Source organism: Nyctereutes procyonoides, unplaced genomic scaffold (assembly GCF_905146905.1).
Source record: "Nyctereutes procyonoides isolate TBG_1078 unplaced genomic scaffold, NYPRO_anot_genome, whole genome shotgun sequence".
In the NCBI taxonomy this organism is placed as follows: Eukaryota; Metazoa; Chordata; class Mammalia; order Carnivora; family Canidae; genus Nyctereutes; species Nyctereutes procyonoides.
In genome coordinates this window covers 23,161,105-23,232,656 of record NW_026575136.1, presented here as the reverse complement: position 1 = coordinate 23,232,656, position 71,552 = coordinate 23,161,105, and the positions used below count along the sequence as shown (strand labels likewise).

Genomic DNA, 71,552 nt, shown 5'->3' with positions numbered 1-71,552 from the left:
CTACCCTGCTCTCACCAGTGAAAAGCTATGTGACTTGTCTCCGTTTACTCACGTGTGAAACGGGGAGAATGATAGAATTTTCTTGAATCTTCCTCCTTTTTTAGAATTTTTTAAAAAGATTTTATTTATTTATTCATGAGACACACCCAGAGAGAGGCAGAGACACAGGCAGAGGGAGAAGCAGACTCCATTCAGGGAGCCTGACATGGGACTTGACCCCGGGACTCCAGGATCACACCCTGAGCCAAAGGCAGATGCTCAACCGCTGAGCCACCCAGGCGTCCCTTGAATCTTCCTCCTAATACTGCTGTGAGCATGAACAGAGAAAAGTGAAGGTGAACTGCATTGCCTGGTACTTGGATTATGGTAATCACTCAATAAAAGCAGCCATCCTTAGTATTGCTAGAATTGTGATTATTGTTTTTGCTTTTTATATCAATTTTGTGGAAACTTCTTAAAGGTTAATGAGAATCACTTCATTTTCTGTTGCTTTGCTTTCTTCCTATACATTTTATTCTCTCTTCCATCATCTTTATTCTCTCTTCCATCCCATTTACTGTCTTTGTACCTAAGTAATGCCCATTTGGTATAATTCCTTCTCTCTCTCTTCTACGAGACACTATACAAAAAAAAATCAGTTGATTAGATGTGTTCATCAAGTTTTGAAATATTAGTGTGAGACTCAAACTAGGTAATCTTAAAACAAATATAAAGAAGTGCTCTTCTGCATAGAAGGTAGCAAACCAGAATGTTCTCTTCTAAAAGTGTATGTGAATAGCCCCCTCCACTAGTGCTCATCAAAAACAAACATAGAGCACATCCCCAGAGGCAAGGGAAACAAAAGCAAAAATGAACTATCGGGACTTCATCAACATAAAAAGCTTCTGCACAGCAAAGGAAACAGTCAACACAACTAAAAGAAGGCAGCCTGTGGAATGGGAGAAGATATTTGAAATGTCTTATCAGGGGATCCCTGGGTGGCTCAGTGGTTTAGCGCCTGCCTTCGGCCCAGGGCATGATCCTGAAGGCCCCAGGATCGAGTCAAGCGTTGGGGTCCCTGCATGGAGCCTGCTTCTCCCTCTGCCTGTGTTTCTGCCTCTCTCTCTCTCTCTCTCTGTGTCTCTCATGAATAAAAAAAAAAATAAATCTTTTAAAAAAATAAAATGTCTTATCAGATAAAGGGTTAGTATCCAAAATCTATAAAGAACTCATGAAACTCAATGCTCAAAAACCAAATAATCTGGTTAAGAAATGGGCAGAAGACATAAATAGACACTTTTCCAAAGAAGACATGCAGATGGCTGACAGACACATGAAAAGATGCTCAACATCAGTCATCACCAGGGAAATACAAATCAAAACCACAATGAGATACCACCTCACACACATCAGAATGGCTAAAATTAGTAACACAAGAAACAACAGGTGCCCGTGAGGATGAGGAAAGGGGAACCCTCCTACATTGTTGGTGGGAATGCAAACTGGTGCAGCCACTCTGGAAAACAGTGTGGAGTTTCCTCAAAAAGTTAAAAATAGAACTACCCTACGACCCAGTAATTGCACTACTAGGTATTTACCCAAAAGATATAAAATTGCAGATTTGAAGGGACACCTGCGCCATGCTGTTTATATAAGCAATACCAACAATAGCTAAACTATGGAGAGAGCTCAAATATCCATCAACTGATGAATGGATAAAGAAGACATGGAATCATATCATGGAATCATATCTCAGCCATCAAAAATGAAATCTTGCCATTTGCAACAACGTGGATGGTGCCTGAGTGTACTACGCTAAGTGAAATTAGTCACAGAAAAACAAATATATGATTTCACTCATGTGGAATTTAAGAAACAAGACAGATGAACATATGGGAAGGAGGAAAAAGGAGAGAGGAAACAAACCATAAGAGACTCTTAATGGTGGAGAACAAACTGAGGACTGATGGAGGGAGGTGGGTGGGGGATGGGCTAGATGGGTGAAGGGGATTAAGGAGGGCACTGGCCATGAGCACCAAGGGTTGTAAGTGATGGATCACTGACTTCTACTCCCGAAACCAATATTGCACTGTATGCTAACTAACTAAAATTTAAATAAAAATCAAAACAAACAAACATAGGGAGAGACTCAAATAATCTCTGGCCTCACTTTCAAAAAATTCTGGGAGGGCCTGGTGGATTAAAAAAAAAAAATCCCTTCAATGCACAATCACTAATAAGCATGATAACTAATAAAACTCCTAAATTGGAGTTTGGAACCAATATCCTTTTGATATGCTAAGAAGAAAAATCATCTATTACGTTGAAATTAGACAGGGAAGCACCTACTCATTTCTCAGCGTGTATTGGTGTCAGCCTAGTTAAGTGGCTCTGAAGGCTTGCACAATTTATTCTCTCAGCTCAACCTAACTTCCAGCTCTCCCCCAAACACCTCCACCCTTCACCCCATCCCACCCCGCTCCCACTCTCCCACCCAGTGTGTTGTACCTTCACGAGTTGGACCTATGACTTTAAAGTTGCTGTTGTCCTGGTAATCCCAAGCAGACTGGCGAATGCCCAGGGGCTCCCTCTGAGGTGTCTGATGGCTCCTGGTCCCCTTTGCTTCCATGAGGCTTAGTAAATTCCTTGCAGCTTCTTCCCAACGGATGTACCCCTGCAGCTGCTGCTTCAGGCTCCCTTCCTCATAAACATATGGGGACTCTCTGGTGCTCTTTTTCCCCATTAGGTGCCCTGTGAAAAGAAAAACAAAACCAAAATATGATGACCACTGAACCCAGGGGAACTCATAAACAAGAAATTTCAAAGGACACCAGTTAGGTGTGTACAGCTTCCTCCCAAATGCAGAATAAATAGCATTTAATTCTCAGAAGTTACTTCATCAATAACTGATCTATTTTGCTCCCTGTCCAACATGTGCAATAAGTTGGACAAAATTTATAACCGCAACCCAGGGGTCCTGGGGTTGGTCCCAGCACCTATGCTAACCAGCAAGGAGACCTCTGCCAAGTTTTGAGCATCCCCAGTCCTCAATTTTCTCAACTCTAAAATGAACGGGTCAGACTGGATGAAAACTAAGGAACCTTCCATACCTAAAATATTGCCACCAATTCTGCATGCACTGAATTCTATTCCCAGCTGAATGACAGAGGTTAAACATCTTCTTCAATCACTTCTGAATTGCTGCTGCAAAGAAGAGTCTTGCTGCTTTTCTTGGTGTGATTAAAAAAGGATGTTGGTTTCCTCTGTTCTCTAATACAAATAAATGTGCCAAAGGAATTTTTCATTTAAACTTTCTTAGAATTTTAGCTGAGACTGAATCTAGGAATTGTCACCTAGAAATTCATTTGCCGAGTATGTAATGAAAAACGAGGTGAAAACAAGTTCTGAGTAACACTTTTCAGTCACAGAAGTGCAGAATTTTCTCCTAGATGTCTAAAAGGGTCAGTGAAACTCCACCAATGGGTCCAGGGATGGACACTTGCTATATAAATGAATAAAAGTTGCTGCGCAAGAGGCCAGGCCACTAAAAATGTGGACATTCATGTATGTAAGTGGGAAAAGCCACAGTGTCAGAAGTGGGTATGGAATTCAAGGTCTGCATTCTTAATGCCTTAGCCCCTTGCTAATAATGCTCACATTATTTTATTTACTTTCCTCAGTGGTTTTTTTTCTCCCCACCTCTCAGCACTTGCATTTTATAGTACTTTTAAGCTCCTGATACTCGTAAAACTATGATGCTTTTGATTTAAAGCTCATAAGGAAAGAAAGCTCTTGGTGATTCCAATGTTGTTTGGCATTAGATATATTTAAGCAAACATTGCGGGAATAATGGGAATAATGTTGGACAGACCACGGCCACTGAAAATGACAAGACCTCTGGCCACCACCAGAGGAGCCCTCACCAGGACTTTACTGTTGGCGTCTGTTTACAGGACGTTCCATTTGGTCTACTCCACAATAAGTTCGATGCAGAGGAGACTTGTCAAAGGTCACCCACGTGTAAGCAAAGATTCTAGGATTAAAATCAGCGCACAGTCCAGACTCTACTATATTATACTGCTATGAAGTGTCTTTGAACTTCCAAAAAATATAAGGCAGGTAGAAATCACTCTGGGGTCCGGAAGTAAGGGTAAGGTCAACAAAAGTCTTTCTAATGTTATAAAAAGGAATAGAGGTGATATGTCAGTGTATCACGATTCATCATGTGACTCAGAAAAATTTTTTTTTCTTTTGAAGATTCTATTGATTTGAGAAAGAGATTATGAGCAGAGGGGAAGGGCAGAGGAGAAGCAGACTCCGCACTGAGCAGGGAGCCTGGTGTGGGACTCGATCCCAAGATGCCCAGATCATGACCTGAGCTGAAGGCAGACATTCAACAGACTGAGCCACCCAGCCACCTTCTGACTTAGAAAAATTAATTCTGTGAGTCCTGGGGAGCCTGACAATGAGGTTTTCCTGCATTGCCACGTGAGCACTTGTCAAGTCACTTATGACATGACACTTCACACAATTTCAAGACCCTACAGAGGACACAGCCCCAGCTGCAAGACTGGAATCCTGAAGGACTGGCTCCTCACTTGTCTGCTTGGTCAACTTGGTGCCCGGATATCCATGAAATCACCTTGCTTTTAGCCATAACAGTGATTATGTTGCACAACTTCTCAGGAAGCAGTGAAGGATTTGGCTTTATTTCTACGGAGGAAATTGAATCATGATAATGGGAAAGCAGGATTAGAACCTGATGCTCCAGTAATGACCTTGGTCACTCTTCCCTTCCCTCACTGCTCTCATCTAATTAGGACACTACAGATGAGAAAGGTGTTATAACCAATGAAGCAGAGGGGGCCATGGAGACGTTTTTACAAATAAGATCTTCATTTTTGTCACACTGGAAAAATTTGGTGGACCTTTGTAAAATGGGAAGACAAAGTAATCCTCCATCCTGTGATTGATTTAACGTAGTTCCTTGTGACAGTGTACGTATCTGCATATTTGGTGGGTGGGTGCTGGTCAGGCTCTCATCCCCGGATCCACAGACTCACTGGTCATTAAGGAAAGTGCACCATCTATGGCATCCCAGGGAACACACTGGGTCCTGTTTCACTTTGGAGCTGGCAACTACCAACCAAATAAACGTCTCCATAGCAACACGGATGATCTGCCCACTTCCTCTTTTCCCATCCACGTTTGTTATGTGTCCGTATCATAGTAATAGAGATCTCAGCCTAGACAAAAGACAGGCTCTTGAAAAAATAAATAAATAAAAGCTTGCCCAGAAGTTAAAAAAAAAAAAAGGCTTTTGTCCTTTTTAATCACTTCAAAATACCACTAACACAGCAGGGTAGAAACATAAATGAATTTTCTTAAGCTCAAAATTTGAAGATCACCTCAACTGAGGAAAATATCCATTAAAACATAGAGACGTCAAGTGTTGAACTCTTCCGAGGGCGAGTTTTTCTGGAGTGATCCAGAAACAACATTTCACAGTCTCTGGGGTAGCATTCCCACGGAAAGCCATTCTGCGGCTGAACCTGGGTGTTTCAGAATTCAACCTGCTACAACATAGGTGACATCAGTGTCACGACTGGAAGCATTTTCTGGGAGCAGTGGGGACAGTTACCAGTAGTAGTGTTGACCTATATTTTCATATCTATATTTTGCACAAACAAAACATTACCATAAACATCAAGCCAGACAAGAATTTAAGTTTTCCATCTGTTAACTTGCTTTCCATTGCCACACCATGCTTCTCTCAGCTGCAAGAAGCAATTCCCTTAACAAACCTGCAAATTTGTGCTGACAGCTTGGACAGCAATATGTAGCTTTCGGTTGATATAATTGAAACTAAACTGCATGTCTTCCGTGATTGAGGAGGACAGGCATTTACTTAGGAGAGTGGAAAGCTAAATTTAAAATCTAACAACATCATTCATGCTTATGAGTGGTGCTCAGATTCCCAGAGATAGACGTCTCTGCAAAGCAAACTTTTCCTCAATCGCCATGTTATTTTAGACCAAACTGTGATTTTTCTACTTCACCTTCCTCTGTCTCTTGTTTTCCACCATCTCTGCACAGCTGGCCAAGAGATAAAAAGGGGAGAGTGCGTTCCAGAACAAATAGGAAAATGAGAAAATTGGGGGTTGCCACTGGTTGGTATGAGGAACGCCCAAGGGTGTTTCACCACCAGAGCCCCTAAACACGCAGGGATGGGACAGATGTGTTGGAGAACTACAGCAATCAGGGTTGGCCTGCCTCAAAAACAACACGATTCTCCTCCCCATATGACTCTCTTGTCCTGCTTTTGGCCTGCAAGGGCTGCCTTATAATATGTCTTTGTAATCCAAAAAGATGGATGAGGGAAAAGAGATTGGAAACCTGGGAGTTTCGTTCCACCTTCCTAGGCCACCGGCTGGTGGCTGGACTAGACACTGGTCACTTGGTCTAAATTCCCACAAGTCCTTTTAAAGCATCAATTCTAGGTTCAGCTTCTACTTTCTAAATATCCTTCTCTCTTCAAGGGTGGGGGGCTTTTCATCTCCACCCATCCCAACCTCTCTTCTCCATGCCCCGGGGCTGGGTTCTCGGTGTCCCCTCGGAGATCACAAATACCCGCAGCCCTGCGGCCTCCAGGACTCGGCAAACGGTTCTGTTAGCCGGTTCTGTTCGCCGTGCTGAAGACTAACCCGCTGCAAGCCCGAGTTCTGGATTCCTCTGCCAAAGCATATGCAGCACAGAGGAGCAGAGCACGGGACAGCTGTGCCTCACCTCTTCCCATAAATGCGTCCTGGTCCTCACACCATCTGTGACTCGGCTGGTACTTGGATTAGCAAGTATCTTTCCAATACACCGTCGCCCCCTCTGAGTAGATGGTTAAGGAAGAGAGGACCGCACCCCACCCGCACCACCGCCACCCCTTAAGTCGCTTTGGGATCGACCTGCTTCCCGGGAAGAGTTGGAGCTGTCGAGGCTGGCTAGGTGGGGAGGCTTCCGAGCAAGCTTTGCACTGGGCACAAGAGGCTCTGCTGGCGGGGGGCGAGCCCCGGGGTGACGCTGGGTGGGCCCAGGTGGCGGGCCCCTACCCCCACCCCCGCCGGCCAGCAGTAGCGGGAAAGCTGGGGGGTCGCGTCCTCCCCGGGTCGGACGTGCCGGCAGAGGGAAGGGGGAAGGAGCGGGGAGGCCACAGATCTAGACAGACGGAGGACAGCGGGGTCTGGGGGGCCCGAGAGGCCGGGTTGGCGTGGGCGGGGAGCCCCGAGCCCCAGAGAGGGAAGGAGGGAGGGCTGGGCAAAGGGGCAGGAGAGAGGAAATGTTCCCTGGCGGAAGGACTGGGCGAGTCCAGGAGAGCCGCGGCCGAGGGGCAGCGGGCCCCAGGACCGGCTCCCACACTTGTGGCTTCGCGCGGCGCCCGGGGCGCAGCCCGCATCCGGCTCCCCGCGGGCGGAATCCCGGGGCTCCGGGACGCGCTCGGGGACCCCGCTGCCCGCGGCGTTCAAGGACAGAGCCGTGCGAGGCGAGGCTACCGCCCAGCTGGCCGAAGCAAGTATGGGGTAGGTGCGGAGGGCGGGTTAGCGGGTTCGGGGAGCTGCGCCCGCCCGGGTGCCCGAGCGGGGAAGGAGCTCCCGGCAGCCCGAGGCTGCTCAGGGACCGACGGCTTCCCAGGACCCGCGAGGGGCGGGGGCGGCGGCGGCGTGGATCTTTGGGAGGACGCAGATGAAGGGTCGCGGCGGAGCCCTCCCCCAGCCGGGGTCCCGCCGAGGACTGGAGCGCGCGGGACACTCACCCACCGCCCAGTGGTTGCCGCGCGGGTACATCTTGTCCAGCACCGTGCCCTGGCCCCCCGGCACCGGAGCGGCGGGGCCCCGGGGCGCCTGGCAGAGGACCAGCGCCAGCAGGACGAGCGGGAGCTCGCGGCGGCGCATGGTCCGGGCGGGAAGCGCTGGAGCGCGGAGGCCGGCGGAGCGCGCTCTCCCCTCGGAGCGCGGGCGCGAGGAGCGGGACCCGGGGAGCGCCGCCGGTGCCGCCGCAGCGCCGCGAGGCCCCGACTTTATAGGCAGCCCGGGCGGGGGTGGGGCCGGGGGCTCTTCTCCCAAGGCCCCGAGCGCTCTGACGTCTCCCCGCAGCGAGCCGGGGCGCTGGGACAGCAGTCCCCGAAAATCATCCATCTTCCGGCCCAGGGTGGGGGATGCGGGGTAAGGCCGTGCGCACTGCCCCTCGCGACCTTCCCCTAGCCCTGTCCGCCCGGCCCACGGTGGATTCATGCGGCCCATCCTCGACGCCCCGGCTCCAGCCCCACGCCCCGAGCTCCACCCCGGCCCCACCCGGGGTTCCGGGTTCCGCTGGGTGAGCTGCCTTCGGATCCTGCGACCCCGCGGGCGACCCCAGGGGGTGGGCAGGGAGGAGTTGGGGCAGAGGGGGGGGGAGCACGGAGGAAAGATGCCTTCAGGCTGGGCTTTGGGATGCTCACCCCTCTCCCCCTCCGTGGACCACCGCCCCTCTCGAGGTCCCCATCCACACCCCTCCGGACCTTGCCTCCCTCTCACCACCCTTCAGATCCCCCTTCTCACCACCACCAGCATTACCCTCACCCCACCTCCGACACTTCAGAGATGCCCTTGCCCACTTGTATGATGAGATGCAGGTGGCAGCGGGAAGGATATGTTATGTGAACAGAGCTGACAATAATTTTATTATACACCTGGCCCCTTCCAGAAGCCTATTGCTTCCAGGAAGTAGCTGCTTTCAGCTGCGTCTACCAGAAAGCTCAAACTGCCCCTAAGCTGCTATGCACAGGCCTCTCTAGAGTTGCTCAACTTCCCGCTGCTCTTTCTGTGCTCAGCTGTCAAGGAGGGTCAAGGGCCCAACTCCCCCCAGTGTCCGATGCCATGGATACAAAGCGGATGAAGGCCACAGCAATGCCACAATAAACAGAAGCTGGGAGGATGCTGTTGCCCACCTTGAGGCTGGCGGAGCTGGGGGTGTATTTGCAGGCTCCCGCAGGGCTACTCCTCACCAGTGCTGGTGACTTGTCTCACTGGTGGGCCCCTGGTGTTCCTTCTCAACTCTGGTGTTGATACTGTAGAAGTCGAAATCCTACATTTTTCTCCACCTATCTGGTCACTCACTGTATATGTGCCATTCTGAGAAGATTACATGGGCACCTTGCATGACTGACTTGGGCTTGGAAGAGTATTTCCATGCCTATGTCTGGCTATAAGGTAAAAAAATAAAGATAAATAAATAAATAAATAAATAAATAAATAAATAAATAAATTCAAGATCACATTATTAGCCATAGAAATGTGGTACTACTATCCCGAGGGAATGACCCAAGTGACATTCAGTAGAAAAAGTCCATACCTGGCCTGGACTCCATCCATTCTGGGGCCCCAGCCTCTGCATCCACCCCATCAGTAAGCAGACATTCCACTGAGCACTGATGGTGATCATCCATAGATTTACTGCCTCCCATTTGGCTATGAACTTCTATTGGTCTTGTCCCCCCGTGTTCCTATAGAGAACCTGGATCATAGTAGTGTTTACCGTGTAGTTGATACATGAACAACTAACCTGAGAAATGGTCAGGTCTAAATGCCTTCTACAACCTTGGGTCTTTGGAGGAACATTCAACCTTTATCTTTTCATATAAAGTCATAGAAAAATGTCCCTTCCCTTTGTTTAATCAAGATTATTTTAGGATCTTCAAATGATGCTTTGCCCCCATGAGACTGTGGAAAAACCACAATATGTAAATATATTTAAGTGTAAGAACAATTGTATGTCAAGTACAACTCTTCTGCTAATACGGGCAAACCACTGTTTCTTGGGTCTCTTGCGGGCCAGGAAATACCTGGGTCACTCCATCCACTCCTGGTCTTCCTCTAAGCATCCTAGCACACAGGCTGTACCCGGTCTTGGGCTTGGACATGTGACTTGCTTTGGCACCCCATCAGGGCAGTGACTGTGTCAGGCTTGCTCAGGGCTGTGTCCACAGTGCCTGGCCCAGTCCTAGGCTCAGGAAGAGACTCCATAGGTGGGAATGGAGGCACTGTCCTGCAGATCTGGGAGCCTGAGTCCAGTCCCCTAACCAGAAAAGACAATGGATTGTTACAAGTTAGAGAAAGAAACCATAGCATGCTTGATTCAGTCAGCATTGAGTGAGCCTGAACAGATCCTGGCTCGGTAACCTCCTCTATGCCTTTTAAAAGCTTCACCACAGCCCTGCAGGTAGAGATGATTAACCCCGCTGACTTAGTTAGGGGAAAGCTAAAGTGCTTTGAGAAAGAAATCGCACAATGCAATGCCACATCCAAATGACACATCTTGGGGGACCACCTGGGTGGCTCACTCAGAGCATCATCTGCCTTCAGCTCAGGCCATGATCTCTGGGTCCTGAGATGGAGCCCCACATTGGGCTTTCTGCTCAATGGGGAGTCTGCTTCTCCCTCTTCCTCTGTGACCTCACTTGCTCTCGCTTTCTCTTAAATAAATAAATAAATAAATAAATAAATAAATAAATAAATAAATAAAATCTTTAAAACAAAAGACAGGTCTGTTTCTTTTTCTCATTACAGCCTAAGGCAGATGTCCTCAGCTGCAAAGCAGCTGTGTTCTATATGGATATTCAGAAATCCAGGTTTATTTCATCCTGTGCCTCTGCCATCCCCAGTGTGCCTCTCCTCAAAGGGCTGATCGACAAGGAGACAAGGAGCTTGTACCAAAATGTAAATCAATGCACTGCTTCCTTCATCGAGAACATCTTCCTATGGGGAAAAAAAAAGTCAGCTGAGTTCAACAGTGTGCTGGTGATGTTGTGGTTTTGCACTCTAGCACAAGCTCTTTTTTTTTTTTTAATAAAGATTTGCCGAATCTTTTTTTAAAGATTTTTAAAAATTTATTTATTCATGAGAGACAGAGAGAGAGAGAGAGAGAGAGAGAGACAGGCAGAGGGAGAAGCAGGCTCCACGCAGGGAGCCCGATACAGGATCCAGGATCTCGCCCTGGGCTGAAGGCAGCGCTAAACTGCTGAGCCACCCAGGCATCCCTAGCACAAGCTCTTTATCACGGTGTAGGTGAGCAACAAAATGTTCAATGATGAGCAGCTGGGGCATGGACCAACTTTATTAGTACAGTTCTAGTGTCTGTCCTTCATGGCCTGAATTGTAGCTGGCAGGAAGAGGAAAGTGAGGAGCCCCCTCTCTGAATGCACCAGCCCAAATGTAACACTTCTCTATTCCTCTCATATTTCATTGGTGAAACAGGCAGCCACAAGGTCACAGGTAAGTGTAAGAGACACTAGCCTTGATAGTCAGGAGCCTGACTCAGATTGCCCCTCTGTGGACAGCTGCCAAAACCAGCCTAATGTACCTCGGGCAGGAGGACGGTCTTACAAATATAACTTAATGAAGTAAAATGAAATTCTACAAGGCTGGCAAAGAGGGGGATCTCTTCAGGGACACGAAAGACTGGACTTGTAGCTCATTTCCCTCTGTCCCAAAGATCTACATCCCATCAGGAATCTCTTGCTATCCACTCTGGCCAGCACCCTTTAGGCCCAATGGGGTGCTATATTTTCTTATCACTGTGGCCTGAATTAAGAACATTTAATCTAACCCTTCTAAATGGATCTTCCTGTTTTGCTACTTCCACAAAAGTTTTATGTGTCAAATGGGGCACACCATTTCAGTGGCATTAATTTTTCACATGTGGGATGGTGGACTAGGGGGGCTCTGATGATCCCATGTCAGCTCCACTGGTCTGGGTTCTCGGCCAAGGTTTGGTTTAAGTCTGCTCCATGTTTCTCTCCCCCTGGTGAAACCAGTGGGCTGGCCAGAGCATGGTCTCCTCCTGGCGGTGGCAGAGATACAACATGCAAGCTCTCTTAATGCCTAGACCTAGAACTCACCCACTGTCATCTACCTGTTGTGCCATTGGCCAAAGCAAGTCACTTGGCTATGCCCAACATCTAGGGGTGGGAAAGCCCTGTCCCAGAAGAGACAGTGGTATGAGCATGAATATCCAGGGAGCAGTAATGAGGCCAGTCCCTCAGTCTATCACAGTCTACAGGACAGAGGGAAAAGAGAGACAAAGAGTAACATCTAGCAAAATACTCTGGCTAATGGAATGGTGTTCATTCACTTTTAACTTGGCATTCCTGCTGGAGACTTCTAGGGCCACACCCCCTGTGTGCTCTTCTCTCCGCTCCCAGGTGGCATTTTCCAGGAAATTCCATAGCGGTCCCCCCAGCAAGCTCTCTACTCCACAGAAGATAAATATACATCCGGGTCTTATGGGAGCTAGGACTGGCCCCAATCTCCCCTCGAGTCACTACTCATGAACTGTTTCCTGCTCTCCACACCTGCTCCATTCTCCATACTCTGGACTGGCTTCCCTGGCCATTCGTGGGTTTCCAGTCCCATGAAACTCTGTGAGAAGCTACCTCCCCATCCACTATGTGAGAGTTACCTCCCTAGCCCAGCACCTGCTGTAGGAGACCACTTTTCACATGGCCTCCACCTCTGCTGGAACAGCCTCCATCTCTGTTTCCTAATTTCCAATTTCCAAGAGAGAAACATGATCAACTCAGCTCATTATTTTGATTCAGACCCACAGCTTATGGATGAATGAGTCCAGAATATCCAGTCAACCCTTGTCAGGGGCTAGGAACACATGAGGATGTATATGGCAGTGTCTGCTCCATGGGGCTTGTGGGCAGGCAGCGTTCCCTGAAAAGAAGGCATGAGCCCATGGGCACCCAATGTCTCATGCACCAGGGCCTTTCTCCCCAGATCCTCAGGTCTATGTCATCTTGTGTCTAATATTCCATGATTTGTACTTTACCTTTTAGCTCAGTGATTCCCAGATAGTTCATCACTAAAGGCATTTTTCAATTTATTTCTCCTATAGAATTCAGGTGTTTTTCTTTTTTAAAAAAGATTTTATTTATTTATTTATTCATGAGAGAGGCAGAGACACAGGCAGAGGGAGAAGCAGGCTCTCTGCAGAGAGCCCGATTCAGGGCTCGATTCCAGGACTCTGGGATCACGCCCTGAGTTAAAGGCAGATGCTCAACCACTAAGCTACCCAGGCGTCCCAAGAATTCAGGTTTTGATGGGCTTCTTATTGTGAAGCAGACCATGTTGCTTAGATTTCCCACTTTCATTCATCAAAGACATAAGGAATTGTCCATCTGAATGTCTAATCATGTTGAAATAAGGAGTACCGCAGAAGATCAATGTAATTCCAGCTCAAATCAGTGGAACATGGACTTTTAGTTAGTTAATCTTTTCAACTTCATCAAATGTCAATGTATATTTTTTTTATAAATTAATTTTTATTGGTGTTCAATTTACCAACATACAGAATAACACCCAGTGCTCATCCCGTCAAGTGTACCCCTCAGTGCCCATCACCCATTCACCCCCACCCCCCACCCTCCTCCCCCTCCACCACCCCTAGTTCATTTCCCAGAGTTAGAAGTCTTTATGTTCTGTCTCCCTTTCTGATATTTCTCACACATTTCTTCTCCCTTCCCTTATATTCCCTTTCACTATTATTCATATTCCCCAAATGAATGAGAACATACACTGTTTGTCCTTCTCCGGTTACTGTGGCCAAGTTCAAAAAGGGTGTTGCCTGAGTTCTCCTCTGGGATTTTGATGGAATCTTGTCTCACATTTAGATCTTTCATCTATTTTGAGTTTATCTTTGTGTATGGTGCAAGAGAGTGGTCCAGTTTCATTCTTCTGCATGTGGATGTCCAATTTTCCCAGCACCATTTATTGAAGAGACTGTCTTTCTTCCAGTGGATCGTCTTTCCTCCTTTATCGTATATTAGTTGAGCATAAAGTTCAGGGTCCACTTCTGGGTTCTCTGTTCTGTTCCATTGATCTATATGTCTGTTTTTGTGCCAGTACCACACTGTCTTGATGAACACAGCTTTGTAGTACAACCTGAAATCTGGCATTGTGATGCCCCCAGATATGGTTTTCTTTTTTTAAAATTCCCTGGCTGTTTGGGGTCTTTTCTGATTCCACACAAATCTTAAGATAATTTGTTCTAAGTCTCTGAAGAAAGTCCATGGTATTTTGATAGGGATTGCATTATACGTGTAAATTGCCCTGGGTAACAGTCAATGTATATTTTTAAGGTGACTTCTGGAAATACAGAAATGGGTCCTACCTCCATCATTGCCCCCTCATTGTTGAGCCTGGGAGTCCCTGCTTAAGATTGAGGGCCTGGGTTGGCTGTCACTGGTCACTTACACATTGGTATCTGTGAAGGCTTTGAGGGCAGGTCTTGCAGGCAGGTATCTTGGAGAGATACCCCAAGGTTTCCAGGCCCAGGACAGAGCAAAGGAAGAAGGCTGAGAAGGGAAATGATGGGACACGGCCAGGAACAGGGCAGTTGTGTGCGCCATGGACGTGGGTTCTAATTCAGTCTCAGCCACATAGGAGCAACTGGGTGACCTCAGGCAAGTCACTTGGCAATTGCATCCTAGTCTCTTCATCTATAAATTGAGTTGGTGTTGAGAGGATTAAATGAGGTTGTGTGCATGTATGGATTGGCAGCTCCTTTTTTATTTTAATTAATGATGGAGAAATATAATTAGTGCAAGCTAATTTTTATTATACATTGTGAGCTTCAAGATAGCACACTTTCTTTGTTCAGTGCCTAACCCCAGGCTATTTAGCCCCCCGAGGAGGTAATCATATACCTATTATGGACCAGGCATTATGCCTGGTTGTATGTACATTAGCTCGTGTGATCTTCACAGTTGTCCAAGGACGCGGGTGTTATTTATCCCATTTTATCAAGGTGGACACGGAGGCCCGGAGGAATTACATGACTTGTCTGATGGCCCCCTGGTAATTGGCAGAGCCAAGGATTGACCTCCGGTCCATCTGATTCCCGAGCTTTAACTGCAGTAAGTCTGGTAAAAACGGACTTCTTTGTAGTTCCAGAACTTTCTGGGGTGTGACAAATTTCATTGCCCAGAAGACATAAAAGGTATACTAAAAATAATTTTAGAATGGATATTGGGGATAATTTTGAGAGGCTTTTGGGTGAAATCTCACTGCAAACCCCTCCGCTTGTTTTCAGCTGTTGCCCACTCCCCCACCCCACCCTGCCTGTAGATTTTTGCACATCGCCTTCCAACTTACACATGGAAGTGGGCAGAAGTGGTGGGAACATATCAGTTTGCTTTCCAGAGAGGCTTATAGTTTTGGCTACAGCAAGGATGGCCAGAGTCCCACAACATAGCCCACAATGTCTGAAACTGAAAATATATTTCCGAGATCTGCCTACTTGAACATTCTACTGTGCCATCCTCCTTGAAATCTGAATATTCCTGGCATCTCATTGATTACCTTCCATGGTCTTCTCCATGACCGGGCAGACTGGACCATGACCCTTAATTCCAGATTTACAGTTTCTGTGTTCCAGGGCTTTTCAACCTCCGCACTATTCAGATATGGGGCCAGGTAACTCTTTGTTGTGGGGGCTGCCCTGGGCATTTGTAAGCTATTTCGCAGGACCCCTGGTTTCTCCCCGTGAGATGCTAGTCACACCTCTCAGTGTCTGCAGACATTGCAAATATCCCCTTGGGAGGGGATGATCGCCCTCAGCTGGGAACCTAACTGCTCATCCTCCTGAACTACTTTCTCACCTGACCTCCTGATGCTCCCACTTGAACACCCCAGGACTGGAGACACTCCTCCTCTTTGGAGAACACTGACATTGGAAAACTCTTTCTTATAGTGAATGTCTCTAGCTTCCTCCATCATGGTCCTGGTCTGCCCTGTCCAGTCCTTCTGACACTCCTTCCACTGCTTACAAACCCTCTCATGCCTGCCCTGATTCTTCCCTATATTAGATTTTCCCTGTGCCATCAACACCCCCCCCAAATATGACTGCCCTTCTCCTCCCAGTCCTGACTGGTCTGGACATCCTCCAGTGTGCCTATGTCCCCTCTAAGCTTAATAAAGTGAGGGACAGAGGTGCTGCTGAGGGTGACCACAAAAGAATCACTTGCTTGGCTCATCTCCAGAGGGAGCTGAGCATTGGTCAAGGGAGGTGGTGGGCAAGAGGCACTGTTTTCTAGAACTTTCCACAGATATATGCTTGGGTCAGTTGGCCTTATAGGGAATGAAAGCCACTGTATGAGCCGCTGCCTGTTTCGGGCCAACCCTGACTGGAAGGCTAGGAGGCTTCAGATGTTGTGCCCACCCCACAGACTGCTGAGAAGTGAGCACAGAGTGGGGCAAGTCCTAGTTCTGAGCAACGCTGGCTCTTTCTCCTAAGGATATCCACAGAGGCTATGCTCCTCATCCTGGCTGTCTCCTGGGATATTTGTAAAGACAACAATAAAAAAGACCATGCATGTGAAAGCCCTTTCTAGACTTTGTGAGAAGCTGACTGCACCAATGTGAAGCATGGTTATCTCCAAATCATCATCCCCCTCCACCAACGGGCTTCTCTGGCCATAGTCTCTCAACTTCAGCCAGGCAAAGTTGCAACTGAGTTTAGTAGTGAGTTTCTAAGGAAAATATTATTCAGGAAGGTCTCTGAAATGCTATTAGTTTAATCCAATTTGGCTTATCAAATCAAGGTACCTCGATCCATCTCTCTTATGCTCCTTCTGGATGGCGCCTAGCACTGTGGCACCCAGGTATTCAGACCAATATATCACATTATGATGGGAAAGGGTGGCTGGTGGGTCAACTGCACACATGGAGCCTCTCAGCACAGCCTCTCCGGAATGCTGGGGAAGGGGTGGGTTCTGTAGTACAGTAGTGTCCTGCAGCATCCATGGCATTTCTTGAAGCCTGCTGACCAGTGAGGAGGAGAATAATGTCAGCTCAGATGAATTAGGTGGAAGCTGCTTAAAATGATCGATTGTAGCACCTAATGTAATACTGTGACGATCCTTTCCGCCTGAATCGGAATTCTAATTCAAGTAGACTAATGTGGGTCCGTGTAAGGTTCAAAGTGGGGTCATTTGGCTGTCATCTAAGACAGGGGAGGGGACACAACCTAGGTATCCAGAGGCAGTGAAAAGAGTAGTGCTCCAGAATTCATGAGGCTTAACTCCATGTGACCTTCTTGTAGACATAGTATTTATGATAAAGTGAGAATTGCTTTGTATTGATACCTCATTTAATCCTTATTGACAGGTAGATGATTTCGTTTTTCCCTTTCTTGGGGAGAGAGAATATTAGAAAATGTAGATACATGTCCATGATCAAGCAGCTGGCATTAGAACCCTGGTGGTATGGGACTGGCTCTCCCTGTTAAACACAACTCTTGGTTGCTGCCCTGGTGCAACAACTTGTATATTAAGGATCTAGAGTTTTACCTAATTTACATCTAGTTTCTACCTGTTTGCGTTAGTCATGGTTCTCCAGAGAGACAAACCAATGGGATGAGTGTATGTATGAATACACACAGATGGATCAGTTGATTGATCTATGTATCAAGATATTTTAAAGAATTAACTCAAGCAATAGTGGAGGCTTCCAGGTCCAAAATCTGATGGGCTGGGCCAGCAGGGTGGAGACTCAAGGCAGAGTTGCAGAATCCAAATGCAGACTGTGGGCAAAATTCCTTCTTGCTTAGGGAAGGTCAGATTTTTTCTCTAAGGCCTTCAACTGGTTTGGTAAGACCCATCCATATTCTGGAGTCCAATCTGTTTTCCCCAACGTCTACTGATTTAAATGTTAATTTTATCTAAACAGTACTTTCACGGAAACATCTAGAATGATGTTTTACCAAATGTCTAGATATTGAGGCCCAGCCAAGTTGACACGTAAAATTAACCATCGTACTGTCTCTCTCTGTTGTCAAATTTGGGCAACTGTCATCTCAAAGGCACTCTGCATTTCCCGTAGGCATTGGGCAAATACCGCTTTCCCTGGCGTTCCGCCAAAGTTGGGGTTTTCCAAAGGAACTTGGCTAGAAACAAAGGAAACAAAAAGAAAACATGAAAATGGAGACATGGATAGGATTTTTCAAAATATACACCAACTGTATTGATGTATCATTGACTTCTTACAAGGCACCTATTTTGAGGATACACTTTGCTGAATTTTGACAAATGAGTACAACCACCCCCATCAAGAACTTTCACGTCACCCCCAAACATACCTCCAGCTTCAGTAAATCACTGATCCACTTTCTGTTACTAGAGATTGTCTTTTCTAGAGCTCCATGGCAAGGGCATTCTACAGTCTGTAGTCTTTTGTGACTGTTGTCTTTCATCTATAGTAATGCTTTTGAGATTCAGACACAGCCTTGCATGTGTCAGATGTTTGTTTCTTTCTTCTGATAAATAGTCTTCCATCTTGTGGCTGTGTTTCAATTTGTTTCCTTATTTGGGCTGTTGCCAATTGGGGGGGAGGGGGTTGTTTTGTTTCATTTTGCTTTGTGCTTTGTTTCTGGCTATAATAAATGAAGCTGCTAAGAACATTTATATCTTTGTGTAACATATGTCTTCATTTCTCTGGGGTGAGTGTCTGGGAGTGGAATTGCTTGGTCATATGGTTAACTATATGTTTAACACTCTAAAAAGCTGCCCAGCATTACCTCCTGATCCAAAAGCCAATCCTCCCCATCTGAGTAATCCATCAAGTTATAACTCCATGTTCGGAATGCCTCTGATTCTGATTTTATTTACTGCCCAGAAATAAATGCCTGCAGAGCTTCAGCCAGTGAACACTTAAACTCCTCCTTGAATGTTTGCTCCTGCAAAAAGACGGCTTTCCAGAACCCATTTCTACAGATTTATGATTTAACTTCCTTTGAAGACACTCTACTGAAAATGAAGTATTGCAAACTATTGTGAACAAGCCCATCTTAGCTCCCTATTGACTCACACTTAAGCCAGAGCATGTCAGCTACTCAGATCAAGGCACCTTAGGAACCCAGTTGCTTGGCTGAGGGGAAGAGAGAAGGAGACGCGGAGCCTGTTGTAGATACATTGAGTCCATTCCCAGTGGTCACTTCTCTTTCTTGCTACCCCCAGAGCCCAGCCTCTCATGGTGGAGCATGGCTGCTCCAACTCAATCATAGCTGTCTGGTTTCCTATTTTTCTTGTCTTTCCTGGGACAGGAGCATTCATATGACCTATTTTGGCCACCCAACTGGCCAATGGGACCCAAGACCCATGGGAAAGCTTTTGCCTTCATGATAAAGGGAACAGCTATGGATGGCACTGGCCTTCAGCCTTCTCTTGCCTTGAACACAGACATTCCACCCGCTTTGGCAGCCATCTTGCAACCATGACAGGAAGGCTCAGAAATATAGAGATGTCAGGCCTGACATTGCCAAAATAGGAAATTATCACTAGCATCTGTCCACCTCTGCCTTCTTGTTACATGTGACAAATAAACAAATAAACCCCTATCTGCTTAAGGTACTGTGAATAAGGTTTTTTTACAGACCAATAAATCCCTCAGCAACAGAGACAGATCCTGAAAAAGGAAGTGGGAGCATACTGAAGGGAAATATCCTGTTTCTTTGCTAGCACCAGCAAACAGGATTTGCCTACAAACAGAATCAAATTCTTTTCTCAAAGTTTCTAGGAATCTTCTAGGTTTTCACACTGATTTCCTCCTGCTGCTGTGTGTTCCCCAAGGAATAAGGGTGGTTAATCCCTTCTTCTCCACCATTTACTCTGTGACCTTGGCCGAAACACTGAAACTCTCTGCATCCCGGTTTCCTCATTGGTAAGGATTGTTGTGAGGACTTAAAAAGGAAAAACTGAGGAAATGGCGTGAGCATTTTATTTTCTTTAGAATTAGCAGGCCATGCTGTAGGTAGAAAATAGTTTCAGGTGTGCAATATAATGATTCAACAATTCTATACATTTCTCAGTGCTCATCATAGCAAGTGTCCTCTGTGATGTCAGCATTTTAAAGTGCTTTCTATACTATTCCATGATATCAGGAAAAGAGAAATCTTTTCCATTATACCAGTGTTTAGCTTCCTGTTGTAGATTTTGTTGAGTGCTCTTTTCTTCAGTATATATGTGTGAGGGCACGTGTTCAAGTAGCAATGGATGTTCACCAGCCTTTGTCAAAGGTTTTTTTTTTTTTTTTTTTTTTTTTTTTTTAAGCTAAATAAAGTTGTTCTAACAGAGTCTGGGCTATCTGTAGGAGCTCAATGGGTGTTGTTGACGATGGTGATGATGATGATGGTGATGATGGAGACAGAATGATGGCTTGAAAGCACTGAATCACCTTGTAGCCTGATGAAGGTGTGGACTTCCCCAGAGGTCAGTTTGTCTTTGGCAAAACTCTGTACCTCTGAGCTAGGACTGCAGGGACAGCAGGTCTGTATCTGCCACCTTCCCCTTTCCCTGCTGCAAAATCTCCTTCAAACACAATATGCTAAGTTATTAAGCCAACCTTCCAAGGTATGTTGGAGGAAAGCCAAGTCTCCCGCCAGCCTCTCCAACACCACTCCCTCCTCTCTCGTGGGCCTGCTGATTACTCAGACAGTCAAATGTAATCAAACCCAACGGTGAAATGCTTTCCCTTTTCTCATTCAATGCCATCTTATTTAGCTCTGACCCGGCTTCTCAAATGTCTAGTTCCTTTGGTAATTTTGACTTTAATTTATCTTCTGTGTTTGCCATTTGTCACTCGTTTTGCATTATCTGCAAATTTAATCTAAATCTAAAGTCGGATTTACTTTCTCCTCCGGGTTGTTAATGAGCACTGTATATTGGATAATACAGTTTCCTGTACCGAGGCCTATGAGATCCTTGTTTCTTACTCACATTTAGATCTAATTTAAGATGCCACTAATTATTACTTGCATCGACCATTTGTCAGAAAACCCAAAACTACATTCCATCAAATCTTCCAGGCCCTCCTTCTTTAATTGCCCTATGAATTGCCTGGGTCAGAGGTTTCACATCAAATAAATATTTAAATGATTTCCACTGAATTCCCCTGCGGGGTTTCAAGCCCATAATTGTGTTCAAAAATGGCTGTGCCGCTATTAGAGAAAATAATTTGAGGCTTTTGAATCTGCCTGGCTTCTTGCTCATTAGATTCTCTTTCACCATGTGCGGACAGATCAATTTTCTTATTAAATTTCTTAAATTTTTACCTGGAATGTCAGGCAGAGCACGAGAACATTCATTTCCTGAGTCATCATGTTGATGAATATTCCTTTGCTTCTGGGAATCTTGGGAACCATATCAGATCCCAAGATTCCTGTTCTCCTCACACTGTACCCAATGGCTCTGATTCCCCACCAAAGCCTGAAGTGTCCCCCACTTCCTAAACGGAAGCATTAAGAGTTTAATTACCCCTTCCCACTTGGTTAGTAGCCAGTCATTACATTACCTTTTAATCCAGTGCTTCCTGACTTTGGTCAATTTTGCCCCCCACCCACATTCCCACCTTCCATCACCCCTGCCCCAGGATATTTGGCAATGGCTAGAGACTTGTGGCTGTCACAACTCAGAGGTATGGGGCATTGGGGGGCAGTGCTCCTGGCATCAGGTGGATGGGGGCCTGGGATGTGGCTCAGCACCTTAAATGCATAGGGCAGTCTCCAACAAAGCATTTTCTGGCCCAAAATGTCAATAGTGCAGAAGCTGAGAAGCCCTGTAATATCTAGACTATTCTCAAAGGGGGCCCTCTCTCCCACCAGCACCACCACCAACCTGGCTGAGGAGTAAAAAGACCTGCTCCCCACTGGCCAGCCCCTTACCTGTCTGGACCACAGCGTCTCATCATTACGTTTAGGTGGGGGGTGGGTATTAAGTTAGACATAGTATGTTTCTAAATCCCATTTCAGTTCTCCTCCTTTATCCCTCCCTCCCTCCCTCCTTCCTTTCTTCCTTTTTCAAACATGTATTTATACCGAGTGCCGACCATGGGCCAAGCACGTTTCTAGACTGTGCAGAGAGATAACTCAACAAAAGAGACAAAACCCCTCCCCACAGAGAGCTGATGCTCTAGCTGGGGAATGAGACTCAAGCGAGGACACTTCAGAGACCTGTAGGCTCTATGAAGAAAAGAAGGCAGGGTTCTAGGCCCTGTTTGATGACCACCCATTTCAGGGGCCTGAACCCCAGTTCTGAGGCAATAAGGCTGAATCTTTACCACAGAGATGGGTGCTGTGGCTCTCATTTTAGCAAGGCCATTCTTGGATTACATACAGTAAGGCATAGCTACTGCCCACGGAGAGAACACTTCCCAGAACAGTGAATTTAAGCTGTTCTTCACTTGCCTACTCCCATGCTCTTTACCTTAGCCCTGCAAACATGAATGGAGGCAGGGATACTGAGTTTGGCCCCGGGGTTTGCTACTTATGAGCTGTGTGGCCTTGAGCAAATTCCATAATCTTCCTGAGGATTCGATTCCAAGAAAATAATGGTACCTATCTCGTAGAGATGCTCTAAGGATTCATGAGATGCTGTATGTTGAGAGCTCAACACATATCCCAGTACTCTGTAAAGTGCTCAGACAAGGGGCTATTGTTCATATGGAGGAAGCAACCTTTTGCACATTTAAGCTGTCCTTTGCACAGTGAGCCACCACTACCTTCTTCTTCCTCTAGTGTCTACTGGGAGGCAGAGATTTAGTAAATACCTTTAGGGTAAATCCCAAGACCTCCCTCTTCCATGGTCATGGCTTTCTATTGGACCAAGCTCCCCCCTCACCAGTGGTGTCAAAGAGAAATGGAGGCAGGCAGCTGTGAAAGGGACCAAGGTAGGGGAGAGCCATCAGTATAGAACCGAACTCTTCTCCGCTGAGATAGAAGGTGGGGGAATTTTTAAATAATGAGTTGTGCTAAAGGAAGAGTACTGAAGGAGACGCTTGGGGGTGGGGGCTTTACTGTGATTAGACCATCTGTGTTTGTTATTTGGTGCTGATCCAGCAGAGAGACGCACTTCTCATATCTTTATGACAAGAGATAGTTCGCGAATTGGAACAAGGTGCCCACCAAAGTTGGGCATCTACTTTCCCACCAGACTGGGAGTCAAGGGAGCCATCACCCAGGGAGTCTGCGTTCCATAGAGGTGGCTCCCAGATCCTTGAGGAAACTTTCCCAAGTGGCAGAGGATTTATATCTCAAAGGGCAGAGAAAGGATTTATAATTGTAATTTTTCTAAAGTAACTGCTCTAAGAAAAGAGACATCTGGGACCTGTAGTTGGGTTTTAGATGGAAAAAAAACAGTAAATTCTCTTGACAGTGTTGAGCTTTCTTAGATAGGCACATTTAGAAGGCTGGGGTCACCCTGGAGCCATGGTTGAGGCTGATAGAAACCATGTTAGAGGGGAGGTGGGCGGGGGTGGGGTGACTGGGTGACAGGCACTGAGGGGGGCACTTGACGGGATGAGCACTGGGTGTTATTCTATATGTTGACAAATTGAACACCAATAAAAAATAAATTTATTTTTAAAAATTTAAAAAAATAGAAATCATGTTAGAGTTTGGTGGAGCCTCATAGTGTGCAGGGCTGGACAGAGTCATTTGTGATGAGAAATTTGTGCTTTTCCACAGGCCTGGCTTTCCTGGGGACCAGGGCCTCCATCACCTCTGAGGAGTATCTCGAAGTCCTAGATAAGTATCTCCACCCTTCATTAATCCTCGGTCAACTGAGGGTGTGGCAGGAGCTGTCATCTGTTAATAGATAGCCTCTAGTTCAGAGAGAACATATTTTAAACCGACTGTTTAGGCATTCCTACAAAACATGTAAAATGGTCTGGAAGTTAACAGAGTAAAAATTTAAATCCCACCTCCCTCCAAGTCCAGCTCCCCAGAGTTGCTCATTACTAATAGTTGGATAGTTTGTCTGAAAGCTCTTTGTGTATCTGAGAGCTCTTGGTCTGAAAGCACTTTTACTATCCTCATTTTGCAAACAAGGAGAACCAGGCCTCCTTCCCAGGTTGTGGTGACCGGCTGGTAAATAGAGCTAGAATCTGAGCCCAGGCAGTGTGGCTGCAGAGCGGACATTCCTACCTGCCATGGCATATGTCAATGTCACTATTATTTTTTTTAAAATTTATGTTTAAATATTTTATTTATTTATTCTTGCGAGACACACAGAGGCAGAGACACAGGCAGAGGGAGAAGCAGGCTCCATGCAGGGAGCCCGATGTGGGACTCGATCCCAAGACCCTGGGATCATGCCCTGGGCCAAAGGCAGACGCTCAACCACTGAGCCACCCAGGGGTTCCAATGTTATTATTTTTTTCACTGGGATCACGTTCTCTCCTGAGGTTTGCTTTATTCACTGGACAGTAGGCCTAAGATGTTTCCCTGTCACTCCACACAAACCTACCTTCTTTTGCCGGACCGTTAGCCCTCGTGTGAAGGTACTATCATTTATTTAACCCACTCCCACTTGGTGGTTATTTATGTGACTGCCCACTTCCAGCTGTTGCAAACAACGTTGTGATAAACATCTCGGAGCATGATCTTCATGTGCATTTATGAATGTTTCCGCAGGGTTGAGTTCCTAAGAATGGAATTGCCCTACCTGAATGTGTGCACATTTAGAATTTTCTGGTCACTTCCAAATTCCCAAAGGACATCTGTAAATAGTGCTGTGTCCCTGGGACCTTCACTTATGTCACTTGGGGCTGAAATATTTGGCCTCCCGCCATTTAGGAACTTCTTGGGTAAAACAGCTGGCTGTTGATGGTCAGAAAATTAGCATGCTGGCTCCAGTGTGCCAGGGGGGTCTCTGTGGAGTGCCCTCTTGCACTGATTTTGAATTAAAATTAACGGTTAATTCTGATGAATGGAGTAGGGGTCATAAACCTGGCTTCAGCTTGGCTGGAGGGGCTCCCAGTTATCTTCTCTGATTTTGGAATCGAGGCGTAAATTTAATCACAGCTCAGACTCTAAGTCTCCTTGGGGTTGACTTTTTATTTTTCATTTGAGGCTTAAATCTCCTAAAGAAACGGGTTGAATTAGCAGTAGAGTTGGTCATGAGAAAATTCTTTAATTGGAGCCAAAAAAATTTCATGACCTTTTAAATTTCCTATAGTCTAAAGAAACCAGATAAACCAATTTTAATTGACTTAAAAGTATGAATACCAAAGCACATCGCCCTCCCCCTCAGAGTTAGAAGGAAGGTGCTTTATTGTTGTTGGTTTTTTTTTCCCCACCCTCAGGAAAAATGATCCAGGAATGAGCTTGGGGACAGGAAGACATTAATGGGTTGCATGCTGGCAGTTTCATTGCTCTGCCATTCAAGTAGTTTGCATGGAGATAACAAAACATAAAAACTGCCACACGTTTGTCATTACTCAACTTAAAACATCGGAACCACAGGGACTTTCAAAAACCAGGGCTGATATGAACTGTATATATTAACAGACATAGTCGTCTACACATGCTTAGTGCAAGGGAGAGAAATAGCTAGAAAACCGCCAGAGGATGCACCAGCTCAAAGTCTTTTTTTTCCCCCTCCATGCAGAGACTTACTGTCTGATTTCCTGGAAGTTTGTGATCTTTATGGGGAGTTGATGAATTTATATTTTTTAAGCAGAAGGATCTGTTATCACTTTAAAGAGCAATCAGGAAACCTCTCACTCCACTGGGCTCTTCCCCAACGTCAGCGTCCCTGGCTCCAGCACCACCATGCACCTGACAAGCCCCCTGCCACCGCCTGCCTGCCCCCAAGCAGATCCTGCTCATCCCGGCCCTGGGGAACCGCGCCTGCATCTCCCTGCCCTCCTATTCCTCAATGCCTTCCCCGCCCCCCAGGAAATCAGTGTCTCCCCCACCCCAGGAGCCTGACTCTGCTTCAGAACCTTGTCAGAACCCTCCCTAGGTTCAGCTGGGACCCCCATGTCCCCAGCACCCCGGACCCAAGCACTTCGTCCAGGGGCGCAGGTCTCAGCACTGCTATTCGGGCTCCCCCTTAGCTTTCTTTGCTCCTCTGCTCGGCAGGGCTGCTCCTTCCATTGGTCACACTGCCCCGAATCCTCCAGGCTCAGCCCGAAATGCCCCTCCTCCCAGTGGTCGATGACTGTGACTGTCCCAGCACCCCCCACCCCCCACTCCGCCCCCAGAGCCTCTCAATGCTCAGCAGGTGCTCCGCCCCTCCCCAGTTCAACCTGCCCGGCTTCTCTTCCTTGCGCTGGTACTTGTTCTCCCCACTCAGACTGTCTACGGCTTGAGGGCAAAGACCACGTCTCAACCGGGAACATATTTAATTAGCAGTCGGCCTGGGAATGAGTTTCCTTTACGCAAGTGAAACATCCACGGAAGTGATGGGAAGCCGAGCCACGCGCTTCAGGACAACAGGATGACAATCCCTCCCTGAGTGTGGCCCAGGGAACCCCAAGTGCCTCTGGGCAGGGTGGGGGACCTGCGCATCCCTCTGCCTTCAATTGCCAACCTTGGGGTGGCCTTTGCTAATTTCCCCCTTCTTCCTATTTTTTTTTCAAAGATTTTATTTATTTATTCATGAGAGACAGAGAGAGAGAGGCAGAGACACAGGCAGAGGGAGAAGCAGGCTCCCTGCAGGGAGTGACCAGGACCCTGGGATCAGGCCCTGAGCCAAAGGCAGGTGCTCAACCGCTGAGCCACCCACGTGCCCCACCCCACTTCTAAAGTTTTAAGTCCTTCAGTATCCTCTGACTTGCTTTGCTTGTCCCCTTAGATAAATAGAGACCCTGTCACTTCCCACTCGATTGCATGGGTGGGCTCCTAACAGTCGCTATTTGTTGGTGGTTGACAACTACGACTGCACGATCCCACAAGGAAGGTGTAAACTGCAGCCCCCAGTCTGCAGAGGAAGAAGATGAGGCCCAGAGAGGGATGGGAATCACTTCAGAAGCACGTAGCATTGCTGAGAGGGATCCCAGGCCTCAGTGAAACCCACAGCCCCGTTTCTAACCTCCCCCTGGGGATGCCCATACCCGCAGCACCTGCTGCATTACAGGCCTTATCTCACACCCCAGTATAAACACATTTATCTTTGCTATGGACATTTTGGGCATTGACCAAAAGACACATTACCTTTCCATGGGGAAGAAGAGGGACCCACACAAAGGTTGGTTTCTGAAATTGTTATTGGCCGAGCTTTGGGGCTGCCCCAAATCCCGTGCGTTGCCAGGCCCTCTTACAGACAGGCCCCTACCCACCAGGAAGCCTGTCTGTGACTAGCGACCTCTTGTCCTGAGTTTACGGGGGAACCTGTGGTCTTTCCCATGGTCTCTCTCAGCAGCCGGGCCCCATGCCACCCCCAGTCCCTGCTCACTGCCACAGCCCTGCATTCCAACTCCCCCAGCAGCAGTGGGTTCAGAAATCAGGCCCCTCCCTCCCTTGCACCCCAGATTCCTGGCTGCCAAACGTACACTTGCCCATGCGTGTGCGTGTGATTCCACATTCACCAGTCGTTCCCGCAGCTCCCAGGACACAAACACATTCGCCCTGGCTGCCCCGCTCCTCTCCCCTTCTCCCAGGACCTTTCTCAGAGGCCAGGCTGCCCTAGCAGCACGGCCTGCCTGTGCATCAGCCCTAGGAGCCCAGCGCTTCCCTTGGGTCCCCACCGCGCATGCAGAGAGTACAGCAATCAGCAGGAGCTCAATAAATACCTCCTAGAGGCCCAGGCACCGCAGCGCAGGGAAAAGCGGGTCTCTGTTTGCTCCCGGCTGCATGACTATAAAAGCTGCACAAACACAGCCCTGAAGCCCGAAGAAGAAAAAGCTGCAGGAAACACATCCCTTTAGGCCGCCTGGCCGCCCTGCCGGATAGGACACAGGCCAGGCCAGGCGGGGTGGGGGGTCTGCTCCAGCCGTGTCCCTGAAAACCCCTCCTCTGACTGTCCTGGGAGGGCTGGTTTCTGGGTATTGATCACCATCCTTGCAGCTCGATAGCTTCCATGTCTTTCCTTCTATAAACACCATCTGTTTGGAGGACAAGGCGCGGAAAAGGAGTGTACTAAGCCGTTAGAGACAGGCAAGCCGTGGGGGCGAGGGGCTCTACTGAGGTTAGGGGGAAGCTCAGAGGCACACAGCTGAGATGGGATTTTTCCAAACTTGAATCCCACCAGTGAGGCAAAGGTGAGGGAAAGCCATGGCACTGAATTACCTCCGCTGTGATGTTGAGTGCATCTCTTACAAACGAGGGGAATGAGCTCCGCTAGGAGGATGCCGGGAGGGTCTCTATGTGTGTCTCATTCCTCCCAAACCCATCAGTTTTCCACACACACATACACACACCCAATGCATGGGGGAACATGTCCCCAGGGGGCTGGTGCTCACAAGCTGCGCCTCTCGCCACAGGCCTGAAGCTGATCCAGTCCTGGAGCCGCGGAGGCACCTGGTCATACATTGAATTCCTTCCTCCGCAAACCATATTTCCTTGGGGCACGGTGCCTGGTACCCACAGCCACAGGTTCAGTCTGGAGGCCTGTGTTTTCCCCAGTGGCATCAACAGCTCCATGACGGGAGCACGCAGGGGCTCGTTGAGGGTGCTTGTCACCTGCTGCTTGCTAACAGGAGTCGCTACTACTTTGGATGACGCGGTGGTGGCTCAAAACACCCTCCCAGGTTGGAGCTTGGGATTGGGTTCAGTGGGATGGAGGGAAGAGGGAAGTTTACAAGGAGCCACGGAAACTCAATTGCACGGAGAGACAATGACATCACAGTAACATCTGGGAAACTGACCCCTCCGCTCCAGCAATACCTACTAATGGACCCCACCTGAGACACTACGTAATAGTGTCGCTTGGCTGCTAAGAAGAAGCTAAGGCTATGTTTGGCTACGTATTAACAATCATGATACTTAAATCCACTGGGGTGGGACCTATTCTTAATGCTGATGGGGTCCCAGATCATGGAGTGGCATCTGGGTACAACCACAAGGCCTGGCATTGGATGTGAAGATTTGGGCTTGAGCCTCAATTCTCCTACCCAAGGGTTGGTTGGTTTCTTTGCACCGCCCGCCTTGCTGAGCCTGTTCCCTGATCTGTAGTACGTGAGTTCTGCTACCTTTCATGCGTGTTCAAAGGGTTGGAGAGAGGATCGAATAAGCTAAAACATTCCAAAGGGCCATGAGCTGATTCCCATCTCAGGAGCCGCGTGTTAGAGCAGGAGAAGCAGGGAGGACTTTGGTGTCCCACGAGGACCCCGCGTCTCACAAACAGTAGCCCTGTGATCTTAGGCTAAGGTATTTCAATTCCCCGAGCTCAGTTTCCCCATCCGTGACGTGGGAATTTGAAGATTATATAAAACCCTGGATATAAACCACTTGGCATACAAACATATCCGAGAATTGCTAGATTCTTCGCTTTCTGGAGGAATCGAGGAGGCATTACCAGGAAGAGAGAAGTCTGAAAACGGACCAGATTGTTGTTTCCAAACCCTTGAAGGGTTGTCATGTGGAAGTGAGTAAACTTTTCATGGGTTGTTCTAGAAGCTAAAAGCAGTGGGTGAGAGTCACAGGGGCTTCTGTTCAATAGGAGTTGAGCGAGTTCCATGCTGTTCCACAGAACACACTGCTCCAGAAAGAGCAAGTATCTGTCACCATGAGGTACAGAAGCTGGGCTTGATCCACTGCCTCTCAGGGACGCTGTCAAAGACCTCTCTGCCATGGGAGAGAGGGGACTGAGACTTCCCTTTCCACCTTAAAATTCTATGATCCGTAACACTATGTTCCTCTAATCCCCTCATATATGTTTTCACTCACAGAGATAAAACCTATAAAAGCAACCCCTTAGAGGGTTATGAAGAGCTACCCCTGTGTACATGTAGCTTTAGAAAATAAACTTTGGTTCTACGCTTAGATAGTCAGAGTATTTTGGGGACACTCTTTTTTTTTTTTCCTTTTACGAAATTTTATCTAAATTCAGTTGATTAATGTATTATTGATTTCAGAGATAGAGCTCAGTGACTCATCAGTGTTATGTATCGCCCAGTGCTCATGACATCACTTGCCCCCCCTAATGCCCATCACCCAGTTACCCCTCCCCTCACCCCCCCTGCCCTCCAGTGGCCCTCAGTTTGTTTCCTATGATTAAGAGTCTCTTACAGTTTGTCTCCCTCTCTGATTTCATCTTGTTTTATTTTTTTATTAGGCACATTCTCTGCCACATTATGGCAAGAATAGCAAACTTCATGTCTCTGATAAAATCTAAAGACCAGACAGATAAAGTAAAGAACCAATGGGCAGAATCGGACTCTGTCATTGAGAATGTGGAGTGTCATCAACCTTGGCAGATCGTGATCGAGGCCAAAGTATATTTTACTCCCTCATCCTCAGTATTTTAACTTACTTTTTTAAGTATATAGAAAAGTACAGAATAATATAAAACATACTTAATGTATATATCAGACAGATTCAACACATCTTAGCTTGTGCCATATTTGCTTCAGATCTTTTTTTTTTTATTATTTAATAAAATATCACCGATGCCTCTGAAGTTTACTTTGGACTCCTCTCCAATCCTGTCTCTTTTTTCTATCCCTGGAAGTAACAACTACCCTGAAATAGCAACCACAGCCATGCATGTTTTTTGCTGTTTTTATTATATATGTATGTATCCGTGAGCAATGCATGTGTATTAGTTACCCGTTTCTGTGTATGAAATCGCCTTAAAAAATAGTGGCTTGAAATGACAACAATCATTTATTTTCTCAAAATAAATGCCATGGGTTGGGACTTCAAGGTAGCTTGATTGGACCATTCTGGTTTGTAATCTCTTAAGGTTTTAATAAGATGATGGCTGGGGCTGCAATCATTTGAAGGCTTAAATGAGGTTAGAGGATTCACTTCCCAGGTGACTCCCTCACAGAATTACAACGTTGTGAGCTATTGGCAGAAAGCCTCAGTTCCTCCTTGTAGGATCTCTTCACAGGGCCACTTGAGTATCCTTATGGCAGGGGAACTGGTTTCCCCAGAGCAAGTGGTGAGAGAGAGAAGGGGGAGGGGAGAGATTATACCCTTTTTTTACTTAGCCTTCAAGTCTTCTAACTTATTTCCATTACACTCCATTGGCCAGGGTATATCCATGTCCCCACCCAGATTCAAGGGAGGGCACAGCCCCCAGCTTTTGGCGGGATAAGTTCTGTTGCAATGTGGATAGATAGTAATATTGGACTGGATTTATCATGTGAAATTTGCATTCCCCCACTCACCCCCAACTACTTTCTACACGAGGGGGCCAGGAGACCCTCTCAACTGAAACATTGAGAAATAAATGAGGGGATAAGCTGGACCCTTAAAAAGTGTGTGGTTGCTCTCCTGTGGAATAGGTATGGTATTACTGGTACACATCATTGAGACGGGCTCCATGATTTAAAGGGGGAAACAGGAACCCTAGAAGAACAGCAAACAAGTGACTGCATTTATTTCTTTTTTAAAGATTTTATTTATTTATTCATGAGAGACACACAGAGAGAGGCAGAGACATAGGCAGAGGGAGAAGCAGGCTCCCTGTGCAGGAGAGATGCAGGACTCAATCCTGTGACTCTGGGATCACAACCTGAGCCAAAGGCAGATGTTCAATCACTGAGCCACCCAGGTGCCCCAAGTCGCTGCATTTAAATACCAAAGTCAATGTGGGCCCACCTACTGTAAAGGGCAGCACAGAGGTACCAGTAATAAGAATGCCTTGAGCTTCAAAGATCTTTAGTGGTGATGAATTGATTTTGGTGTCCCTAGGAAGACAAAAGATAGTCTACTAGAGTACTGCTGACTTATCTAACAAGAAAACTCTAGTCTGATAGCCTAAAACCTAACATGAGTAACTACAGTCATGACCACTCATTGAATCTCCAGATAGAAATCAACTATGAGATCTAAAGTCCTTAATTGCAGGGAACCTGGGTCTTCTTGAGGAAGTACACATATATAAATGTGCATATGTAAAATGTACATAAAATTACATATTATAAACATACAAATAATTGATGTACATGTTCTAAATCCTCCTCAAAACTTTCTCCAAAAGGACTTGAAACCATTTGTCAGAGAGACAGTGCATTGGGGAGATGGAAATATCTAGACCTTTGGGGACTTACTAGACACTAGCTCTGAATTGATTTTAATTCCTAGAGACCTCAATGTGACCGTTCTCACATGTCAAGTTGAGGGCTTATGGTGGTCAAGTGCCAGAGTCATGGTGGGATTGATTTGTCTACAGACCCAACCAGTTATGTCCCAGTTTTTAGATGTGTATTAGGAATAGATGTACTTGGCCCCTTCAGAATCTCCAAATTCATTCTGACCTGTAGAGTAAGGGTCATTATGGTAGAAAGGACTAAATGGAGGCCTGTAACATGTCCCCTCCCTTCCAACATAGGGGAAATATAGAGATGGAGCTCATCATCAAAAGATTAAAAGATACAGGGGGTGGTGATATTCATCACCATTCAACTCACCTGTCTGGCCTATGCAGAAAATGGGTAGATCCTGGAGAATGTCTGTAGACTCTTGTAAGTTTAAGCAGGTGGTGATTCCAATTATAGCCACTATCCCAGATGTAGGATCTTTACTTGGACAAATCGACAGAGCCCCTGGCACTTGGTACACATCTGTTGACCTAGATAAAGCCTTTTTCTCCATACCAATGTGCAAGGACCATCACAAGCAATTTGCTGCTACCTGGCAAAGCCAACAGCGCACCCTGACATTCTTGCCTCAGGCCTTTGTCCATTCTCCTGCTCTCTGCCATAATATGGTCCAGACAGAGCTTGGTCACTTTGACAGTTCAAACGACGTCAGCTGACATGCTGATTGAATCTGATGAGCAAGGGATCCCTGGGTGGCGCAGCGGTTTGGTGCCTGCCTTTGGCCCAGGGCGCGATCCTGGAGACCCAGGATCGAATCCCACATCGGGCTCCCGGTGCATGGAGCCTGCTTCTCCCTCTGCCTGTGTCTCTGCCTCTCTCTCTCTCGATCTGTGACTATCATAAATAAATAAAAAAATTAAAAAAAAAATTAAAAGAATCTGATGAGCAAGAAGGAGGCAGTTCCTCTAGATGCCCTTACTAAAGGCACATGTACTTGAGAGGGGTGAGAATAAATCTCACATAATTCAGGTGTCCACCACTTCATTGATGATCCTGGAGGGTTCAGTGGTCTGGGGCCCATCAAGCTTTTCCCCCTATGGTGAAAGATAAATCACTGCTCCTTGCATTATCTACTAGGAAAAAGGAAGCACCATGTTTGATTGGCCTCTTTGGATTTTGGAGGCAACATATACCGCATGCAAGTGTGCCGCTTTGACCAACCCACACAGTCTCCAAGTAGGTTGCTAGTTTTGAGTGGAGACCAGAGAAAACGAACATATTACAGCATATTTGACTGTAGCGCAAGCTCCCCTACCATATATATTATGTGTTGACCTATCATAATCAAAGAATTCTCAAACAGCCAATTGAAGCCTAATATACTTTTACAAATACCAAGGGACAAAGTTAACTGAGTTTCGAGCAGGCTTCAAATATGATTTCATAATCTGCAATTTATTGCTATACTTTGGCCTCCAATACTTTTTATTAATGTTCCATTTTTCTCCCGGTCCAGCAGTCTCAGTGTCATTCTTAATATTTCTGCTTTAGTTGGGGCTGTCAGTATTTATTTCCTTGTGATTAGAGATGCAAATCCCCTCAGCCTTCCTTGGCAGGTGACTGAGGCCCTGTCTAATTCTTCTTCTGGGGACAGACTTCCAGAAGAGACTGAGAACTCACAGCTAAGAAAGCCAGTGTTTGGGGAAAAAAAATGGCGTCAGAGAAACCCCCTTAGCGGTAGCTATCATGGAGATAGCTGTGCAACAGGGGGCCCCTGCTTAATATTTCCTGTTCAATGGCACCTCTGTGCCCTGATGCCAGTGCTGTGGAGATATGGAGGGGAATATTCATGCAATTTACTTTATTCACATTCACTCAACAAATGTGTTTATTGAGTACCCACTCTCAGCTCAAGACTTTTATGTACCTTGCTTCCTACCATCTCCCCTGGAACGCAAAGAAAACAGTATAGGACCAGGCCCTTGGGGGAAGGACAGGTCATAACAAGTGATTGTGGTACTAGCAGGTCAATGTGAGCACAGGTGGTAGCCTTACCCGGGCAGCCACAGAGGGCACAGACAGGGGAGGGACTATCCTCCCTTGCTGCTGTGAGGTCATGGTTGGTTTTCTGTGGGTAAGCCTCACGGCTCAGCTACCTGGCTATGAGAGGACACACCTTCTCACCAGGGCGCTAGTCTCAGTGTAGCATCAAGACTGCGGTCTTGGGACACCTGGGTGGCTCAGCAGTTCAGCGTAATCCCAGGGTCCTGGGATCGAATCCTGCTTCTACCGTCACCTAGGAAGCCACATAACACAAGGGATGCAAATTTAAACCCCAAACATTTCCAAGGAGGGAGTGGAAGGAAGTAGCATTCTATGGTCTTGCTCTTCCAAGTGGGCCCACTGACCGGCACCAGCAGTAGCACCTGGAAATGTGTTAGGAATGCAGAATCTCAGGCCCCACCCCAGGCCTCCAGAGTCAGAATCCACATTCTGACAAAACCTCCAGGCGATTTCTATGCACAATCAAGGTTTGAGAGCGCTGACTTGGGGCCACCTATGTGGGTAGGGAGCAAAGTGCCAACCTATGTCCCCTCCCTAATTTCTTCATATACACCCCCTGCCCCCTTCTTAGATACTGTACTGCTGTGGGAGAGAGGGAGTTGGTCATAGCACCTAAGGAGGAGATGAGAGAAGCAGCAGCTCTCCAGGAAATGCATTTGGCCCATGGTAAAGCCAGGTGGGTAGGTCAGGTTCCAGAAATCCTGAGAGGGTTGGGGTGCAGGACTCTGTTGCCCTGGAACTATCCTCTGGAAGAGGAATTTCTGACCTGCTTAATGGACACCCTTGTCCCACGAGCAGCAGCCCTGGCCGCCCATCACAGTCACCTGGGCGCATCGCCGAATGCAATACCTGGTCCCACCTGCAAAGACCCTCTTTCAAATGTGTGCGTGGGAGCCCAGAAACTTGGATTGTTCAAAGTGCCCAGGAAATTCTCGGGACTGGAAACCCCTGATGATGAGAAATTTAGAACGTGAAATATAGAAATTTAAGTTAGAAAACCCCTAGGCCTACCCCACCTGCTCCCTTCCCACCCCTGGGCTCTCCCCTCCCCCTCTCCCTAATTCCCTCCCCACTTGGCAAAAGCTGGAAATGGCAAGAGACAAGGGAGAAAAGTGCTCCCCAGCACAATGGAGGCCCCGTGGACTTGGGTCCAGAAGCATGAGGCCGTGCTGAAAGTTGCCCAGTGGGAGGCATTTCTAACAGGAAAACCCATCAGAGCCCTGGGGAAGGGAGGACAGGGTGGCTCTCCCTGCCGTGTCCCCGGGGAGGCCCAGTCTGGAGCTGGGAAGAATTACAGGTGGCTGTCTGGAGCTCCACTCCTGCACAGTTTCTTACTTATCTTTTTTTTTTTTTTATCTGAGACTGTTTGTTTTTCAAATTTCCGCTTAAATCCCTTAATCTCCATTTTACATCTTACCTGTCAGAGTCCCCACTGGGATTCTCATTTTGTGAGTTCCTAGCAGTTGCTGGAATGATACAAATTTGTTATTTCTTTCACCAATTTGGATCACAACTTTATACTTGGCCAATCCATCAAAAACTACTTCAAGTGCATTCGTAGAGTGTGTGTGGAGGGGGTGGCTGCAGCCAGGGAGGCTACACCCACCGAAGGAGAAATTGTGGGTAGAAACTTGGTAAAGAGCACTGCATAGCAATCCCTGTTGTTGAATGGAAGCGAATGTGATTCCATAGGCCTAGGGAAGGCCCTCTTGTCTAAATTTTCCACCTCTGGGCTCTCATCTGGGAGGAAGTGTAGACATGTCTAAGAGAGACCGTCCTCACGAGAAGGATATGGTCAGACTGGTCATCTATGAAGCAATAGATTGAAGAGATTCTTTGAAAATAGAATCCAAAACCACAGTTTATTCCACTTCATTTCTGAATAGCCAGGACTACTTACGATGACCTTTAAGGTAGCAGCCAACCTTACTCTTGATGGGCCAAAGGCAAGCCACAAGCAAATGCTTGGAAAACACCAGCTTTCTACATACATGGAAGGAAGCTCTTTTATGGGTCTTTGCTTGGCTTTAAAATGCTTCACAGTTGTTCATTCACTTTCTATCAGTAGTTGGAAAGTAGGGGCCCTGGGTGGCTCAGTTGGTTGAGCCTCTGCCTTTGACTCAGGTCAAGATCCCGGGGTTTTGGGATGGAGCCCCACATCGGGTTCCCTGCTCAGCAGGGAATCTGCTTCTCCCTCTGCCTCTGCCTGCTTGTTCTCCCTCTGTCTCTCTTTATTTCCCTCTGACAAATAAATACATAAAATCTTTAAAAACAAAATTGCAAAGTAGAGGGGCACTTTGGTGGTGCAGTCAGCTAAGCATCCAACTCTTAGTTTTAGTTCAGGTCATGATCTCAAAGTTGTGAGATCGAGCCCTGCATCAGGCTCTGTGCTGAGGGTGGAGCCTACTTAGGATTCTCTCCCCCCTCTCTTTCTGTCTCTGCCTCTCCCCGACTCAAAAAAAAAAAAAAAAAAAAAAAAGGGAAAGTAGAAAATATAACATTGCAAGCATAAAAACATGAAAAATGGTCTTTTAGTGCTATTTTCCATTTTTGGTTTCCATGTTGACTTGAAAAGGCATCTGGCCTATGTACAATGCATGAAGTAGGACCATGAAACTTAGCTTTGCACTCACAGGGATGAGATTATCCCATTTGAAGGATGATTTATTAACTTTGAGAGTGAATCACCAGGCTCCCTTTGGGTCTCTCAACCACTCTTGAGCTCCAGTCGAATGCTCCCAGTGCTACCAGGTAGGAGCTCCAAATGGCAGCCTGATTCTGTTAATGATGCGTTTTTTCCTTAGTGAGAAGCCAGAGTCAATCTATCTGCCTTTAAATCCACTGATCTAATCAAGAGCTCTTGAAATTGATAACCAAAAGGGAGGGGGAATATATACATAGCCACAGCAGATAAACCAGATGCTGTGGAGGATATTAGACATGTCACAGCGAAGCAGAAAAATAACAAAGGAAGCTCCCAGTGACTCTCAGGGGAAGAAGAGGTTTGGATATTTCTATACCAATGCATGAATCAGGGATGGTAGATAAATATCAACTTGAGATCTTAAAGAGGGCAGGAATTCTTCATAGTAGGGTCTGAGGAATGGAACTTACAAAGGAATACAGCATTGGAAGACTGTGTGAGGTTTTTCTTCCAAATAAAAATACCTAGGAGAAATCCTGCAGTATGGACATTGACAAACTGATTCTAAACTTTATAGGGAGAGGCAAAAAAAAAAAAAAAAAAGACCCAGAATGCCCACTTGGTATTGAAGATGAACAAAGTTGGAGAATGGACACTGTCTGACTTCAAGACTTATGATAAAACTAAAGTAATTAGGACAGTGTGGCATTAGTGAAAGAATGGACAAATGGATCAATGGAACAGGGTAGAGAGCCCAGAAATAGACCATCTAAATACAGTCAATTGATCCTTGACAAATGAGCAAAAACAATACGATGGAGCAAATGAAGTCTTTTCAAAACAAATGGTGCTGGAATGACTAGACGTCCACATGGAAACAGATGAATCTAGACACAGCCCTCACTTCCTCTATAAAAATTAATCAAAATGGCTCATAGACCTAAATGTAAAATATAGAACTGTTAGATACCTAGAGGATAACAGGAGAAAAATCTAGCTGATTTGGGGTATGGCAATGTCTTTTTTAGATACAACACCAAAGCCATCATCTATGAAACACATACTTGACAAGCTGGAGTGCATTAAAATAAAAAAACTTCTGCTCAGCAAAAGACAATGTCAAGAGAAGACAAGCCACAGACTGGGCGAAAATGTTTGCAAAAGGCACATGTGATAAAGGACTGTTACCCAAAAGATACAGAGATCTCTTAAAATTCAACAAGGAAAAACCCAAACTGATTTAAAAATGGACCAAAACCTTTACAGACTCCTCACTAGAGAAGATAGACAGATGGGAAATAAGCATAGGAAAGGGGTCCCATGTCATATGTCATCAGGGGAATGCAAAGCAAAGCAACAATGAGATACGACTACACACTCATTAGAATGGCCCAAATCTGGAACACTGACAATATGAAATCTTAGTGAGGATGTGAACAACGGGAACGTTCATACATTGCTGGTGAGAATGCAAAACTCTACAGCTACTTTGCAAGACAGTTCAGCAGTTTCTTACAAAATTCAACATACTTTTTTTTTTTTAAGGATTTTTATTTATTTATTCATGAGAGAGAGGCAGAGACACAGGCAGAGGGAGAAGCAGGCTCCATGCAGGGAGCCCGACGCGGGACTCGATCCCGGGTCTCCAGGATCACGTCCTGGGCTGAAGGCAGCACTAAACTGCTGAGCCCCCCAGGCTGCCCTCCACATACTCTTATTGTAAGATCCAGCAGTCATGCTCCTTGGTATTTACCCAGACCTGACAACTTACATCCACACAAAACCTCTATGTGGATGTTTATAACAACTTGACTCATTGCCACAACTTGGAGGCAACCAAGCTATCCTTTGGTAGGTAAAGGGATAAATACACCATGTGGCACATCCATACAATGAAATAATATTATTCTGTGATAAGAACAAAAACAGACATAAAACGATATGGAGGACACTTAAAAGCAAATAATTAAGTGAAAGAAACCAATCCGGAAAGGCCACGTGTACTGTGTGAGTCCAACCACATGACATCCTGGAAATGGCAAAATTATGGAAGCAATAAAAAGGTTAGTGGTTGCCAGGGGTTGGAGGAGGGAAAGATGAAGATGCAGAGCGCAGGGGATTCGTGGCAGTAAACTATTCTGTGTGACATCATAGCGATGGGTACCTGCCATCACACATTTGTCAAAGCTCGTGGAATGTACACGGCCAAGAGCAGACCCTGATGTGGATGGACCGTGACTTCAGGTGGTTATGACGTCTTAACAGGTTCACCCATCCTAAAAAAATTACACTAACTACTACTGTGCTGCAGATGTGGATGGCGGGGAGGTTGTGTTTGGGTGAACGGGGAATATATGGGAACGCTCTGTACTTTCCACTCAATTTTGCTGTGAACCTAGAACTGCTCTAAAAAATAAAGTGCATTCAAAGAAATTCCTGCCATTTGGTGAAAGCTAAACACTGTTGGAAAAGCACGGAACCTGACAAGAGGCTTATGGTGGGTGGCCCTGGGTGATGACGGAGGGAAGCCCAGAGGAACCCCAAGCAAAGCTGCGCCCCAGAGAGCATGGGAGGAAGCGTCTCAGGCCCACACTGGTGCAGAACCACATGGAATGGGCGCAGAGGCAAGATCAAGCATACAGGGGCTTTCTGCTCCCCTCATATCATCCTGAAGCTTCATGTGGCTAAAAGCTGAGCCCCCGAGGGATGATGTCCCTGTCGTAGGATACGTTTGCAACAACGTAGGGATGCAAATGGGAAATTCAGTGAAAATAGAGAATCCATGCCCAAAGATGACAGCAAAGAAGGTTCAAGATGATTGAGAGACAATCAATCGGTCAATTCTCAGTATTTAAACTCCAGTGATCTTGAGAAAGAAAGGGTAAAGTTCTATTTGATCAAAATGAGCATCTAATAAACTCTGGCCCCACCTTGGCATTAGTTCTGGAAATAAAGAAACTGAGGCTGAGTTAGTTTCAGACTACAGATCTCATAAGTGGCAGCAGGGCTTCAACCTCCGTGTGAACTGCAAATCCCTCCCGTCACTGTGCCCCGCCTCACCCCAACCCACACCTCTTACTGGAAACCGAGGGAACTTGCTGACCCCAAAGAGTGCGGTGGCTGGATCTCTGCCTAGAGTTTCGAGGTCAGACTCGCCTGACTGTCCACTGCCCCAGGGCCAGAGGCTGCTTCCTAAGAAGAGGTGCTGGAGTGGAAACCGAGGACCCCTGATGGGGCCGTTAGCATCACTGGAAAATGGTGGTGGGAAGGCAGCCCATGGATATGCTGTGCTTCTGGGCTTTTCCTATCCTGCCATCTGAAGATGTCTTCATGAAGGGAGATGTGAACGATCAAGCACCCTCATCGCATTTTCTCCCAACTAACTTGTGCAGATGTTTCTCAGTGGTTCTCAGCCCCAAGGGCGGACCTGTCTCCTAGAGGGGTTTTTAGAGTGTGGGTGCCCAGCTTGCTCCCCCTCATCTGGAGATCCTCATACCTGGCTCACTTAAAACGGTCAGGCTTCCCCCACGTCACAGCAATGCCTTGCTGGGGACACTGGCGGGCCCGACACATCCATAGAGCAGTTTGAAGCCCGACGAGCTGGTTGCTGCAGTGTGAGCACATGTGTGAGTGTGTGTAAGACACTCACTGTCAAAGGAGAAAGAGCCCGACTAGGGCCCATGTGCTGGGAAGCCAGTGATTCTACTGCTAACTTAAAAAAAACTGAAGCTTATTCCCATACTGGAAACTTCCCCGTTTTTGATGGAAACTTGTATTGATTTAAACACAGTAGAGCAAACACCACTTAACTTTGTAAGTCCTCTTGGAACACTGTGAGGCCTCGGTGAGCTGAAACATGGGCTGTCTGCCTCTACACCGGGGGGCACCCTGACGTCCTTGCTCGTTATGCGTCGTCTTCTCGTTTGGCCAGCGTCCACCAGCCGCTTTCCAATGTTGAGGCTTCTAAGTTGTGGTTAAGTGGAAAAACAGTTGCCCAACTCCTCAGAAATGTGTGTCACGGAGCACCCAAAAGCTCCCAGCAAGAGGTGCTTCCTAAAGACGCCAGCATAAGCTGTTGGGATGTTGCCGGGCCCACGCATCTACTTGGATGCGGGCCCGGTGCTTGTGGATGCGTTCCCGACAGTGAGGCTGCAGCCGAGACCCCCAGAAGAAGGAGCTTCCATCTAGCATCAACTCACATCACTTCCACCACATAAGCACCAACAGCTTCGAACAGGCCCAAAGAGCCTGAGCTTGCTAAGTAGCCACCATCAGATGGCTGAGCCGCGCGAGGTTTATTTCAGGATGGCAGGCACGCAGAAAGAATTAAGCTCAGCCCCATTAAGACTTCTTTAAAGTTTCTATTAACCAACCACAGGACCCCAGGAAAATGATAAAATAATAAAGCTTTGACCCAACATTTTTATATTCCATTTTTAGTGAAGGGAATAAAAAGCTTCTTTTTCTTAAGAAAGGAGTTTATTAAAGGGCACAAGAGAATAATGTTTTTAAAAAGTGTCCTCTAGATTTTTTTTTTCCCTTTCCCTTTGATTTCGACCGGAGGAGGGCCATTGTTGCAGCCACAACCTATTTTGACAGAGACAAAGGTTTACAGGGCAAGCTGCCCCCCACCCGTGGATCACGCCTGCTGCTCCCTCCCAGACCAGGAGCTGTGCAGGTGTGCGGCAAGGCACAGATTCACACTGAAAAGGGAAACTTCCCTAACAATGGGTAACGGTGACTGAGCACGTACAGCACACACGTCAAGTACCCACGCTAAGAGCACTCAGAGAGTTCGCTACCTGTTCCTGGGGACGGCCAGGGAGGTACGTGCAGGTGTCATCCTCCATCTGATGTGAGAGAACTGAGCTTGCTCAAGGCCGAGAGGTGGGTAAGTGGCTTTTAGGGATCCTAAGCTCTTCCACCAGATTTGGACAGACTGCAAAGAATAATGGAGATTCATACGTTCTCACCAAAAGGATGTCAACATCACATTGTTAGGTGAAAAGAGAACATTTCTATAAACTGAAGAGTGCATTTGAAAACATCATCGGCCTCCTTTCTACTCCTCTAACGCTGCTACACAGCGTGATCCAGGCTCCACCCAGCAGCATGGCCATTCCCAGGAGGTAGTTGGGAACGCAGAGGCTCCGGCCCCAACCCAGCCCTCCTGAGTCAGAATCTGTCCATAGCCAGGTATTCTGCATGCTCACTAAAGCTTGAGAACATCATTCCCTTCTCTGGGAACTAGCCCCCCCTTTCACCCCCCGCACTTGCCTTTAATGCTCTCCCCCACGATTTACCTGCCTTATTTCTTAACTCTGCTCAGCGTCCTCTGAGAGGTCTTCCCTGGCCTCTATGTGAAAAGCAGTAATTCTCTTTTGCCCTCTTATCAGCTTACCCTGTCTAATCTTACTTCAGAGCAACTGTCACTCCTGAAAACAGTGTGTACCTCCCCGACACTGCAAACTCCATCCACGCTAGGGCTTCACAGCCTCAGCACCTAAGGCAGTGGCCGGCATAGAAGCACGTTCAATAGTTTCATGAGAACTACTTTCTGTGCAGGACTATACATCCTACGTGTGTCACACACACAGTGGGGGTCTCTGAAAAACTAAAGAAAGCCCCTTTCACTCTTCCATGCTTTTTGTAAGTTTTCAAAGGACGATGCACACTATTTTCCTAATTTATGAAGCACTTTTCAAATAATTTATTCAACCATCTCAAGGTAGATCCCACCACTAACACAAAGCAGATTACATCTTCCCTTTTATTTTTTTATTTTTAAAGATTTTATTTCTTCATAAGAGACACAGAGAGAGAGGCAGAGACACAGGCAGAGGGAGAAGCAGGCTCTCTGTAGGGAGCCTGACACAGCATTCGATCCTAGGACCCCAGGATCATGCCCTGAGCCGAAGGCAGACACTCAAAATGCTGAGCTACCCAGGTGTCCCTACATCTTTCCTTTTAAAAGGGTTTTAGGCTTTATTAACTTATCAGATTATACTGTAATAAATAAGAAATCATTTCCTTTTAAGGGCCTGTTCATTTCCTCCCAGAAATGCTACTATGCTATGCAAAGAATTTTATTTTTGAAATTCAGACATTACAACTACATTGTGGGGGACCATGCATCTTCCCCACTGGCAGGTCCAGAAGTGACCTGCCTGATTCTGGAAGTGGCCCAGACCCCTGTGCTTGGTTTGGAATGACAACCATGAGCGGCACACAGATTGCGCAGGTTCGAATGGAGCCCACAAAAGAAAACAATCTTTCCTGATGAATCATTTATTTGGACAAGACAAAAATGTCTCCACATTGTCTCCTTTTATACAGAAAGTGGAACATTTCAAATATATTAGGTTTCTTCTTTTTCAACAGAATTCATTTCAATCTGGTCCCAGGAACTTCTTCTTTTTTTAGGATTCACGTTTTAGTAACACATATGCACCCATTACAGCCAAAAGAGCATACTGTAAAGAAAACACAGTGGGAAATTACTGTGAGCTCTACAAATAAGTCTGGTCTATAAATGTATTCAGATGAAGTCTGCTCAGTACTAGACTGAGGACAGAATCAAAAGATGCCCTCTTCCCCCATGCCTGCCTGGTTCTCCAAACTAGCTATTCGATGCCCCCCAGATATAATGACTAAGGATCAAGCACCCAACAAACACAGCTAATTCATTGCTCCTTCTTGCGTAGGTTTTCTATTGTTTTTCAAGTGGTTTTTCAAAAATATAAATACCATTTTTATTAAGGTTCAGAGATACTCATTACTGGGTTTATTGTACTACTTTTTTTTTTGATGTGTAAAGGTTTCCATGATAAAAAGTAATAAAGAGGTGCCATTTTAGAATACATTATGAACACAAAAGATGGAAGTAGCTCTTTTATATAACTAACTTAGTTGTCGATAATTTAGTTATGTTAATTTGTGGTTAAATACAAATATTCTCCAGAAAAACAAACCCGCAAAACATTTTAAACAGACTGCATCTTTACAATTGCATGTGCAAAAGCTCCAAAATATATATATATATATATATATATATATATATATACACACACATACATATGTATACACACACACACACACATATTTTTAATTCAGACATACACATATATTCCTACCTTGAATTTTGGATAGTCGTTCATTATTATGGTAACCATACCAACATATGGTAAAAACCTAAATTGGGATGAAAAGCCAGAAATATAAAAATTGTTTATAGTATGATGATAATAACATTTAAAAATACTCTCTATCAGCCTGGTGACACAAATCTTCCTTGGGAGTAGCAATGATTGGGGCTATACAGCTGACATTCACCCCTGTCTCAAAAGGCTTTATTAATCAAAAGCATCACAACTAACAGCAGGATGATTTTTAAGCAGGCACATGATTTCAACTAGTGATGCTGCTCATCTTCCCTCGCTATATTCACCATAACAGAATTAAAATAATTAGTTGAGCCAGTTGTACAAATGGAATTGACAACTGTCATCAAGCTAGTTTTTAATTCTTTTAGTGGAGAAGTCCCATCCAGACAGCCTCTATAAAGACGGCTGTTAGAGCTTTCAAAGTACATGGAGAATTAGTTTGTAACTGGAAGAACCATCATCATTTACATTTCACAGGGCTTTTCAGATGTAACAAACACACATTTGGGGCAGTGAACACAGATGTGAATCCCACATTTATACCTGCACATGATTATGATCGTAGACATTGGGGGCTAAGCGAGCCAATGATTCTGCTGACAAAATTCACGTCAAGGTGCAATCAGTGGACCCAAGTGTCACCTCACTAACGGGAAACCGGGTAGGGCACCCCGTACCCTCCAGTCCTATGTAAATCAGCAGCTCCAACCTCTCCTTTATACAAAGCCTGTCCCCAGGACGTCTAAAAATAGACCAGCTGGAAGTCTCTCTCATTTCCCCACAGATAACCAAGTGGAGATGCGATAGTGTAGAGTCTGAAGGTGAGCAGATGGAGAAAAGGAGCAAAGTGTCAAAACCACAATCTGATTGATGAAGTTAAGTCTTAGAAAGTGGTAACCAGGCTCCCTAGCTCGTGGGATTTAGAGAAGATAAAAAAAGACACTTCTAACAAGGGTTAAACATAAGAAAGGGTCACCAAGAAAGGGGAAGAATTGCCCTTTTTGTTTTTTTAATAAGAGGATATACGCTCTGCTGTGTCAATCAGAAGCAGAACTCATTGCTGGAACAATTATGCAAAGATGAATATTAAAAGATTTATCACAGGGACAGCTGGGTGGCTCAATGGTTGAGCACACACCTTTGGCTCAGGTGATGATCCCTGGGTCCTGGGATCGAGCCTGTTTCTCCCTCTGCCTGTGTCTCCTCCTCTAAAATCTTAAAAAAAAAAAAAAAAAGATTTATCACATAACTGTATCTGGTGGTAAAAAAAAACAGGAAATAACACCAAAAGAGGACTGGCTAAGTTATAATTTTAAGGTTCTCAGTGCAACAGTACATAACTGTTTAAAAATAAATGGATGTACATTTGACACAGGAATTGATTTCCAACTTCTTACTGGGTGAAAAAATAAAGTAAAACTCTACTATGTAAAGTTATATATGCACGCACATCTGTATAGGCACAGGGAATGTCTTGAATATTCACTTAAGTTTTAAACAGTGGTTATCTCTAGAAGGATTTCTTGCAATTGCTATTTAAAACCACAATGACTAATCTCTAGGTAATGATTTCTTTCAAATATAGAATTAAGCCAATGATATAGATAATAATATACTTGCATTCAGTTTTAGATTTTAGGTCTCAGAAGAGTGGTATTTACACAGTAAATGTAGTACACAGTACAAATGGGACTATTTACAACTCTCCTGACACATGAAATTTGTAATCAATGACTCTATTATCTTATACATTGAGTTTCTTTCTTTCTTTTTTGAGGGAGGAAGAGAGAGATTGAGAGAGACAAAGAGGGAGGAAAGGGCAGAGAGAGAACCCCAAGCAGGCTCCACACTCAGCACAGGACCCCACACAGGGACCCACACAGGGCTAAATCTCGTGACCCTGAGGTCATGACCAGAGCTGAAACAAAGAGCCGGACTCCTAACCAACTGAGCCACCCAGGTGCCCCTAGTTTCTTTGTTTCTATTTTTCTGGTTCCTGACTCTTTTATATAACTTCAGAGTTAATGCTCACCCTCTGGCTCTTCCCACCACATCCTTCTTCTCAAGCCAGTTCTGGCCTTCTTTGTACAAGCCTCTGTCGTCAACTTCATTATTGTCTCCTTTAGTCAGAAATTTGATGTCTCCATTATCTCTAGAAAGCAAAATAATGTCCTTTAAAAAATGATTTTCTGCACAGCATCATTAGAAAACAATTAGTTTACCCAGCATGTCACGTCAGATACGTGCATTTAGACGAGCATTCAACAAGGACTTGATCTTTCTTGGTAGATAACCATCCAAACTAACACACTAGTCTAACCCACTGGTGATTTTGCAGACTCAAATTCTAAAATGCTCAAGTTACCCTGACAACCAAAAAGCATGGCAAAGAGTGAGGGCACCAGCAAGGCAATGATTAGCTTCCAGCAACTGTTTTCTCTCTCTTAGTCCTCAAAGACCAACTTGTGAACACGGATTATACTCTCCTTCACTCTAGACATGAACTTGGTCCCAGATCACACAGATTTGAGCACAAGCTAATTTAAATGCAGATGGGCCCTTTCCCCTCCTCAAACTTACTTTTCCTTGCCAAATGTAGAATGTTAATGCATTATTTCCTTCAGCACTGAGCAAAGTGGTATAAAATCTGGTTTGCAAAGAAACAGGAATCACAAATGGCATAAAACCAGTGTTAAAGAGACACATGGGATTAATTTTAAACATTCTAAGCCGGTGCTTGCATAGCCTTGACACTAGAAACACAACATTATAGCATTATGGAGCTATAAAGAGGGTCTTCTTTCAATAAGACAAATGAAAAAAATGCACTATTGTAATTAGATAAAATATTAAAAGCCCACAAAGATTTGAAAGCACGCCAATAGGAGTAGGCTGATTTGCAGCTGCGGTTATAAAGGAAACCAAGAAGCTAAAACCCCAACCAGTCACTCCTGCAACTCATGCAAATTACAGAAAATCACTATTTCTTCAACTTTGAATAATTTCTCATCTGTAGAATTTTTAAGTCAGCTGTCACATTATGATTATGCCTATTTCTTTATCAGTAAGTCAACAAGTGGACATCACATCCCATGGTGCAGTACCACAAGCTGGACAGAAACTGAAACAGGGTCATTCCAATGTTTACACCAAAAAAAAAAATGTGACGATTGTAAGTATCCACTTCTTTGAGGAACACCTGAAAGTAGGGACTGGAATGGGAACCTGATACTGGAAAGGTACAAATAGATACAGTACACACATGCACACACATGGTGAGAAATGAGAAGTGCTTTGTTATTTTATTTTTATTTTTTAAAGATTTTATTTATTCATGAGAGATACAGTGAAAGAGAGAGGCAGAGACACAGGCAGAGGGAGAAGCAGGCTCCATGCAGGAAGCCCGACGTAGGACTCGATCCCGGGTCTCCAGGATCGTGCCCTGGGCTGAAGGTGGCACTAAACCGCTGAGCCACCGGGGCTGCCCTATTTTAAAAATACAAATATACACACATCTCAGTTTAATTCCATAAGTCAAGCACGTAAAAAGCTGTGAGAGGTAAATGAATAACCGAGTGTAGAGCATGTACCATTTTCATTAACCGTGTGACTGTGAACTTAATACATTTGAGACAGAAGTAATTGGTTCTAGTTCCCAAGAAGTGTCTTCAGAAGCTACCACTGGCATTTAAAGGAAAGGAAGACCATCTCTGGTGGGGGATAGGTGGGTGGCTACTGAAATTGAATCACTACATTCCACACCTGAAACTAATATTATGCTGTATGGTAACTAGACGGAATTTAAATAAAAACTTGAGAAAAAAAAAAAAAGGTTGGATAATAATCAGTGCTAATGGAATGAATGAATCAATAAAACTGGCTACCAAAATTTATAAAAAGAAGTAAAGCCACCTTACTTTTCATGAACTTTGATCACTCTGTGAACTATTGGAATGTCTCGTCCTTCGACTTTAAAGACCACAATTTCGCCAGCTCTAATAGGGTCTTCCCGGAAGTTTGTCAGGAACAAAAGGTCGCCCCTGTGAAAGGCAGGCTCCATACTGCCACTGGGAAGAAACACAAAATCACATCCAATTAGCCTGGGTTCACAGGGGAACTTTACAACTCATGAAGAATAATAAACATATCAGTGAAAATCTCAACTGCCATCAATCGTCAGGTAGGTCAGGGAGCTATCAGATAAGCAACAGTGGTTCCCTTCTGACTGCTCATGATGATGACATTAAGTGAGAAAGGAAATGATTTCTTTTTAGATTAAGTATGAAAAGGATAGTAGCAGGCCCTTCTATACCTTCTATTAGGTAGAACGAGAACTAAGTATAATGTGAACTCTTTAAAGTAAAAGCTGCCAATTTTTAGCCTCAAAAAAAGGTCCTACATCTACAAATACATTACTGTCTTCATTCAGAAATGCAGACTCTGAAAGCTGGTTGATACTCTAAGACAATTCTTGTGTTTCATGGCTCGTAACCAGCACCTAGGATGTGGGCATTCCCACTTAAAGAAGAAAAGCAAACAAATGAATGCTTTAGAGAGTGATCTATCCGAAAACCAAGCTGAGGATTAGGACAAAATTTGACTCCAAGTCTTTGGACTACCGCAGCATCATCCTTTAAACCATATTTTACAGAAAGCCCAATTTTAACAATTGTTGACTGCTTCTGATTTGGAGGTCAATAAATAATCCTACGTGGTACTGGTTTAATAAACCCAAGCCAAAAACCTTCAGTGGATTCAAAGTAAATTGTAATCTAGTAGAAGTTGAAATTATCAAATCAGAATGCATTTTCCATATGCTCATGCTTTGTCTTAATGCATGACAAAACAAATAAGACCAAAGAAGACTGCAATATAGGGGCCATACGATCAAAAAACGGGCGAGTTCGTTGAGGGCAGGATGTGGGGAGGAAGAACCAGACTGGTGAAATGCAGTGCTTCAAAGGAAAATGTGGGTTTCTCACGGGAGCAGCTCAAGAATTTGGCCTTCGTGTCCCTCTTGGCTGGGAACACCGTAAACTCATCGGCACATGCAGACCAGCAAGGAGAATCACTGGCCGGTTGCTAAGTACCTGCTGATGTGTTTATTAAAAGTGAAACCAGTGACACTGGGTATTATAATAGATCTAGCATTCAAAATTAGAAAATCTGAATAAGAAACATAGAGAAGGCTAGAAATATAAATGACTACGAGGGAAAGGAAGAGCAAACAATTAAGAACTATGGCCAGAAAAACCTCCTGGGCAAGTCTCAGAGGCAGAAGAGTAGTTTATCATTGAGTCACTAGTGTGGGGCGCCTGGGAGGCTCAGTGGTTGAGCGTCTGCCTTTGGCTCAGGTCTTGATCCCAGGGTCCTGGGATTGAGTCCTACATCGGGCTCCCCAAAGGGAGCCTGCTTCTCCCTCTGCCTATGTCTCTGTCTCTTTGTCTGTGTCTCTCATGAATAAATAATTTTTTTTCAAAAAAGGGTCACTATTGTGTCCCATGAGGAGAGCACTTCTTTAAATTTTTCACTACTATCAACTCACACTTGCTTTCCTCATGGGCCAGGGGTTCCCCAAAGGTCAGTGTTCCCCAAGGCCACGCATCTCTCATGATGTCAACAGTTTATGCTGACAAGCCAAACTGCTTTAGAACTATAAAGGATCTTTGAAAAAAAAAAAAAAGAAGAAGTCCTACAGACTGGAATGTTACAACGATTCTGTGTACAAGTGTGTTGGTGTGATTTAAGGAAAATCAGAATGTCTGGGGTCTAGTTTTGGCTCTGCCAAAAGTAACTGTAAGACATGTAAGTGGCTTGGCCTTCGTGGGCCTCAGGTTCTTTATCTGTTAGTGAGAGGGCCCACCTAAATTATAGGTCTTAATCTTTTTTTTTTTAAGATTTTATTTATTTATTTATTTATTTATTTATTTATTTATTTGAGAGAAAGAGAGAGCACAAGCAGTGTGAGGGACAGAGGGGGAGGAAGAAGCAAATTCCCCGCTGAGCAGGGAGCCCAGTGCAGGGCTCCATCCCAAGACCCTGAGATCATGACCTGAGCTGAAGGCAGATGCTTAACCAACTGAGCCACTCAGGTACCCCAGAAATTTTCAAATTTCTAATGAAACAAAAAAAGAAGCCTTAAAATCCTTCCTTCGAATGAAATCTATCAGAATGCATATCCATATATAATACATAAAAATGGAGCTGTTATAACTGAAACAAGGCTGAGGTGTCTAGAATCCACACACTTGATCCCCTTCTCCCTCCTAACCTAGCCACTGGACCCCAGGGCATTCCTAAAGCAGTGTGAACAGCAGTGAATAAGAAACCCATATGCTATCCTAAGGCTCCTAAATTTATGAAAGCAGTGTCCCTCTAGAATAGGCCCCTTGGCCAGCCACACAAGGGCAACCTGGTGAAGTCAGGCCAAGGCTGAAGCCCCATGATGTGATAGCAGGGCCCAGTGGAGGGAAAGGGTGCTGGTTTGTGAGCCACCGACCCTGCATGCTGGCCTTGGCCACAGTCACTGCTAAAGCCTAACGCTCCCCCCCCATAAAACACATGGGGTCCATTCCCACCCACCATAAGGCTGGTCTAGGACATACTGGACAGAGATCAGCTTGAGGCACCAAAGGGCTCCCAGACATGGTGCTTGATTTTCAAATTGATTACATTTCCTGCCTTGTATGACTTGACGGCTATGTGAAGTCAATTAAAGTATTAACTTTTCAAAAATTAACAGCCTGTGCTTTATAATAATAATAGCCTCAAGAAGAGAATAGCCACCAACAGCAGTGTTGCAGAAGCAGCTTGAAAAACTACAGCACACTCTGCTAAGCATAAGGGAGAAACACTCTCCTGTGTCTGGTACAAAGAAAACCAAGTAACAGTTTTTGTTTTTGTTTTGTTTTGTTTTTTAAAAGATTTCATTGGGCAGCCCACATGGCTCAGTGGTTTAGCACTGCCTTCAGCCCAGGGCCTGATCCTGGAGTCCCGGGATCAAGTCCCACGTCAGTCTCCCTGCATGGAGCCTGCTTCTCCCTCTGCCTGTGCCTCTCTCTCTCTCTCTCTCTCTCTCTCTCTCTCTCATGAATGGATAAATAAAATCTTTTTTTTTTAATTTATTTATTCATGAGAACATAGAGAGAGAGGCAGAGACATAGGCAGAGGGAGAAGCAGGCTCCATGCTGGGAGCCCAAGGAGGGACTCGATTCCGGGACTCCAGGATCACGCCCTGGGCTGAAGGCAGAGCTAAACCACTGAGTCACCTGGGCTGCCCCCAAGTAACAGTTTTAAATTACTTATGTTTAAAGATCAACTTGTACACAAGTAATCACATAGGACTGTTATTTTAGGTGGATTAAAGCATTAAAATACAAAAGCAAATATATTGCCCTGGAGCATTAGCATCAACGTGATAAAAGCTCTAAAATGTGTGTTGAAAAAGATAAGATTTTTCAACAAAGGCCAGAAAGAAAGAAAAAATGGTATCAACAAAGACAATTCTAATGCTCTATCCAATGAAAATACTGAGTCTTGGTTGTTACGCAGGCTTTCAATGAGGCCAACACTGCTCCTCTGTGTTGGAGCAGCAGCGTGACAGCCTGGGGACCTACCTGAGCACCACCACGATTGGGCTCTCGCTGCCGGTGAGGACGATCAAGCCTTTCCAGATCATAAGCGCAGAAGACACGATCATGGCAAAGTTTAAAACCTGGTAATAGAGCTGGAACGAAAAAGGCCAGACCCAAAGTGAAAACCAGTAGAAGAATATTCACTAACCCTAAGCTGGAGATAAGCTTGTCTAAAAAAAGAAAAAAAGTAAAGTTGTGATTTTAGGACATTAAACTAATTCACACACTACAAACTCAGGTAGTATTTCAACTTTTGCCGATGGAATGCGCCTTCCATATACTGTCTCTCTTTCAGTAAGCAATGAGAGAAAAACCCCAGAGCAATCCATGGGACCTACCCGAAGAGACTGTACTTACCTCTCTGGGATTTCCCAGAACCCTCAACCCTGAAGAGCCCTGTTATTCAAGTTCTACCCTGAGGACCTCCCGCTCCAGTGTAGGGAGCACACATCTGACCTGAGAGCCTGGGGTGGGCAGTATGGTTTAGAACTGCTCCTTAGCCCCCTGGCCAAAGAGGCCCCAAATGAGGCTTCCGAGCCCTATAGTTCTTAGCAATGAGGCTGTTGTACATCTGAAATTACAGTTCAGGGATCCCTGGGTGGCGCAGCAGTTTGGCGCCTGCCTTTGGCCCAGGACGCGATCCTGGAGACCGGGAATCGAATCCCACGTCGGGCTCCCGGTGCATGGAGCCTGCTTCTCTCTCTGCCTCTCTCTCTCTGTGTGTGACTATCATAAATTAAAAAAAAAAAAAAATGAAATTACAGTTCAGAGTGAACAAAAACTGTAAACACCTGGATGTTTAAGTTTTCAATAAATGTCTTTAAAAAGTAAACAAAGTCTGATTAAGAACATAGGCAAAGGGCAGCCCAGGTGGCTCAGCAGTTTACCGCCACCTTCAGCTCAGGGCCTGATCCTGGAGACCAGGGATCGAGTCCCACGTCAGGTTCCCTGCATGGAGCCTGCTTCTCTCTCTGCCTCTCTCTCCCTGTGTCTCTCATGAATAAATAAGTAAAATCTTGAAAGAAAAGAAAGAAAAGAAAGAAAAGAAAAGAAAAGAAAAGAAAAGAAAAGAAACGAAACGAAACATAGGCAGAAAGCCACACAAAATAGTATCTAGTTCTCAGCTGACCTCACCCCACCTCACACCAGAGTTAAGATTCGCAGAGCTTGTCCTGCTGACACACCCAACCCCTGGTGACTACATGGGGAGAGAGCAACACCTGCCCACCCTGTCAGGCTTCGCTGGATTGTCGGGCCAGATGTCTACCATTTTCCAAGGGGCTTTAGGGATGAAAGTCACTGTGCCTACTACTACTTGGAATGTAAGGTCCCTGGCCTCCTCCCTTAGTGTCTTCCAGGAGAGCTCTTCACTCTAGTACCTGCCTCAACCTTCCTCCTCACAACCTCTGTTCTAGGTGATCCGAAGAGCCACGTGGACATCCTGTCCAGCGCTCTGGTGTCTTAATTCCTAGATATCCTCCTCTCCAAAGTCCTTCTCCCTCCACCCGAACCAACCACTCTCAAACATACCTGGAATTGAAACTGCCCAACCCCCACATCTCTAATTCAATGATTCCCCTCTACCTGTCCAGGTACACCTGTTCTTCGCCATATGTGCTCACCTAATGCCAGGGCTCTTGTCCTACCCACTCCTCCCATTCATTCTATACATTGTACCTTCTAAACATTTCTGCAATCTGTCCTATTCTCTCCCCACTGGCACCATTCTCACCCAAGTCACCAACAGAACCCATTGGGCAACTGCAAGAGCCTGCTAACCAGTCTCCTGATGTCCGTATACATCTCTTCCAACGCATTCTCCACGTTACACTCTTACACTCGTTTGCAAATGCACCTCTAGCCACCTGATCATCTCTATGCCCTGCTTCCACTGCCCTTCGACTGCATCCCCTCAGTTGCATCCCACTACTCCGAGGGTGAATATGGTCTCTAAGGCTCTGTCTGGTCCACCCCCTACTCCCTAGCTTCAGCAGGTGAAGCTCACTGCACTCCAGGTCCACTCGTATCTGTCAATGCTTCAGAGAGCATGTGCTCCTATCCCCTCCAGGAGCTGCGCTTGGCTCGTTCCTCTGCCCTGAGCCTCTCTCCCTAGACTCCTTAGCATACTAACACTCATCTTAAATCCTGCTTTTAACATGAGTTCCCCAGGGAATCCCTCCCTGACCCACTAGACTAAGCGTCAGCAAACTTCTTCTGTAAAGGGCCAGATAATACGTATTTTACAAGCCACATATAGTCTCCGTTGAAATCACTCAACATTGCTAGTGCAGCGAGAAAGCAACTAAAGATAATATAGAAAAGAATGAATATGGCTGTTTCACTAAAACTTTACGAAAATAGATGGTGGGGGGCACCAGAGTGGCTTGCTCAGTTAAGCACCTGACTCTTGATTTCGGCTCAGGTCACGATCTCCGACGAGAATGAGTCCCACATTGGGTTCAAAGCTGGGCATGGAACTTGCTTAAGACTCTCCCTCCCTTCTGCTCCTCCACTTAACCCCACTCCACCAGCCCCCTCTGTCTCTAACAAACACAGATGGAGGGCTGGAGTTTGCTACTTTCTGCTGTAGAGCAGCCCACGGCCTCTTGTTACACATTCTCACAGCACCCTGTACTTCTTTATACCACCCATCACTATCATAATTATACGTATCATTTTTAATGTATCTTTTACCTTAGACTGTAAGTTCCACAAAGGCAAAGGCCATTTTGGCCTTGTTCACAGCTGTACCTCCAATGTCCAACACAAGTCTGACAAAAAGTAAGTTCTCAATTTGTTGAATAAATCGTGAGAAAATAAACATCTTTAATACATGGTGAGCACAAATAAACTAATAGTAAGAAAAACACTAAAATCCCAACAACGACAACAAAAGAGGTAAAAGCTTAAAACTATTAATTTTCCAAAGAAGAAATACAAGCAGTGAATAAACAGAGTGTTCAAACCAAATCCTGCCTCCCTCTCTCCCCTCTCCTTTTTTATGACTAGCAAATTTCAAGTTTGGGGTATTTTTTTTTTTAATGCTAATACTCAGCGCTGGTCCAGGGTACATTGTGGTGAGAAGGCAAGTGGACACAGTCATTCTGAGAGCAATCTGGCACTAGTATCACAAGGTTACTTTCTGCCCAGTAATCCTACTTTAGCAATTCAGTCTACAATAAAGGCAGATAGGGAATTAGGGCCCAAAGATATGCCTCACGGTCCTATTTCTAGTAATGGAGAAAAGGAAATAAGGGAGCAACAACAGAGAAATGATTGAGTAAAATAATGGCAAATCACTGCACTATTTAAAACAAAAGTGTAGGCTGCAGCAGAATCTCTGCAAACTGCAGAACAGTCTGTAAAACAAACACAAGGAATTGCCCTCAAAGGCGAACAGAGGCCATCTCGGGAGGGTGGAAATACGAATAACCGAATCTTCTATAAACTATTCCCTACTCTTTAAAATTTCTGTCATGAGCATGGAATAATTCCAAAGTCTGGGGAAAGTAAATGTTTAAAGGAATTTGACAGAATGTTATATGGCCATTAAGATAATTACTTTGAAGAGGGTGACAAAACTGGAACACATGGTCTGACGTGGCAGTAAGGTAGGAAAAGCAGAGCTCAGATTGCTCCTACTACATGTCTGTGAAATTATGTAATTCCAATTCCAGGTAGTTTTGGAGGAAACAACTGAAAATACAGACGTAAAAATGAATTAAAACAACCGTGAAAATATTCTGATGTAGTAATTGAGAAGAAAAAGTTAAACATAATTCAAAATTAAGTTATACACCATTTAAAAAAAAAACAAAAACTCTTTGCTGTGTCAACAGCAAATTATGAAACTATCACTAAATCCCTAAATCCCCGGAAGAGCAAAGAAGGAAACTGGAATGCCAAGCAGATCACTGTTAAAAGTGCTGGACTGTAACACGTTAAACTGTTGCTTCCAAATTAAAATCCGCTTTGCAAGGCGCATCAGCATAAAGCAGAAGTTGTTCACTGTAGCTCACTTCCGAAAACTTCTCCAGCTGCTCTGCCCGACTTGAAGGCCTTGATAAGCAAATGTTGCTTCATCATGAATTACAGATCTGACTGGGAAAGCCCCAAACCACATTTTATTTTTTTTGATTTTTTTTTCCAAACCACATTTTTAAACAGAAAGTGTCATTTTTAGACAGGTTTTCAAACCATCGGACTCCACCCTGATAAAAACAGAGTATAAAACCTTGCCATTTATGCAACAAAGACCTAGTACGGACAATATTGTTTCCAGCATGACTTTCTATGCTTGAAAAATTCATCAAGGGGAAGTAAGATCAATTCCTAAAAAAAAAAAAAAAAAAAAAAAAAAAAAAGTTCCTCTGAGCAAGACATCTATTTGCTAAAGAAATGACCTATTATACAAAAACCTAACAGTCGAGCTAACTGCAAAACCGCAGATCAACTGCAACACCCTACCTTTACAGAACCTACTAATCCAAGTCTAGTATTAAACACCTAGAATCTAGAAACACAATTTTGGTTGAACTATTATAGACAAACTGACTGGAGTGTAAAAAAAAAAAAAATACACTGCCACATTTCACTGGTGCCTTTTGTTTGTTCATCTTCACCTACCAACTTTCTACACTCCACCATTCACAGCCCCAGCAAAGTTCAGAAGGAAACCCACACTCGGGTCTTTGTCAACCAAAGCTGAAACAGCCAATTTCTGAGAGTTTCAAGCAAACATTTCAGACCAGATATTCTGGCTGACAAAGCAGCAGAAACGCCAGTAGCTGCATTTCTTCCTTCCTCTCTTCCTCGCTGCAGAAACAAAGAGTCCTTGTTTTGCGTGTGCTCTCGTGCTTTACTTCATAGCAAGCCGGGACAGCAGAGAAAGGAGGTCCCACTTCCAAGATTGGTGGAGCATGCATGCCTGACAGGGTGTCAGAGGATGCTATTTTGGAGGGAAAAAGAAAAAGAGACAACAGGACAACGCTTAGAAGAAAAAAAAAAAGGAGGCAGCAGAATCGAGCTTCTGCATTTTAATTAGAAAACTAGCAAAACATAGACAATGCAACAGCTACTGAAGGCCTTATCACTGAGAGTGGGAATACACAGATCTTCCAAACTAGTTTAGGAATTGATATATTCACCAGAAGGCCTTCCCTGATAGTCTGCAATTACAACCACCAATAATCAGTACCCATTTTAGAGACATTTAAAAAACCCGGCCAATTAAGCCTAGGGTTTTAAATAAAAGCTCTATTTTCTGGAGGATTTTCTTGGGAGCAGTATCAGTGCTCAGGGAATTTGCTGTCGGTTCTTCGAGCTGGTAATAATCACTGCCACAACTCCTCTTAATCACAGAAGCTCCTGAGAGTTTCTCATCCGCTACGCGTACCTGGAAACCACCAGATCCTAAACCACAGCTTAGACGTGGAGGCTTGAAATCCAAGTCACCAGACTCTCCCACACGACAGCACGAAGATGAAATCCCATTTGGAAAACCGAACCCAACCAAACCCCGATGTCTACAGGAATAAGTAGCGCTATGCCATGGGCATCATCCCACCCCACGGTGTCGTGGCAACCATGTCGGTATGAGTCAAAATCATGAGAATCGATACCACTTCCTTTTTAAGTGCTTTTCTTTGTTTTGGAGGGAGAAGCAGAGGAAGAGGGAGAGCAAGAATCTCAGGCAGGCTCCACGTCCAGCGGGGATCCCTGTGCGGGGCTCCATCTGGGGGCTCCACCCTGAGCCGACACTCAACCCACTGAGCCATCCGGAGCCCCTACAGCATTTTCAAAGACAATCAAAATCACTAATAGGATGCTTCCATTCTTCTTAGCGTGATTTACTCTTTGCATCAATAAAAGAAAAGTATTAGGACCCATTAGGATCTACTGTGCCCTCCAGGCCCCCTAAATTCTCTTTCTAGAAGCTTAAGCAACCGCATTTTTCCTGGCTGAGAGGCCTTCCTTTCCAGTCCCTACTCGCTCCTCCCTTGCACCGAAGAAAGTCCGCGAGGCTGGCCAAGGAGCCCACCGAGGGCAGCGCGGGGCGGAGTCTCCCTCTGAGGTCACAGAAGCGCAAGAAATCAACCCCAGGTGCGCACACCTGCGCGCTCGCCGCTTCCTAGGGTCAAGGTGCAGCCCGAAGCCAGAACCCAAGGGGTCCCCTCTGGAACACCGAATCCGTCTACACCGTCCAGGGCACGGAGTCCGTTCTGCTCGCCGGCGCTCCGGCCGCGCATCGGCGGGGGGGCAGGCCTCGGGAGCCCCGGGAGCTCGCCTGCCTCCTGCGGGGCCGCCCGCAGCCTCGCGTGCACGGACAGCGGCCACTCACGGCCGAGGGCTCCCCCCCCGCCCGGCCTCGCTCGCTCCAGCACACCTGACGTCGGGGCCTGGATCCCGGTCCCCGCCCCTCCCGCGCTCCAGCCAGCGCACACACCTGCCCACAGGTGGGCGTGCGTGCATTTGAGGCCCGGGCCTCGGACAGCGCGGCGGGGAGCCTGCGGGCGCCGGTGTCCAGGCGCGGTCCTTGCGGGAGCCCCGACTCCCCGCGGGCACGCCGGGGTCGCGCCCCCCCACCCCCCGCCCCGGAGCGCGCGGGCCTCCCTCACCTGCCGCTTGTTCATCTTCCTCAGGTCCCCGAAGATGTCCAAGCCGGACGCCGGCAGGTGCGTCCCCACGGCGCCCGCGCGCACCATGGCGGGCTCTCCAGGGGCCCAGGCGGCCCGTCGCCTCCCGGGTGTCACCGGCAGCCGCGGAGCCCCGGCCCGGCCCCCGGCTTTCAGCCCCGTGTCCTTGCTGGTCACGTGGCCGGCACCTCGCGCGGGCGTCTGGGAATGGTAGTCCTCCGCGGGCTCGGCCACGCCGGTCGACCTGGAAGGAACTGAGCGGAAGGAAACTACCACTCCCAGAATGCCGCGGGGCGAGAGGCTCGTCCAGTGAAGACCCAGGGCTCCTAGGACGGGCAGCGACGGGACTCGGGAGTCTCGGCCGACCCTTCCGAGCGAACCTGGGGGAGAGCGTCACCGCGCATATCGCAGGGGCAACTCGGGGAAGTGACTGTTCAAGAGGAAACGAATTCCTCAGGACTCTGGTCAGGCGCCAAGAGGGCACCTAAAGCTCCGCGGCTCTCACCCCGCCGTGTATCGCGGCCATTGGACGACTGCGGCGAGAGGGGGCGGGGCCTCTGCCCGGGCCGCCGGCGGCGCCGAATCGGGGAGGAGCCGAGCGAGCGGGTGGGCGGGGCTTGGGAGAGGAGGGAGATTTGAACCCCGCAGCTCCAGGCCCTGCAACAAGTCACAGGGTTTGGATGCAAGAGAGCATCTTTGCATCCTCTTGACCAGAGTTGTGTCGCAATAAACATTACTTGAGTGAATAAGTCACCACCTCATTTTATACCCGAGAAAACAGGCCCAGAAAGTCCAAAGCTCCTGGCCAAGGTTAAGGGTCAGAGTCTGAAATAGAACACAGATTTCACAATTGGCAAATCCTGGATTACTGCAGTCTTGATCCTAGATTAGCTAGACCATTCATTCCATTCATTTATTCACAAATTTCTTTGAAGCATCCACTAAGCACCTGGCCCTTTTCTAGGCACTTGAGAAGCATCAGTGAACAAAACAAGATCCCTGCCCTCGTGAGGCTTACATTCTAACAGGAGTAGATATAATAAAGGAGTAAATGTTACAGCACCTAGAGGGTAGTGGTGCTATGGAAAAAAGTGGTGCTATGGAAAGGGGGTAAGAGGAATGAGGTGCTCTGGGGGAAGGGAGCAGGTTGCAATTTTTTTTTTTTTGAGAGGTTGCAATTTTAACAATCCCAGGGGCACCTGGGTGGCTCAGACAGTTGAGCGTTAGACTCTTGATTTTGGCTCAGGTCATAATCTTATAATCTCATAATCTCAGGGTTCTGAGATCCAGCCTCAGAGTAGGGCTCTGCACTCAGTGTGGAGCTGCTTGAGATTCTCACTCTCCCTCTTCGTCTGCCCCTCCCCCTGCTCTCTCTCAATAAATAAATAAAATTCTTAATAAAAAATAAATAATAAATAAAAATCAATAAATAAAATATCCCAGAAACTAATTCACTATAAAGCTGATGGAAGGTAAACACTGGGACCCTTCACGTGCAAAGGCCCCTTCCAGGGACCTGGAGAAAAACATGGCCATACAGTTTTGTAAAATTTTCAAGAGCAAGATATTAGAATTGCTATTGGTTGAGTCTTGTTTCTTTGCATTCCAGCCTCCCCTCCATCATACTTCATGTAGGAGGAACAAGTTGCATTTTGAAGATCCACCTGAGAAGAAATTGAGTTGAAGATGCATTTAGTTTGGGTTTAATGGATATATTTATGTGGTTCATGGTCGTTCCCTGACAGCCTGGTGTAGGAATCGTCTTAACACTAGGCTCTTAAAAACAGGGAAAGAAAGAAAAAACAAAACAAAACAGGGAAAGAGACCCTTTGAAGAAGGAGACAACACAGAAGCTGTGACACCCACCCAGTCATACTTCTAACCTACCCCTGTCTAAGGGCAAGGTCCACACTCAACATCCACATGTTCCCTCCATGCAATGTGGTTGTGACAGGTATGATCTTGGAGAATCAACTTGAGAATCAACTCTTGATGCTACTGGGGCCCCAGTCTTGTCTGCTTATCTTATTCTTACAAAGGAAGTCATTAAAGTCAACTGAGGTCTCAAAATACCACCAAGCAACCCGAAAGTTTCCAACCCCACCCTTTGACTGGGGCTCAGCCTCAGTCTTTTTCTGTCTGTTCTCTCTCCTCTTTCAACATCTCCAGCAGTGCTGAGATACCAAATACAGAATCTTAGCTCCTGGTGGCTGATTTCCTCCAAAGACCTAGGAAAAGGAGCAAAATATAATTACTGTAAATCCTGCTGCCAGTATCTGGGGAGATCTAGTTTAGTGCCAGAAATCAACCATTCCTCTGCCTAGGTGCTGAATCTGGAGTTGTCTTTGATAAATTACATATCTTAAACCAAAACATAGCATTGCTTTATTTATCCTTTCCCACGGAGAAATAATCATGCTAATTTTCTGATTGAAGTCCCTCGAACACAGGCTGATGCCACAGACCCTCTTCACGTGCCAGAATCAGAAATGAAACTTTAAGAAATCTCTTATACCGCAGTCGGTTCACTCCCTTATTGATTTGTCTGCTCCACTGAGCACTAGGAATCCAGAGGTGGGAATAAGACACAGTTCTTAAATCCAGTTGAAGCTGTAAATGTGCGGGCATGATTATCATATGGTGTAACAGGTGAACGGGGCAGGGCATAACGAAAAGCGTGCACTCTAGTTTAGACCCCTCTTAGCACATCTGGGTATGCCTTGTGCGTGGAGTGAGGAATTGCTACAGAGGGAGCACCAGCTAACATTTTTTTCCATAGTTCCTTTGCATCACATAAATACTTCTTTATCCTTACTCTCAGTTGCAGAAACTGTATTTTACAGAAACTGGAAGAGAAGTCTCAGAGATGATAAGCAGCTTGCCCAATGTCACAGAGCTAAGAAAAGACAGAGCCAGAACTTGAATCCAGGTCTGCCAAATCCAAACTTACTCTCTCGTTCCCTACTCCACACCATCTCTCCTCTATTCTCTTCTGCCCATGGAAGCTCCTGGGACTGCATGAGCAGACACAGTTCCAGAGGGGAACTTCAATTTCCAGTTTCTGAGTTCAACCTACTGCCTACAGACTGATGGTACTAGAAACCATCATCATGAACACAGCAGAATCTCGGGGACTCTGGTCTACCGAGCTGGATGGAGACAGCTAGGACTTGTTTTTAAATGGAGCACAAATGGGAAGACATCTGATGGATGACTTGGAATTCGGTCAGTCCCAGCGGGAGCATCAGAGCTCGTCTGGCTGGGCACGAATGAGTGTCCTCGTGTCAGATGTGAATCAGCAGCCCCTGGGTAACGGTGCCAGACACCGACATTCTGAGTCACTCTGTGCCTTTGCCATCTTCTGCATCTGTGGAAGGATACGCCTCAGAAGAGCTGCGCTGTTCCTCAGGGATGTCATCATCAGAGCGTGGAAATCTGGCTGCCTCTCCCTCCTCCACAATCCCTCTCCCACCTGCTGCCTAAGTGCTCTTGTCAAAATAAGCCATTTCTCCAGCTCCCACCACTTCTATGGCACCCAGCTCTTCGGATCACTTCCCTGTGCCTTACAGGTTGTTACAAGCACCCAGGAGGGATTTGATAAGTGTCAGGAATGGGAAGGGGAGGAGGGAGGGAGATGACATTCACTAACCAAAGATGCTCATCTGGATTTGTGTCCCGTGCTACTTGGCTGTCATGTGAGAGTCCAGGCTTTTATTTTTTTTATTTTTATTTATTTATTTATTTATTTATTTATTTATTTATGATAGTCACACAGAGAGAGAGAGAGGGGCAGAGACACAGGCAGAGGGAGAAGCAGGCTCCATGCACTGGGAGCCCGATGTGGGATTCGATCCCGGGTCTCCAGGATCGCGCCCTGGGCCAAAGGCAGGCGCTAAACCGCTGCGCCACCCAGGGATCCCAAGTCCAGGCTTTTCAGTTTGGCTGAAAACTTGGCTTATCAGTTTAACTCTAGTTAAAAAAAAAAAAAGTTAGGGAGACATTTTCTTACATTTGTTCCATCCATGAGTCTCCGGACTTTCTGCAAGACTCTGATAGATCCAGGAAGGTAGTGCCCCGTGGTGCTGGGCACCCCGGAACAAGATTCAGGAGATCTCTGCTGTTCTTGCTGTGCCCAGGCACAGCAGTATCACCTCGAACCACCCATCTCTCTCCCTGGGCCTCAGTTTCCTCGTCTGTAGAAACAAAAGTGTGAAGGGCACCTGGGTGGCTCAGTTGATTAAGTACTTGCCTTCAGCTTGGGTCATGATCGGGGTCCTGGGATCGAGTCCCCATATTGTGGTTGGGGGCGAGGTCTGCTTCTCCCTCTCTCTCTGCCTGCCACTCTTCCCACCTGTACGGTCTCTCTCTGTGTCAATAAATGAATAAAATGTTAAAAAAAAAAAAGAAAGAAACAAAATTGTGACTTCTCATGTTCTGTGGCAGGTATAAATTTCACAGTCATGGCCTCAGGGGAGCAAAACGTAACTATCTTTTCCTATAGCTTAGAAAAGTCATATTAGGGACGCCTGGGTGGCTCAGCAGTTGAGTGTCTGCCTTCAGCTCAGGGCTTGATCCCAGGGTCCCGGGATCAAATCCCGCATGGGCTCCCTTCATGGGGCCTGCTTCTCCCTCTGCCTGTGTCTCTGCCTCTCTCTGTGTGTGTCTCTCAGGAATGGATAAATAAAATCTTTAAAAAAGAAAAGTGATATTAAACGGGCACCTGGGTGGCTCAGTCAGTTGAGCATCTGCCTCTTGGTTTGGGCTCAGTCGTGATCTCATGGGTCAAGGGATTGAGCCCCACAACAGACTCTGCATTCACTGTTTAAAGATTCTCTCCCTCCATCCCCCCCCCCGTCTCTCTCAAATAAATGAATAAATCTGAAAGAAAAGTTATACTAAAGCCCCATCTGTCTGATTTGCAGCAACTTAATATAGTCACTTTCAGTTTTAAAACTGGGTCAATTTAAGTGTAGCTAAATACTCTCTCCTATCCTTCCCTTTACACCCCAGATGGCAACTGAGTTAGGGGAGGCAAATCCTGATGTTCAGGGGCTGTTGTTTGCATCTGCTTCTCCCTCTTGATCTGTCTCACTCCCGTTCTAGCACCGTTGAGAAGGTAGTTTGTCGTATTTGGTCCTTGGAGGTGAGCCCTCCCACTGCTGGGTCACTGGCTTCTGTCCTCAGTGCCCCTTCATTGAAGTGCCTGGAGGTCCTATCATGGCCATAGTCTTCAGATGCACACACATCACCTCAAGGCTCAGAGTTTGGGGGTCTAACAGTCCTGCTCTTTGGGTCTTTTCTTGGCCAACTTCCTGAGTCTTTCTGACTCCCAAGTGAGTTTTGATACATCACGCAGCATCATTTGGCCTTGAAATCCTCCATCCAGTTTTGTTCTCTTGCACCCTTGTGGCTCAGGGGACACTGGCAAGGTGCTCAGAGGTCCAGATGATGCATTCTGAGATTACCGATCTTGGGGGAAAAAGCGTGTATCTTTATACCCTGCTCCACCTTCAGGACTCAGCTGGAAGGGGGAAGAGCTAAATGAGCTCTTGTAATCTGTACCAGGTCCCCTCCATGCCCGGGCTTAGAGTTTTCAAAGGGATTCTAAACTAAAAATAGATAATGTCCCCATTCATATCTTTTTGTTTTTACATCTGAATGGTACTTTTGATCTTAGAAGTCAAGAATTCACCATCTTAGTCTCCGATTCAAAAGTGACCCCTTATGCCCCAATGGGGCTAACTCATCTTTGGCTGTCTATGTTATGTTGGGGCAAAGACAGAACCCTGGGGTACAAAAGAAGAGATCGAGAAGTAAGACATCGATAGAATGGCTATCCATTCTACAACTCGGGAAGCCACGGAGGTTGGCAAGGATGCGGAGAAAGGGGAACCCTCTTACACTGGTGGTGGGAATGCAAGTTGGTACAGTCACTCTGGAAAACAGTGTGGAGGGTCCTCAAGAAGTTAAAAATAGAGCTCCCCTACGTCCCAGTGATTGCACTATTGGGGATTTACCCTAAGGATACAAAAATACAGATTTGAAGGGGCCCATGACAGAGATCTTGCTTCATGGCATTTCACTGTAGTAGGGAGACAGAGACAATAAACAAGTAAATATAAATAATTAGGATGATTTTAGACATTTATAATGCTCTGAATGATGAGAAGCCAGCCATGCCATCTAAATCTCAGGAAGACTGAGAATCTGTTTTTATGTCTACCCTCTGGGGCAGGACAGCTTCGGGGCATAGCAGCTCCTGGGCAATAATTCAGGGCAGCGTAGGCACAGACCAGTGTCCACGCAAGCACTCAGCTTCTAGAACAGGGTATGGAGACAGGCAGAGGGCCAGGAGCAGCCCCTATGTTCCAACAGGATCCTGATGTGGCCACAGGTCCTGGCACAGATCCCTGGCCACCCTCAATGCATGTCCCGCTGGGGTTTAGTGGTCCTGTCCACATGTGGGCACCATATGCTTTTGCACAGGAAGTCTTTCCCTCAGTATCTAGGTCTACATGCAGTCATGTTTCCTCAGGAACCACACAAGATGAGACAACGTGCTTACAGAGAGGAGAGGAGGACCCAGTAGAAGGCACAGGGCAGAACAGGATGAGAGATGGAAAGCACCGGCCATGTTTGCAGTCCACGTTCCAGAAAACCCTTCACCCCCTCCTGGGCTCCATGATACCACTGGCATTTTTATAATAGAGTCCCCCTTTGGTTTAACCAGGGTGAAACTAGGTTTCTGTCACTGGTTACCAACAGAGTCTTAACCAATACAGAACATTCTTACAATTGTATGGGGGGTAGACTCACTTGGAAATGGGGAGAATGGGAAGGAAGTGCTGGCCTCAATAACAGAAGGAAGTGATGGGCTGTAAACACTCCTCCCTGACTCCTCCCCACGGAGGCTGTCTGCAGCCAGAACTAAGAAGCATCCTAGGCTGTGCCTGAGGATAGGCTCAAGTGCCAATTCACTTAGAAGCTGGTAAATTGGTCACAGAACAGATGCTGCGTGGAATGTTAGTTAATTTCATTAGCAATTTTGCATTTGCCAAAATATGTTTTTGCCAGGAGGGCCAGCACATCAGGGCTGCGAGTTTGTTAAAACTGAACATGATTCCAGGGAGCCCTGGAGAGGGTCACAGGCCACCTGGCAGATTGTCCCCCCATTACCCACAGCAGAGAGGGAACACAGTGGGCCCCACCGGGTGGAGGCTTCCTGGGAGGCTGCAAACCCCTCCCTGTCGCACACTGAGCTGGGTCTGCTACAGTGATGGCTTGTCACAGATGGATGACAGCCCAGCAGGCTAAGTAATGCTCCATGGGGCCCCAATCTAGCAGCCAGCAGCTGGGGGAAGAGGGGAGGCATTACCTGCCCAGCTTCATGGGTAGAAAGGATGGGAATCACTTAATCCCCGGGGGCGGGAGCAGAATTATAGAGGATGCTAACTGGTTTGAGATATATGCCACCACCACCACACACCCCCGCCCCTGCCGGAGGCCTGGAGTAAGGGGAACTACAGCTGTAGCGCCCAGTGGAACCCCATGATTGGGAGGCGGAGTGGGAGAGGGGCTGTTCTCCAAATGGGCATATTGTCCCCATTAGGCAGGGGAGGCCCCAGGGAGAACCAGAGGACACACAGTTACCCTGTAGGCATCTCTGTGCAGAAGGGGAAGCAGAGGCTGAGAGACTAGGTGACTTGTTGGTGCTTATTTAACCCATAAATAGCAGATTTCAGGCTAGAAAGAGCCAACATCACCTGGATGCATCACAGTCTCCAGTCCAGACAGGGAGACAAAGTTCTGACAACGAGTTTCACATGAAGGCAGAGTATTTGAAACCAGGGCCATCGTGGAAATCTGGACCTTTCCCTTAGGAGCCGATTACTCTCAAAACAGTGCTTCCCATAGGGTGGATGCTCAGGCGCAGTGCACCTCACAAGCTGGCAATGTTTCATTAACTTCCCTTCCTTCTTAATCCCTCTTCGCCTCCTTGCTAGAGTTGGCAGTGCCATGCATGGGGCCAGCTCGGGCCTCCTGGCCTCCGAGGAGTGCAAGCAGGAAGGCAAGCCTGCTCCTATGGCTCCTAGGGCTCTCGGTGTCCTGGCACAGTCGGCTCCCCTCGTTCCGAGGATCGAGCAGGACGTGCCCCTGCAAACCCCTCTTCGGTGGTTAGACCCCTGGGGACAGGGTCTGCAGCCAGTGACAGGTGCAGTCTCTACCTCCCAGGAGGTGTTTGCTGCAGCTTCTGCTGTTGGGCAGGAGGCTCCTCCCTCCCCTTGGGTCCCTCCAGTCCCAGGTTAGTGCCCAGTCTCCCTGCGGGGAAGCCACGGCCCGGCGACGACCTTGCCCTCCAACGGTCTGCCCTCCTTCCTTTGTCTCTTCCCTCATTCCTGTGCCTTAGACGCACGCAGCCTCCAGGCTGCCCTGGGTGGTTTGGGTGGCTACCCAAACCCTCCCTCTGTACCAGGCCCAGGCTCCAAACAAACCCACCCTGCCCTTTTCAACCTGGGCCTTTCTCCCATCGCTCCAGGGGCCTGAGTAAACTGGAAGTACAAATGATGGAAAACCCAGGAAACAAAGTCATTCTCCTTGTCCAGGAAGGCCTCGGTCAGCAAAGTATAATGAACGTCAAACTGCTAAAGTACCAGTTGGAGAGGCGCCTGGGTGGCTCAGTCAGTTAAGCATCTGACTCTTGGTTTTGGCTCAGATCCTGATCTTGAGGTTGTGGGATCAAGCCCCATGTCAGGCTCCACCCTCAGTGCAGAGTCTGCTTCAGATTCTCTCTCTCTCTCTCTCTCTCAAATAAATAAATAAATAAATAAAATCTTTTAAAAAATCAGTTGGAAGCAATTCCTTTTTGATCAATACGGCAGATTAGATATTCATCACACAGATCCCTCTCAATACAGCACACTGGATTTGTTGTGTTTTGGGGTTGTTGTTTTTTTTAAAGATTTTATTTATTTATGTGAGAGAGAGAGCACAAGCAGGGGGGCAGAGGAAGAGGGAGAGAGAGAATCTCAAGCAGACTTCAGACTGAGTGTGGACCTCGATTCAGGGCTCGATCCCAAGACCCTGAGACATGACCTGAGTGATAGCAGATGCTCAACTGACAGTGCCACCCAGGTGCACCTGAATGTGTTTTTAAATTTAATGAACATTGAACTGTCAGGAAAGTAAAGAAATTCTTCAAGGGACGCCTGGGTGGCTCAGTGGTTGAGCATCTGCCTTTGGCCCAGGGCATGATCCCGGGGTCCCAGGATCAAGTCCCACAACAGGCTACCCACGGGGAGCCTGCTTCTCCCTCTGCCTGTATCTCTGCCTCTGTCCCTGTATCTGTCATGAATAAATAAATAATAAAATATTTTTAAAAAGAAGAAATTATTCAGAGAGCAGAAATGACAATAAAGCTTAAACTCAGAGGACAAGCAATACTAGTGCTGTTATGTTTTGATCCCTGGTGGCCTAGAGCTTGATTCATAGGCACATGCACAGAGGATGAAATATCCAAGTATACTTTTCAAAATCTTTTTTGAAAACACATATTCTAATACATGATGAGCACATGTCAAAGTTTCATTTAACTCATTAACAAGAGAACCAGCAGAAAGACAAAGCCAGTTCAAGGGAAGATACAAGAAATTCATGTTTGTGTGGATACATAGATGATAGTAGCTAGAGATACATCGATAAAAGGTTGGATTGTGATTTTTGAATTAAGCTTTTTAAGTGGCTTAATATCCTACAGGGCAAAAAGAGTCATAACTATTTTTTTTAAAGATTTGTTTATTTGACAAAGAGCACACAGGTGAAGGGGAAGGATAGAAGGAGAGTCTTCAGCAGACTCCCCGCTGAGCATGAAGCCTGAAGTGGGACTTGATCCCACAACAGGGAGATCATGACCTGAGGCAAAACTAAAAGTCTGACGCTGAAGTGACTATACCATCCTGGTGCCCCAAGTCATAACTTCTAGAATTATCTCCTTTACCAGATAAAAATCTGCATTTCGCCAGCAAGTACTTTAATAAACATCTACTTTATAGAGCTGTAAGGTTTCTGGGTCCTAATCAGTAGAAAATAGTAAAAGGAACAAAGTTGCATTCCCCTATCCAGAAACACAGATGTCCTTGAGGAAGCTTGTCAGGCGATGCCCTAAAATGACAGCGACATGAGGCACTTTCACTGGTGGTGAAAAGTCATACCAGATGCAGTGACATTGGATTCTCAGGTAAAACACTCCAGGCTTGAGCTAGGTTGCACAATTCATCCAGCTATATTCTGGTTTAAAAGTAAAAAAGTAGGGCATACTTTTGTTCAACCTGTATACGAACTATGAAATGTAAGAAGACTCCATAAGACTAAAATAATTGACTAAAAGGCATTTTTTAAAAGTGGCATTCAGAGAAGTATCACAGATAGCTAATCAACATATGAAACATTTCCTATCCTCCTCAGCAATCAAGAAGGAAATGCAGTCAAAAGTGGTAGCGCAGGGGCACCTGGGTGGCTCAGTCAGTGAAGCATCTGCCTTTGGCTCAGGTCAGGATCCTGGGTCCTGGGATCTAGCCCCCCATCGGGCTCCCTGTTCAGCAGAGAGTCTGCTTCTGCCTCTGCCCCTCCCCCAGCTTGTGCTCTGTCTTCCTTTCTCTCTCTGCCAAATAAAAAAATAAATAACATCTTTAAAAACAACTTGGTAATGGGATTTCACATGGCCCAGACTGAAACAAATTTAAAAGCCTTGCAAGACAAGGATGCTTGAATATGCAGGGCAACAGAAGCTCTCAGGCACTGCGGGTCAGAGACTAAATTGGTGCAATTATTCTGAAAGAAAATTGGCCTGAGTTAGTACAGTTGAGGATGCACACACTTTGTGAAGCAGCAATGCCAGTTGTTGGCATGCGTCCTAGAGAAACTCTTGCACGTGTACATCAGAGACGTATGTAAGCAAGTTCATAGCAGCATTATTCAGAAAAACAGAACTTCTTTTTTTAAAATATTTTATTAATTTATTCATGAGAGACACGGGGGGGGGGGGAGGCGGCAGAAACACAGGCAGAGGGAGAAGCAGGCTCCATGCAGGGAGCCGGATGTGGGACTCGATCCTGTGTCTTCAGGATCAGGCCCTGGGCTGAAGGTGGCGCTAAACCGCTGAGCCACCAGGGCTGCCCAGAAGAACAGAAATTCAAACAACCCAAACATCCATCCACAGTAGAAGGGGCAAATCAATTATGCTATATTCAAACAACAAAATATTAAATATAAACAAATATTGAATTATGCCTAAGTGTATTGCGTCGGGATACATATGTTTGTGGTAAAACTCTACAGTGAAGCAAGAGAGTGGTAATTAGAAGAATGGTTACCTCTGAGCAAAGTGTGGGGTTGCTGTGAGATCCAAGGGGGTGGCAATGTTTTATTTCTTCAAGTGGGTTGATGGGCACATGGGTAGTTATTTCATTTTATTTTTAACTCAAAAGGGACATTATATGGGTGCCTGGGTGGCTCAGTCAGGTAAGCATCCAACTCTTGATCTCAGCTCAGGTCTGGATCTCAAGGATATGAATTCAAGCCCCTAGATGGGCTCCACGCTAGGTGTGCAGCCTACCTAAAAAAATAAAAATAAGCGTACATTATACGCACTTTTGAGGACATGTTGTATTTCATACACGTTCAATTAAGGACAATCAGTGTGAAAATAAGCAAAGGGAGGCAGAGTGAGGAGGCAAAACAGCTTCCTAGAGCCCTTTAAATATTGGGGAGAGGGACGCCTGGGTAGCTCAGCAGTTGAGCAACTGCTTTCAGCTAAGGGAAAGACAGCCACCTAATTCTGCCCCCTGGAGACCTGCCCCTGGACCGGAGCAGCAAGTAGAGCATCAGGGCCACAGGAGGGCTCAGGGAGCCCTGGGAACTCACTGCAGGAGGGGAAGAGGGAAACACGATTTCCTTTCAGCCCCCTACTGGAGTCTGATCAAGAGCTAATGATCGGTTCCTGATGTGGCTTGCTCGGGTTCACCACTACAGATTTAGAACTCTAACTTGAGCTGTGAACAGGGAAAGTGGGGTTACTAAAGCCCAATCTTTTTAAAGATTTACTTATTTATTTCAGGGAGACAGAAAGCCAGAGCGAGAGAGAGTGAGCGAGCGGGAGGGGAGGGATAGGGAGAGGGAGACAAGCAGACTCCCTGCTGAGTGGGGATTGATCCCAGGACCCTGAGATCATGACCTGAGCTGAAATCAAGAGCCGGACACTTAACCACCTGAGCCACCCAGGCGCCCCTAGATGGATTATTTTACTTGACCCAGCCCCAAGGCACTACTATCAATCCCATAATATAGTTAAGTAAAGTGACACTCAGAGGGGTTAATGACTTGCCCAAGGTCATACAGCTGGTCACTGACAGATGAGCGGTTGAACCAAGGCCAGCTGATTCTTGGGCTGTCACTCAGTCAAGACTCAAACAAACACTGGAAGGCGGCCTTTAGGGCAGTGGACTCCAGGTCCTGAGAACAAAGATGCTCAGGGAAGCTTTGCGAGGACAGGAGAGAGGCAGCAGCCCTTTGAGGAGCCCCGTTCCACTTGAGACTTGCCCCTTGGCTACGGGAGCACCGCCCTCACTTGCCCCCTCCTGCAGTGAGTTCCCAGGGCTCCCTGAGCCCTCCTGTGGCCCTGATGCTCTACTTGCTGCTCCATGGAGAGGCTCAGGGCCAGTGACCAGACCCCTGGGGCACCTCAACCAGCGACTACGCTAAATCCACTTGACTCTCCCTTCTCTGCAAATATCTCCAAGGAGAGAGGGCAAGAGGGGAGCCTTCCACGAGGCTCGGGGGCTCTCCAGGACCTCAGAACACAGCACCTGGGACACTTGCCTACTGGTTTGGGGGCCAAGGGATTTAGTCCACGTGGGGAAAAGAACTAGGAACCAAAACTTCAACACCAGACGTCATCACATTATGGTGCTATTTTTCTTTTTTTTTTAAGGACGTGAGAGCTGAAATTGGTCAAGGTCCCGAGCCTTGAGTCCTGAGCGCATGTCTTATTTCTCCAGTGAGAGAACACGCTCCTGGAAGGTGAGCCACCTCCTGTCTTTCAATAACATGCTCTTACCCCCCCTCAACACCCAGAATCTCTCCAGTTCATTAGATGCCACCGGGCAGCTCCACTGCACTTGTTCTTTGTCTTTCCCCTCCACGCCAATGCCCTTTGTGTGAGCTTCACAGGGCTGCCGTAAGCAAGCGCCACAACAAGGGGCCGAAACACCACATACTGAGTCTCTGGCAGTTCTGGGGCCAGAAGTCCAAGATCAAGGCGTCCACAAGGTTGGGTCCTCCTGAGGGCTGTGAGCGAGAATCTGTTCCATGCCAGACTCCTTGGCTAGCCTCCTTGCTTCTGGAAGTTCGTGGGCAGTCTTCAG

The 71,552-nt window shown here is 46.4% G+C and overlaps 2 protein-coding genes across 4 annotated transcripts in view; both read right to left on the bottom strand.

The window, feature by feature from the left end:
* LOC129495567 (gastrin-releasing peptide) overlaps positions 1-7,989 on the bottom strand; it is a 13,051-nt gene extending 5,062 nt beyond the window's left edge. The window contains exons 1-2 of one of the 2 annotated variants that reach the window (XM_055303213.1): positions 7,781-7,989; positions 2,488-2,730 (exon numbers count right to left, since the gene is read on the bottom strand). In XM_055303213.1, the coding sequence (XP_055159188.1) occupies positions 2,488-2,730; positions 7,781-7,919 (382 nt within the window). In that variant the 5' untranslated portion in view covers positions 7,920-7,989. The remainder of the gene's footprint in view (positions 1-2,487; positions 2,731-7,780) is intronic. The other variant, XM_055303214.1, reaches the window with a different exon arrangement.
* Positions 7,990-42,974: 34,985 nt separating this feature from the next.
* LOC129495384 (signal peptidase complex catalytic subunit SEC11C) lies at positions 42,975-58,322 on the bottom strand. Of its 2 annotated transcripts, XM_055302830.1 has the most exons (6): positions 58,117-58,317; positions 51,482-51,591; positions 47,783-47,932; positions 45,898-46,017; positions 43,836-43,893; positions 42,975-43,175 (listed from the first exon to the last, which is right to left on the bottom strand). In XM_055302830.1, exons 1-6 carry the CDS (start codon positions 58,201-58,203, stop codon positions 43,122-43,124), a joined length of 579 nt encoding a protein of 192 aa, XP_055158805.1. In that variant the 5' UTR covers positions 58,204-58,317; the 3' UTR covers positions 42,975-43,121. The 2 variants fall into 2 exon arrangements, with proteins under 2 accessions (XP_055158805.1, XP_055158806.1); XM_055302831.1 differs by lacking the exon at positions 47,783-47,932 and having other exon boundaries at positions 58,117-58,322.
* Positions 58,323-71,552: the final 13,230 nt, after the last annotated feature.

Bases quoted from the DNA above. Each gene is read 5' to 3' on its own strand.
- LOC129495384 (XM_055302830.1), bottom strand. From the start codon at position 58,203: ATGGTGCGCGCGGGCGCCGTGGGGACGCACCTGCCGGCGTCCGGCTTG. The intron at 47,933-51,481 runs GTAGGTCCCCAG...GTTTCTTCCCAG, and splicing joins CCAATCGTGGTGGTGCTCAG to TGGCAGTATGGAGCCTGCCT. The intron at 43,894-45,897 runs GTGAGCATTAAC...ATCCCAATTTAG, and splicing joins GTGGTGGGAAGAGCCAGAGG to GTTTTTACCATATGTTGGTA.